The sequence below is a fragment of the Prosopis cineraria genome, unplaced genomic scaffold (genome assembly GCF_029017545.1).
Source record: "Prosopis cineraria cultivar Desert tree isolate PC_DT_omini unplaced genomic scaffold, ASM2901754v1 PC13, whole genome shotgun sequence".
In the NCBI taxonomy this organism is placed as follows: Eukaryota; Viridiplantae; Streptophyta; class Magnoliopsida; order Fabales; family Fabaceae; genus Prosopis; species Prosopis cineraria.
In genome coordinates this window covers 14,976,244-15,048,332 of record NW_026555344.1, presented here as the reverse complement: position 1 = coordinate 15,048,332, position 72,089 = coordinate 14,976,244, and positions in this window count along the sequence as shown.

Genomic DNA, 72,089 nt, shown 5'->3' with positions numbered 1-72,089 from the left:
GAGTTTCTAGTCATGCCATTTGGGTTAACAAATGCGCCTTTGGTTTTCATGGACTACATGAATTGTATATTTAAGTCTTACCTAGATTAGTTTGTTGTGGTATTCATTAACGACATTTTGATATATTCTGAAAATGAGGAGTAGCATGCGAAGCATTTGAGAATTGTGCTATAAATTTTGAAGGACAACAAGCTCTATGCCAAGCTTAGCAAGTGTGAGTTATGGTACGAGAGGTCCGATTTTTAAGACATGTTGTGTTGGCAGAAGGGATTGTGGTGGATCCGCATAAAGTAGATACGGTGTTGAAATAGGAAAGACCTAGTTCTGTAATTGAAATATGAAGTTTTTTAGGATTGGCTGGATATTATCATAGATTTATTTAGGATTTCTCTCAAATAGCTTCATCATTGACTAGGTTGACCTGAAAAGATCAGCCGTTCATTTGGGATGACAAGTGTGAGATCGCAGTTGAAAAGTTGAAGGAGAAACTGACTATGGCACCGGTGTTGATTATTCCTAATCCACGATTGCCATATGAAGTGTATACAGATGCATCTCTAAAAGGTCTGGGATATGTGTTGATGCAAGATGAGTGAGTAGTGGCTTATACCTTTAAACAGCTCAGGCCACATGAAGAAAATTACCTAACCCATGACTTTGAGCTTGCTACCGTTGTGTTTGCACTAAAGATTTGGCGGCATTATTTATATGGAACAATGTTCAACGCCTATGTTTATAGCCAGTCCCAAGCCCGGGTAAAGGAGGAGGGTTGTGTTAGGGCATCAACAGCCAATGTAAAACTTTGTTGAATCTATCATGAACATGGACAATAGACGTTATAATGTTAATGCTAGGTCGTTGCCCGTAAGTAACGCGCTGCATGGCTCAAGTACAGTAATAAGTGAGTTAGAGCCATTGCATCGACGCCTGAATGTAGTGTTAAATGAGTAAGGGCTACCGCGTCATTCTGGACGCACGCGGCTAAAAAAGTTAGTCCATAAGAGCAAAATTGGATTTGGTACTTGGAATGTCGGGACATTAAATTGTAAATCTATAGACGTTGTAGGGGTTATGATTCAAAGGAAAATCAATATCCTTTTCTTGCAAGAAACAAAATGGCGTGGAGAAGAAGCTAAGGATATTCAAGGTTTCAAACTTTGGTATACAGGGAAAGTAAGTGCACGCAATGGAGTAGGCATCATTATAGATAAGGAGTGGAAGAAGAACGTTGTAGAAGTTAGCAGAATTGGAGACAGAATTATTTCCTTAAAAATAATAATTGGACGTGAGACTGTTAATATTGTTAGTGCTTATGCGCCGCAAATCGGGACAGAAGCCAGTCTTAAGGAATTATTTTGGGAGGATCTGGAGGGGTTGATTCGACACATACCACAGAATGAAAAGATTTTTATTGGTGGAGACTTTAATGGGCATGTCGGGAGGGAAGCTGGTCAGTATGCGAGGGTGCATGGTGGTTTTGGTTTTGGAGAGCTAAACAATGAAGGACAAACTCTTCTTGATTTCTCATTGGCGTATGATTTTAAGATTGCCAACACTTGTTTCAAGAAGAAAGATGAGCATCTCATCACTTACAAAAGTGGAGCCTCAAGGTCACAGATTGATTTTCTTTTGGTTAGGAACACAGATAGAAGACTTTGTAAAAATTGTAAGGTGATCCCCGGAGATGCTGTAACGACACAACATAGGGTCCTAGTCCTTGATGTGTGTATTGAGTAAAATCCAAAAACGTCGACAAGTAGTAATACCAAGGATTAGGTGGTGGCAATTAAAAGGTAAGAAGCAAGATATTTTCAAGCGAAATCTTTTGGATAAAGGAATTTGGGAATCTCAGGGAAGTGCTAACATCATATGGGAGGATATGGCTAAAAAGATATGGGAGGTTGCAAAAGTAGTTTTGGGAGAATCGAAAGGTTTTGGTCCGAGAGATAAGGAGTCTTGGTGGTGGAATAATAGTGTACAAGACAAAATCAAGTATAAGAAGAACTGTTTTAAAGCCATACATTTGTGTAACAATGAGGAAAATTGGGAGAGGTACCGTATGGCTAAGAAAGAAACTAAGAGAGCTGTGGGTGAAGCTCGTTCTAAAGCTTTTGAAGAATTTTATAAGAACCTTGAGACGAAGGAAGGAGAGCAAAATATTTATAAGATTGCCAAGAGTAGGGAAAGAAAATCAAGAGATCTAGAACAGATAAGGTGTATTAAGGATGAAGAGGGAAGAATTTTAGTTACAGATGATGAAATTAAAAAAAGATGGGAGACTTACTTTTCTAAACTTTTCAATGATGGAGAGGATTCATCTAGTAACTTGGAGGATTTAGTAACTAGTGAAGGAGAACAAAATTTGTCATTCTATCGAATAATACATGATAAGGAGGTAAAGGAAGCTCTTAAGAAAATGGCAAATGGCAGAGCCAATGGACCTGATTGTATATCTATCGAAGCGTGGAAATGTTTAGGTGAAGAAAGGGTGAGATGGTTAACTAAGTTATTTAATGTGATTTTACGGTCCAAGAAAATGCCTAATGAGTGGAGGAGAAGTACATTAATTCCTATTTATAAAAATAAAGGAGATATTCAGAATTGTACTAACTATAGAGGGATTAAACTCATGAGCCACACAATGAAATTATGGGAGAAAGTAATTGAGCACAGGTTGAGATTGGAGACAAGTTTTCTGAGAATCAATTTAGTTTTATGCCAGGTAGATCAACTACAGAGGCGATTTATCTACTAAGGGGATTAATGGAAAAGTATCGTTGTAAAGATAAAGATCTACACATGGTTTTTATTGATTTGGAAAAAGCTTATGACCGTATACCAAGAGAAGTGCTTTGGAAAGCATTGGAAAAAAAGGGAGTACGGATTGCTTATATTAAAGCCATACAAGATATGTATGAGGGGGTAAAAACTAGTATAAGAACGCCTAGTGGTCAAACAAAGATTTTCCTATAAAGATTGGACTACATCAGGGATCATCTCTGAGTCCTTATTTGTTCAACTTGATTTTAAATGTTTTGACGGAACATATTCAAGAGGAAATCCTGAAATGTATGCTCTTCGCGGATGATATAGTTCTTATAGCAGAAACAAGAGAAGAGGTTAATTGCAAACTTGAGTTATAGAGGAGGACATTGGAGTCGAAAGGTTTTCGTCTGAGTAGAAGTAAGACAGAATATTTATATTGTAAATTTGGTAAAGGACTATTCAACAATAATTTGGAAGTAAAATTAGAAGATCAAATTATACCTCAGGTAGAAAAGTTTAGATATTTGGGAGCCATTATTCAAAATGATGGCGAAATCAGTGGAGATATTTTACATAGAATTCAAGCTGGGTGGTTTAATTGGAGAAAAGCTAAAGGAGTTATTTGTAACTGTAAGGTGCCTAATAAACTTAAAGGAAAGTTTTATCGCACTGCTATCAGACCGGCAATGTTATATGGTAGTGAATGCTGGGCTCTAACGGGATAGCGAGAGCATAAAGTTGGAGTAGCAGAGATGAGAATGTTATGATGGATGTGCAGACATACACGTAAAGATAAAATTCAAAATGAGCACATACGCAAAAAGTGAGGGTGGCACCTATTGAGGAAAAAATGGTAGAAAATCGGTTGAGATGGTTTGGGCATGTACAAAGAAGACCAAGGGAGGCACCAGTGAGAAGAGTGGAACATATAACTTTGAGTCCGATTAAGAGAGGTAGAGGAAGGCCTAAGAGAGCACTCTTGGAAGTCGTTGAACGCAATCTCTTAATTAATAATATTCCTAAAAGCTTGATAAACGATAGAACACAATGGCGTCTTGCAATCCATGTAGCCGACCCCACCTAGTGGGATAAAGGCTTGTTGTTGTTATTGTTGTTGTAATGTTTAATGTTTTGAGTGACCATAAGAGCCTGAAATATTTAGTGGATTAGAAGGAACTTAATATGAGGCAGAGAAGGTGGATGGAGTTCTTAAAGGACTATAGGTTTGAAATTAAATACCATCCAGGGAAAGCAAATTTGCTTGCAGATGCTTTAAGTCAAAAGTCATTGCATGTCACTTATCTAATTGTGTAAGAGCATAAATTGCTAGAATCCTACTTGGATATTTAGCATGACTCATCAGAATTTACTTTGTGTAGCCTACATTCTATAGAGATTACCAATGAGTTTTGGAGAGAGTTAAGGACAACACAGCTTGAGGATGAGTATTTGTTGAAAATTCGAGAAGATGTAGAGGAAAGGCAAACCACAGACTTTGGTTTCAGTGATAATGGATATGTTGTATATCGAGATTGGGTTTGTGTATTAGATGAGGGTAATTTGAGAAAGAAAATTCTGAATGAGGTACATAAGAGTAGATATACAATTCACCCTGGAGCAACTAAGATATAGCAGGATATGAATCGGTATTCGTGGTGGCCTGGAATGAAAAGGGATGTTATAGTTTTTGTGTCTCAGTGTTTAATTTGTCAAAAGGTTAAAATCAAGCATCAGAGACCAGCAGGAACTTTACAACCACTAGAAATACCGAAGTGGAAGTGGGATAGTATATCTATGGATTTCATTTTGGGATTACCAAGAACCTAATCCAGTCATGATTCTATCTGGGTGATTGTAGATAGGTTGACAAAGTCAGCCTATTTCTTGGTAGTGTGAATAAGTGATTCATTAGAAAAGTTGGCAGAGATCTACATTCAGGAAGTTCAGAGATTGCATGGGGTGCTAAAGGACATTGTCTCTGATCGTGACTTGAGGTTTACCTTGAACTTTTGGAAAGCATTACAGAGAGGAATGGGTACTGAATTAAGATAGCTAACATGTTGTTCGAGTTAGATAGCTATTCATGTAGATACCAGTAGAGGGAGTAGATCTATGTTGTTAGCTCATAAGATCCAAACTCTTGAAGAGAACATGTGCCAAGTTCAAAGAATTAAAAGGTAACTCTTCTATCCACCTTAATTTAAATGAGTTTGTTTGGTTCATACCAAGATAGGGACTTTAAAATTTTAATCTTTCGCTACACATCCCTATCTAATAGTGCACAGCACATAGTGAGCAGCTGTAGTCTTTATGCTACATACAGTGATGCATGGTGCCATATTTGACTTAAGTAGTTTATAATGCATGTGTTTTCTTATTTTTTAATTTACTTATACTTATTACTTTCACTATATGTTAGGGTTTTATAACCATGTGTGAGTTATAAGATGATTTCTAAAAGTCTTTTATTAGGATTCCAAGGTTTTTAAAGTTTTCCAATTAAATGATTAAAGATTGATTGTAGTAGAGCGCATGGTAATGTCAATAAGGGCATTACAATTAAGTTGGCATCAATTTCTCGAGTTTTGAGATTTGGTCTTTCTACTTGTTTATGCATTCATTCTAGACTTTGACAACTTATCTCTTGTTCATTATGCTTATTCTTTTTCTTTTGCTTACCTTTCTTTTACTTCCATCCTTAGGAGGGGAGAAAATGAGAAGAAGAGGTACTTGAGCTTCACGTATCATTCAAGTGTCTAGGCGCCCGATAAAGGATGAACCTGTGCCAGATGTTCAATTAGACGTGCCCTAACAAGTTGATAGAAGAGATGGCTTGTTAGAAGAGCTAAGAGATATGATGATTGATATTGGACAAACAGTGTGAGATCATGATGCCCTATTATGGAGTAGAGATCAAGCAGAGGAAAGAGAAGCTTAAGAGAGGCTAGTGTAGGACGAAACTCATAGTAGACCTGAGCCTCCTTAAACATCAAGTAATAGACAGATAGTAGGAATTACTGTTGATCCATCTATTGATTGAGCTTGGAAGACATATGTGAGGTTTAGTCCACTAACATTTAATAGTAGTATGAAAGAAGGAGAAGCCAAGCAGTGGATTGAGAGCCTCGAGGCTATATTCGAGGTGGTGACCTATACTTCAAAGCAGAAAGTGACTTTAGCCACGATCTATTTATTTTTTCCTTTAGATTTCAAGGCATGTTGCAACAACTAGAGGTATGAATACAAATTAATATAGTCTCTTCTACCTAAAAAAAGAGCACTCGGGTAAGGGAAAAATCAAAGTCTAATGTAAATACTAAAAGGTTCTAACAATACCTGTCTGTGAGCTTCCTTCTTACTATAACACAACAGCCCATAATACTTAGCACCAATAGCTTCAACATTGAAGCATTTTGATAGAGAAATTTAAACAAAAATCTCTAATAAAATCTCATAAACCTAATTGAAAATGTTGAAAAATTAATGCCACAATTAGAAGATAGTAAAATCAGGAAAGCATTTTGAGAGAGAAATTTAAGAGGGCAAACCTAAACACCAATCATCAAGGAAAAGCTTATTACTTATTGCTTACCTCTAACATTGTTAAAGAGCTATAACTCACCCCTTGTCAATAGAGATGAAGAGAACATAAACGTGAGTCAGAGGAGGAACTTCCAATCTGAAGAACATGAACCAAGAGGTGTGAGTAGTGGAGGCAATAGAGATGAAAAGAACATAGAGTTGTGGCTTACAGGTTTAGGGTTTTCACTAAACAAGAAAAGAGAGAAGCTAAAGGAAGGAAAAGTCGAAGACTCCTAAATATGTTTGGAGGATTAGGACATGAGATTTAGGAGTTTCAAAGAAATATAGGACATCTCTTACAAACAACCAACCTCTGTACATTTTATAAATAGGGCTGTTATTGGAAACAATGGTCTTCTAAGTGATGCAACTTTTTTAAAAAGATTAAAAATGCCTAACGGTTGTTAATATAAATGTCCTATATTTTGTATATATATAGGACATTTATTCAAATAATCATCCTATATCTGTTCTTGTATATTTCCACCTTTTTGTATAGGATAGTTGTGCATACAACCGTCCTATATGAGATATTCTATATTAGAAGTTTTTTAATAGTGAGTGACAATAGTTATTGGAATTGAACTTTGTAATACATGGTTGAGTATTAAATGAGGTTCTTTTATTATTTATTTTCTAACTGAGGTGCTACAATTTTTAATTTGGGTCCACCCAAATTTAAGTTTATTTAGTCCCTTGTTGCATTTGATTTCTGTAGCTATCTCTAGTAAGCTTGTGGGTCATGGTTGTGCATTAAGTAAACTTGGGGTTGGCTAATTATTTTTTAAATCAATTAAGGTCTCATTTAGTTAAGGAAAGGGCTAGAATTGACAATTAAATTCATAATCAATTGGTTTTCTTGGAGCATAATTAGTTCTAATGGTTACTTTAAGGTTTCAGTTAATCTAAAGAACTTAAGGGTGCTAAATTCCTAGTGGTACTAGGGTGTCTTTAAAACCAATGGGAGTTAAGAGGAAGTTATTTAGATAGAGCAAGGATAGGAGACGGAGTTTATGTGCTCAAGAAGACCATTAATTTGTATTTTAATTACAAATCAATCCATTTTTTAAATCTATCTAATCTTTAAAAAATACCAAAAAAATTTAGTTTTTAATCTTTACTGTTTTAATTCAAATAATCAAGTCCATTCATGTTACTAACATTTTAAGTAAATTTAATAAACTAAGGTTTCAATTTTTAATCAACTCCATGAGAGATTCAACCTAGGTTGCTCCCTATATACATTAGGATGTTTCTTAGTTTAATAAGGGTGCTTAAGCAACTTGTGCACATCAGTAGTCTTATGGTGTTTTTGCATGATCTTACCTTATTTTCTAAGCCTTTTGTTCATTTCAAGTTGAAACCTATAGAAACACCAATTCAAGCATGATTCAAAGGTGTATCACATGTGAATTAGAGTTTTAAAAAGACTAGAGCTGGTAACTGAGTCAAATCAATTGTGATCTTGGGTAAGAAGCAAGTGTGATCTAGCACACAAAAGATAATGTAGCCTTAAGAAGCCATCTGAAGTATGTGTTGTGATGGAAACATTATTGATTTGAACATACCTAGAGATTTTCCTTTAGAATGGAAATCCAAATCACAAGGTTATCTTGACCAAGATCAAGTGTGAAACGGATTGCAAAGAGCAACATTAGAAGCCTTATCTAAAACAAGCATGAAATGAGTCACAGAAAGTAACTTAAAAAGACATGTCTAAAACAACCATAATCCTAGGGTAGAGTCAAGCGTGAAATGGTTGACAGAATCAACTCAGGCATCACACTACCATTTGAAGAGTGTTTCAAAAATGAATTAAGTATGATTCAGATAAGACTTTAAACACTTTAAAATTGTGAAATTTAAATCTTGCATAGTCTTATCTTTATTAATAAAATGCATTATTTAGTATTTATGTGCTTACATTATTGTTATTTCAGTTTTTACTCTCATTAGTTTAGTTCTTATATTATTGTGAACTCTTATACCTGTCTAAATGGGAGCATTTATTTTGAATAGAACTAATCCTTGAAATGAGGTTTTGTCATCATCAAAAAGGGAGAATGTTGAACCATGTGTTTTGATGATAACAAATCCAAGAGAAAGGTGTTTATTACTTTTCTAGATCATACATTTTAACAAATTATTAAAACCTCCAACAAGTATGAAGATCAAGAGAAGACATATTATTATAGGTTTGTTTATTTTGTTCTTCTCTTAGATTCAATTATGAAAACTAATAAGAGTTATCACATATTTTGAAAATGGTAAGAATGTATTATATTAGAACCAATCTTATGCTTATAAGTCTTATAAACCTAACTGTAAAACTCTTAAATGCACCTATGGCCGTATTTCCACCACACTTGATCTGGTATAGGTTCATGCATATTTTAGCTATCCTTTGTGTATATTAGCACTTAGTGGATCTTATAACATCCAGGAAAATTTACTGTGATTAGTTAGCCTAATTATTGTTATTAGTGAGTTAATAAAGTATGTGGCCAGAGGAATCTAATTTGGCGTAATTGTTGTGATTTTAGCCTTAAAAGTGGGTTTGGATCAATGGTGGGCCACCCTGATAAGGAGAGAGGGAAAAAAAAGTAAAGGTGTGCTCTTTGTGCCATATGCCATGGTGTATGTTTATTCCACCATGATGCATAGAGACAAATTTGAAAGTAATAGACTCCTCTAAGCCATGCATCCAAGTGGAGGACAGCAGGTACTGTGGCGTGTAAGCAAAATTTTTGATAAATCAATTCATGTCTATGCGAGAAAAAAGAAGGCAGAAGAGGGAGAAAACAAAGAGGACTTTGGAGCTCTACTAGGGCACGCATATTGGCTTTCATTGTTGATATTTTAAAGCTCTCAAAAAGGTTGAGCTTGCATGCTATTGAGATGCTATTCATGATGAATATGTCTACACCAGTTGGTGCTTTAGTAAGAACTAATCGAGCTTGTTTAAAAGTAGTGTTGAAATTTGGTGAAATAGTTACAAATGTCAACTTGATTTGTTTACCTTATGTTAAAAATTGACGTGATAATTAATATAGATTGGTTGTCAACCAATAGAGTGATGTTAGACTGTAACAAGAAGACAATTTCATTATTAGTGTACACGATAACCACAATAAATGATGAGATTGCACTGCCTATATCTGTGACCACTTCGGAGACTCCTAAGTTCCTATCAGTAGTACAAATGGAGAAATCAATGAAAGAAGGATGTCAAGCCTTTATAGTATTCTATTTAGTACACGGAGTATATGATGGAGCATTAGACAAGATTAGAGTTGTCAATGAGTTTCCTGAGGTGTTTGCAGATGAAGTATCAGGATTGCCATCGAAGAGAGAGATTGAGTTCTTAATTAACTTGGTACCTGGTACCAAGCCAATCTCTAAGGCTCTGTATCGAATGGCTCCAACAGAGTTGAATAAGTTTAAGAGGTAGCTAGAGGAGCTATTAGAGAAGGGGTTGATTAGACCTAGTGTTTTACCTTAGCGTTCACTTGTTCTATTTATCAAAAATAAAGATGGTAGTATGAGATTGTATATAAACTACTGACAGCTGAATAAGGTGAGAATTAAGAATAAATATTCATCACCTTGAATTGATGACTTGTTGGATCAGTTGGCTGGAGTAGCAATATTCTCTAAGATTGACTTAAGATCTAGCTATTGCTAATTAAGAGTGAAAATGGATGATGTGCCAAAGACTACCTTAAGAACGAGATATGGGCACTATGAGTTTCTCGTTATGCCCTTCAGACTGACGAATGCACCAGTAATTTTTTTGGATTGCATGAACCAAATCTTTAGGCCTTACTTGGATAATTTTGTAGTGGTCTTCATTGATGATATCCTAATATATTTAATTAATGAGGAAGGACATGCTAAGCACCTAAAGATTGTGTTGCAAACTCTAAAAGAGAAAAAGCTATATGCAAAGTTGAGCAAATGTGAATTTTAGTTGCATGAGGTGAAGTTTTCAGGTCATATAGTATCAGCAAATGGTATTGTAGTTGATCCTCATAAGGTGGATGCGGTACTGCAATAGGAAAGACCAACTTCTATGGTAGAGATTCAAAGTTTCTTGGGTCTAGCAAGATACTATAAAAGATTTATTCAGAAATTTTCCTAGATTGCATTTGCTTTGACCAAATTGACTAAGAAAGATCAGCCTTTCATATGGACAAAAAAGTGTGAAGAGGCTTTCCATAAGCTGAAGCAGAGATTGATGACTACACTTATATTGACTATCCCAAATTTGAAATGGCCATTTGTAGTGTATGTGAAAGCTTCACTCAAGAGTCTTAGATGTATCTTAATGAAAGATGACAGTGGCATATGCTTCAAGATAGTTAAGACCACATGAGGAGAACTATCCTACATCTTGAGCTTGCAGTAGTGGTGTTTATGCTTAAAATATGAAGACATTACTTGTATGGTGCATAGTTTGAGGTATATAGTGACCATAAAAGTCTTAAGTATCTAGTTGACTAAAAAGAGTTGAATATGAGATAATGGAGATGGATGGAGTTCTTGAAGGATTATAATTTTGAGTTGAAGTACCATCTTAGCAAGGCTAATATAGTAGCTAATGAATTGAGCTAGAAGACACTACACATAGCATTCTTGACGATGCAAGAGCACAAGATGCTAGAGGATTTTTCTAATGAGCACAGGAATGTTCCTGATTTCATATCATACAACTTGAATATCATTGTAATTACAAGTGAGTTTTGGAAAGAGCTGAGAAAAGCACAGTTAGAAGATGAGTACTTGTTAGAAATTTGGGAAGACATTGAGGAGAACTGAATGATGGCTTTTGCTTCAGTGACGATGGTTTCATATTGTATCATGATCGTATATGTGTTCTTGATGATAAGGAGATTAGAGAGGCCATTTTGTCAAAAGCTCACAAAAGTAAGCTGACAATCCACCCTGGTGTCACTAAGATGTATTAAGATATGAAGAAGTAGTGGTGGTGGCACAGAATGAAGGGAGATGTAAGTGAGTACATCTCTAGGTGTTTAACATATCAGAAAGTCAAGATAAAACACTAGAAACCACCTAGGTTGCTACAACCTTTAGAAATCCTAATATGGAAATAGGATAGTGTGTCTATGGATTTCATAATGGGATTGCCTCGTACTCAGGCAAATCATAATGCTATATGGCTAATCATAGACAAATTGACTAAATCAGCTCACTTTTTAACCATTAGAGCAAACTATACCTTAGAGAGATTTTTTGAGGTTTATATCCAAGAGATAGTATGGTTGCATGGGGTACCAAAAGAGATAGTGTTAGATCACAATCTGAGGTTCACATTAAACTTCTAGAGAGCTTTATACCTAGACTAAAGGTCAAACTGAAAGAACAATTCAAACTCTCAAGGACATATTGCGAGCATGTGCTATTGAGTTTAGTGAAAGTTAGGATAAACACTTACAACTCGCGAAGTTTTCCTATAACAATAGCTTTCATGAAAGTATTCAAATGGCTTCGTATGAAGCTTTATATGGTCGGAAGAGTCAATCACCTCTTTCCTAGACTGAGTTAAGTGAAAGGAGTATTTTGGGTCCAGATTTGGTAGATCAGACCATAGAGAAGGTAGAGGTAATTTGACAAAAGTTGTTGACTACCTAAAGTTAGTAGAAGAGTTATGCGGATAAGAGAAGGAGACTGTTGGAATTTATGGTCAGAGACCATGTATTTTTAAAGGTATCGCTTATGACTAGTATTGGTCTATTCCAGCAAAGAAGTTGACTCCTAGATATATTGGTCTCTTTGAGATTCTAAAGAGAATTGGGCCTTTGACATATCGAATTGCATTATCTCCACATTTATCAGGTGTACGTGACGTGTTTCATGTCTTATAACTCAAGAAGTATCAACCTGATCAGTATCACATTATTAAACTAAAAAAAGTAGAGCTATGGGAGAACTTGACCTACCGAACTAAGCTAAAAAGGATAGCTGATGTGAAAGATAAGCAATTAATGTAACATCCCAATTTAAATTTTAATAGTTAATTTGGGTTAATAGAAATAAAAAAATTTTAAAAAAAAATAATAAAATAATTAAAAAAAATAAATAAAATAATAATATTTAGAGGTAAGAAAATTAGTAAGAGATGATTATTAAATTTAACTTAGGATATAATTCTAAAAAAAAATTAAATTAAAAAAAATTTAAAAAAAATAATTAAAAAAATAAAAAAATATTATTAAATTATTATTATAATAAAAAAAAGAAAAGGTTTGCAAAAAAAAGGAAGAAAACGTGCCGCCGCCTCAATAGTAACAATAGTAAAATAAAATAATAAAAAAAAAGAAAAGAAGAAGAAAGAAGAGAGAGAAAAGAATAAAAAAAAATGTGTGGGACCCACTGAATTTTTATAAAAACTCACCTGTTCCTTCATTTCTTCATTCCTTCTTTCATACGTGAGCTGAGGCAGAGAAAGAGCATCTGTGAGCCAAATTCACTGGTGCTGGGTTTTAAGGTAAGAGTTTTTAATAGGATATTTAGGGTGTGATTTTAAACTTTTTAAGACTAAGTAAGTGTTCTAAAATTTTTTCTTAGTCATCCTTCTTCTTTGGTTTCTGATTTTGTAGTGGTAGAAAATTTAAGATTTGGAAGAGGGATGAATTTATGTTAAATAAATATGGTTTTTGAGGTTGTTAGTAGTATAATAAATATTCTAGAGTATAAATTTATTGGTGATCTTTGAATTTGTGGCTTATAGATCAATTCTAGACTAGATCTGAAAATATATGTTGATTTATTGAGGTTTAGATGATTATTTGGGATGAGAAATGAATTATTATGGTTATAGGATTATGATTCTAAGCTAGAGACTCAATTTTTAATTTTTGGGTATTTTAGGTACGAATTTATGAAATAAAAGAAAATTTTGATAATAGAAATTAGTTTAGAAGTTGATTTTTAGATTATTAATGTTTATTGATAATTAAAAGAGGAGTTAAAAATTTTACTTAATAGTATTAACTATAGATTTGTATTAAGATTGAAATTAGGAATTATGTTATATTTTTAATTCTATTATTAGAATTATTTTATTAGTTTCAAAAATTGAAACTAATATTTATAAATAATATGTTATTTTGTAGATTGTATTACTGGTGAAGATTGTGGTGAGAGAGAAATTTTAAGGAATAATTTATTGAAAAAGCCACAAGGTAACCATGCTTTTAATTTGTGATTAGTGTTACTTCATGTTAATTGGGTGATTATTGAGAAAATTATGAATTTGTTTGATTATTGTGGGAGGTGTTGGGAGACTTGCTGTTGTTGTTGTATTTATGTGCCACGTGGTACGCCCCTATTGGAGCTCAATAGGTGGCTTGTAAGGGCTCGGGCTAATCTACCTTTGGCCGGGTAATTTAGCACCGAGTGAGAGCTACGGCTCGAGGTTAATGGAGGGATATAAGGATGGTTGTTTGTGTGTGTTGTAATATTTCTTATATTTGTTGGAATTATATTATTTTTAATTCTCACTTAGTAAGCACACACTTAACTGTTTGTATACACTATCATAAATTGGCTTTGGTTACTGGGACTTTTGAGTCTCATTATGTTGTTAACAATTTTCAGGAGAAGAGCCACGAGTGACACATGGAGGAGTCCCAGAGGCTCAGTGGTATAGATCCACTGTCTCTTTTGGGTATTTAATTTATGATTTATAATATGTTATATTGCCAATATTAGGGCTTTTTATTTATTGTCAATTATATGAATATATAAATGTAATCATGCCTTTCAAACTATTTCTATTTTTGGTACAATTTGATGACTGTAATTTTAATATTTGATTTACTTTGGATTGGTTAAAATGGTATGATTATAAGGCCAAATAACTGGCTTGTGTTGAAAATTGACTAAATTGCTTATTTTACTTATTGGGAGTATAAGGATGGACAAATGTGATTTAGCTTAATGGCATGTGGGAGGTAAAAATTTATATGAAATGTTATAGTGTGTGAGTTGAAGCCAATTATAAAATATTTTATATTCAAATTATTGATATAAGAATGTGTTGGGTGGCTGTAACCCAACTATAGTTGAGTTATATTATTTTAAAAAAAAAATTTAGTGTGTTACAATTAAAGAATAAAACTATTTACTTAGTGAAAGTGATATAGAAGGGAATGACTCCCGGAGATGCCATTTGGGAAACAGAGGAGAAAATGAGATGACAGTATCCCTAACTTTTCTAATGAGGTAAGATTTACATGGTTTACCAAATTTTAGGAACAAAATTCTTAAAAGGAAGGGAGAGTTGTAACATATGGGAAAATTAATCGTGATTAGTTAACCCAATTATTGTGATTAGTGAGTTAGTGAGGTATATGTTAGAGGGATCTAATTTGGTGTAATGGTTGTGATTTCAGCCCTAAAAATGGGTCTAGATTGATGGCAGGCTACCCGGGTAAGGAAAGAGGGAAAAGAAGCAAAGGTGTACCCTCTGTGCCACATGCCATGGTGCGTGATCAGTCCACTATGGCACATAGAGACAAATTTGAAAGTAATGGACTCTTCTATGCCATATGCCGTGGCAGAGGATAGCATGCGCCGTGGCATGTAGGCAAAATTTCTGTTAAATCAGTTCACATCTATGTGGAAAGCCATAAGGAAGAAGAGGGAGAAAATGAAGAGGATGTTAGAGCTCTACTAGGGCACGCATATTAGCTTCCATTGTTGATGTTTTGAAGCTCCTAAACAGCTAAGGTAAGTAATCTAAGCCTTATTTTTCTTTTCTCTCCCTCATTTATGATGATTTATGGTAAGGTTTGAGTTGGAAGATGGAGTTTTGGTTCATAGGGCTATAGGTTCAACTCCATTGATTAAAAAGAGGATAATGGGAGTTGTTTAAGGTATTGAAACACCACATTGATGATTTTAGGAGTGGTTGGTCTGTGGGAGCATTTAATATCTAAAAATTGACATAAATGTGGTAGTTGGGAGTGGTTTATGTGCATTAATGATAGTTTAAAGTGTTATTAGTGATAACATGTACTAATGGAACCTAATGAGCTCATTGGGTATGAATGGGTAGTAATTATGGGTTGATAGAATAGTGTGGGTGGAGATATATGTGTAAATAGATCCTCAAGATTTAGATAATAATGATATTCTTATCGTATGAATGTAGTGAGATTCATTTTTAGCACTATTCAAGCTTGGGAAAAGTTTAGGAAGTTGATATTGTGAGGGATAAACCTTTGACCTCTCAAAAGTTTGAAGTAACCGGGGGAAACTTAACTTTTATAGTTGAATGTTAATTGTATTTATGAAATGTGATTAATGATTTAAATGTATCATGCATTTTGGCAATGTTTGACTAGTGAGATGATTTTGGGAAAGAAAATGTTGATTATGCCACTTACTTATAATTTAAAAAATTTACTTACATGTTGTTATAAAAGTGGAGATTTGTTATATGCAATATGTTAAATGTGTGGAATGATTTAATATGAGTATGTGACATTGTTCGCCATGAAATTATTGTTTGAAATGCATATTATTTGAGAAATGTGCATAACATGATCATCGGCAGGAGTTCGCCTAAGGAGAGGAGTAGATTGGTTTAAATCCACATGATATTAGCAGTGATTGTTTGAATCGAGAACTTGCATTGGCACCGATTGTTAGAATCAGGAGGTAGCCCTTGTCCCATGGTTGATTTAGGATTGTCCCACTTGTTCTTCCAGGGATTTAAACCTAACTAGTCTCTACCAATCCATGAGGAGGCTAGGTTAGGGGTATGACACCCTATAGTTGTTAGTATTGAGGGAAACTATATTACATAAGTGAGTGAGTTAAGCTTAGCTCGGTAACTCCTTATGTGTAGGAGGCTGGATTAGTTCATAAAGGACGTAGCTATTTGATAGACCTGATTTTGTGTCGGAGGTGACAGGAGGTTATAAGGGCGGCATATGATCATGCATATAAATTTGGCCACATGGTTGTTAGTTTTGTGGTTCAACATGTGTTAAGGGCACATGGTTGTTATTTTTGTGAACTCGTGCTGTGAATTGTAAAATAACATGATTATTGTATGTGGTAAGCCTGATCACATGGTTGTTAGTTTTGTGAACCATGGCTAAATGTTTATTCATGTTATCTGTGCTTAATTGCCTATTTACATCTATTTACAATTGATATGCAACCGTATAGGTTAGGTGAAACATGGTTACTAAGTAGTTGTACTCACCCATCAATTCTTATTATTTTTAGGACCTAGCTTGTCGGATCCAAGTTGGGGAAAGCGCATAAAGGCCTAGGATTATAGAGTAATCTTCTTTATACCTCTTTTTATTGTTTTCATGTGTATTTGTTAATGAAATTTCCAATTAGAATCATTCGACATGATTTATGCACTACTTGCATGATTTTGTGTATATCTTGTGTATTTTATGCCCTGGGATAGTGAGTTTTGGTTGTAAACCTGTGATTAAAGCCAAAATACTTGTGCAAGTAAAAACACATGTACTTTGAAAGATTTGGAATGAAATTGTTGGATTTATACAACTTTTGCTTCCCCTTTTGTGTTTTGTAAAAATCAGGGTTGAGTAGTGATTTTATTATAAGTATGTTTTTAATCGTGTATGATGTGTTGTATGGGTCCGTTAGAGTCTACTGAGTGTGGTCAGATAGTTGGTGTGAGCTTTTGGCATGTGTGGTGGAGTTGGGACACCCCATTTGTGAAATTTTATGAAAAAATGATAAAAATAGGTTTTATTGTCCAACTTTTTATAGAAAATGAGTTTGAGTAGGAAACTAGTGCCATTAGGTAGAACTAGGAGAAAGATCTGTGTAGACACTGAAACCACCTCAATCGGACATTGAACAGAGATTTAGGATGCATCGAAAGTTTGCTCCCTATGCTGTCAAATAACAGCCCTGATGCTATCAAAATCATGCAATGTGCCAAAATGCATGGCACAAAGAAGACAAGCCATGGTGCACATGTCATTTTCTATACAAAATCTATTTTTGAGTTTAAAAACTTATGATTTTGGGTCCCATTTGATTTTCAAGCTTCTGCATTACTTTTAAAACTCTGATTTGAGATTATTAAATAATGTTTGAGATTTGAGATATTGAATTTAGGATTCTTTTTAAAAAGGATTGGAGAAATTCCATTTTTGTGAAACTTTACAATTTAGTTACTGTTTGAGGGTTAATCCGTTGATTGCCATGATTTGGAGTTAAATAGTGGATTAGTAAGGGAGACCTTACAGATCCAATTCAGGCTTGCAATGAAATTGAAACTTACTTAAATTAGACTTCAAAAGTGAAGCTCCACATAATGAGCCAATCTAAGTTTGATTTAGGAATGGTCTATGCTATTAGATCATGTATTTTAATCATTACAAAATCAAGAGAAGTGGTATTTGTTATGTTGCAGATATAAAGAATCATGAATAAAGACAAAATCTTAAGAGCAAGAATAATTAAGAGAAGATGAAGAAGTATAGGATAAGTAATTTAAATTCTGTTATATTCATTGTGAAAACTTAAAGAATTTGATCACTTTTCTTAATCATTAAATGAATGCATCATATATCTCTTTTATATGTATTAAGACTCATCTAAGTATGTTAAAGGTTCCAAACAATGTCCTTCTTGTGTATGGTTTTTCATTGAAAAAGTTTGCATAGTGAAGAGGTAGAATCACATGTGTTTCTGCAAGTCACTTATGAGTTTTTTCATGTTAGGCATACTGATAACTAAATCACGTGAGTTTGAAGAAGTGCTTCACACGATGATTAAAACAGAAATTGAAAGATTTGGGAGTTCATCTCAAGGAGATTTCAATCAGATGTGACAACACTAACACTATCAACTTAGCCAAGAATCTTGTCCAACACTCAAGAACAAAGCATATTGACATTAGACACCATTTCGTAAGAGATCATGTGCAAAAGATGGACATCATACTGGAATTTATGCATACCATTGGGCAACTAGTAGATATTTTCACTAAACTTATGGTTGAAGAGCAATTTATGGCTAAAGAGTAATTTACATTCATTAAAAGGGAAATGGGAATCATAAATACCAATGAATTGTAAGTTTCTTAAATTTAGTTAAATTACATTTTGAATTGTTTACTAACTTAAGCTTTGGAGTTGTCTTAAGTTATTTTTGTAGGAATAAATCTGTGAATCCTAACCTTATGAGAATAAATCTAGGCAAATCTTAAAGAAAGAAGTCAGAAGATTAGGTATGATATGTTAGAAAATGTTTCTTGTAAGTTTAATTGCCATATCTTGCATGCATTTACTTGATTCTGTGTTTCTCTCTATATAGCTGCATTTTCACACGTGAAACATATCAGCTCACTCGCGTGTGTGAAGACATTAGTTCTTCTTGCATGAAATAGAACCTGGTAAATCTCTCTTCATAAGTTGTGATAAATCATGCATGATAAAAGAAGGCTTACTTGCATGAAATATCTTCACGAGAGCATTATATTCTTTAGTCATCATTTCATGTGTGAAACTAATTTGTGACCATGCATGACTTTACCTATATTAATTGAGCATTAGTTGAACGTTATATTTATTACCAGATTACACATGAAACTTGTTTGTCACAGACAAAATTTAGCACTTGGTCAGCTAAAAGTGCTAAATTATACATGAAATTGGTATTGTCTCATGCGTGATCTTGCATTATCTATATATATCTTCCCTATCTACCTTCATTTTCACATGTGAACCAACATTCTTTTTTGTAGCCGTTACTCAATCCTTCCTTCTTAACTGCCCCTCTTATTCTTCTTTGGCCGTTTTGGCACTTGAATTATTTTACCCATCTCTTCCAATATGCTTCTCGCATCTCACTTTACTCTGATTTCAACTCTTCTTTTGACCTAAATTCATCTTTTCTCTAAAATTCTTTGTGATGACAAGAATAAAGGAGACTGGAAAGAAGACTAGTAAAGAGGTCACAAAGAAGAGAAAATTCACAAAAGCTCTAATTAGAGAAGGTAATAAATCACCTTCTCGATCATCCAAGAGGCTCAAAAACTCTAAGAAAATCTAAGGAGCCTGCTTCTACATCTGAGCCTGTTACAACTGATTGACAAGAAGCTCTTATCAGAATTGGCCAAGACTTGTCTAATGATGGTAGCAATGTGCCTCCAAGTGAAATCTTAGAGGCAAGTATCAGAGATGGAAAGCTTTTAAGCTCTGAGCATCAATCCAGATTCATTTAATACTTCTCCTTTGCTATGGTGGTCACAAGTCACTGCACTAAATATGATTCTTTTATCAAAGCTCAAAACTTTGATATAGATGAATATTTAAGTGACTATAGAGGCTTGTTGGAGCTTAACATCTCATACTCAGTTGAAGTAGTGAAGGCCTTCTATGCTAGCTTTAGATGGGACAAACACAAGAAGACTTATAAGGCCAATGTCCGAAGGTGTCCTATGTACTTAACTCTAAAGAGCTTTAGACATATACTTGGTCTTGAAGCAAGGGGTCTAAAGAAATGCTTGATCATGCTAATCAAAGAAATGCTTCCGACAACATATGAATGAAGAGAAATACAAAGCAATTATGATGACAAAAGATGTACCTAAGGAAGCTTTGTAGCTTGGTTTCATCTTCAAACTAACTTCATTCTCATTCAAACATTGGATGCTAGCATATGTTGTGGCAAGATTCTTCTTTAACAAGAAGACACCCTTCAACACTTGCACTGAATTTGAGACTGAGTTCTTGACTAGATTGATCAAGAAGCAAAAGATCAATACATGTCACTACATATTGACTAAGACGCTACATGTTTGCAAAGTTGACATAAAGAGGAAGAAGGAATAAAAGAAAGATAGAAATCTTTATTTTGCATCAGTTGTATCTACAATTGTAAAATATTTCAAGTCAAATACACTGAAGGAATAGTGTTAGAGCTAGAAGAATTTAAGAATACTGCTCTCTACAAAATGAAGTTCAAGCTGAAAGGGAACAATTTTATTCTATAAGAGGAAGAAGAGCTAACTAATCCTATTACGGTAAGGAAGAAAAAGAAGTTACATAAGAAAGCTGCTATTGGAACATTTGAGGCTATTGGAGCTTCTTCATCTCAGCCCCCTTTTTAAATGCCCACTCCACCTGACATGTCAAATACTTTCCCTTATAAAATCCTCATTGGAGTTAAAGGAAAGCTTGACCAAGTAGTGGTGCATCTAAAAAATGACATCAAGGGACTTGGTGACATGATGCTATATTTAAATGGAAAGCTAGATAGAATCATAGATCACCTTGGAATCTTAGAGACACAAGGATGGACTGACAAATGAAAAGATGAGGCAGGTCCTTCAAGAATCAAAGAAGGTTCAATGCATATAGTGGATTCATCCTCAACCTCTAAAACATACTCTGATCTAGCTCACTCTCCATTCCGGATGCCTTCACCAGTTGATCCTTCCTCTCAAGAGCAAGAAAATCTTTTTTCTCAAAGAGATCAAAGATCATCCATCCACTTTCACCTAAAACACCAACCTCTAAACTCCCAGCTTGAATGTCAAAGCCATTATGACACTTCAAAGCCTATTCATCCTTTTGATGGCATGCCACTTCCTCATATCCCATCTCTAGCAAAATCCTCAGACAAAGCTAAAACTATAGAAACCCCCTCATTTAAGGAACCTTTTGAAGATATTGATTAAATAAGTCTTACCAAACTTTTTGGTAAACTCACTCAAAATGTTGGAGAGCCTACCATACCCTCGTCCATACGAATGCAAATGACCTCTCCTGCCATCTGCTATGCTCAATTAGTAACAAAGGCATTTTAGAGGAAGACATCTATCATTAAATACAGACAAACTAAACCATCCCTTCGCTAAACTATTGAGGAACCCATCATTGAAGAACCTGAGGATTAAGAACCTAAAGATCAGCCTCAGCATCATCAAGCTCTTGTACCTCTAGAAGGACAAGTTAAAGATACTGATTGTAACCTCCTCAAATATCCACTAAATATATGAGGAAATTATGGTATTACCACTACCTCACATCAATTACAATAGTCAAATTTCATTTTAAAAGCTTCGACTAAAGACTTATTTTGTAAAATCATTCAATTCATAATACAATCAAAGAAATATATAGTAAAGCAAATTATACACTCATCTAATATGTATTGGACATAACCTACTAGCATTCCTATCACAATGACATGTATTTTCATCACAAAATAAAATTGAGAATTGGTTTATACATTGTGGCGTGTAGTTCGTGCATTGTAACATATGACACAGAGCCACACGCTGACCCTTTTTATGCCATGTGTCATGATGTGTGTCACCATAGGCCGCAGCGCGCCTGTCCAATTTTCTACTATCATTTTGATAGTAAAAATGACAAACCTCTGGTATACACCATTTTGACATATGACATCCAATCAGAGTGATTCAAGCATCTACATGTAGCTTAACTCATAAGCTAACTAATGAGACAGGTTTAGACATGATCTAACGGTATGATCAAAAATTTAACACCCGAGTACAAAAAGTCACTTTTTAAAAAAAAAATTTACACCCAAGCACTCAAATCGATCCCTTTCTCTTATTAGACCACAGTAAGCCTTGAATCAAGTCCAAAAGGATCTAATACACTTGATTGATCACAATTAAACACAACCATACTTATATATCAAAATTTCACCCTTCTATGGCAAATTTTCACAATTTCACAATTTTATACACTTTGTTATTTCTTGGCATAACTTAGGTCCACTTGGCCTATTCTAATCCTATTCATATACAATCATGTTGACAATACAATCTTAGCCCCCAAATTACTCATTTCATCATAATTTGTCCTTTGGCTTAAGATTCACCAATACACAATCATTTCAACACAATATACTCAAATCATAGTCCCTTATTTCAATCAATATATATACACACAATCAGGCTAGATTTCACAAAATCTTAATTCAATTCATGCATGCAATCCTATGGAAACTTATTTACATATATATTCACATAAAATTAAGGTTTAGTTCATTACACAAACTCAAAGTACTCGACTTCACAACTTAAGCCGATCTAGACTCTTTTCCCTTACCTTGATCACTTCTTGATCCTGTAAACATGTAACCATAGGGGTTAGATAAAAATCTAGTAACAAAATAACCCACTCCTATTGACTATGACTTACAATAATATGGAAGTAGAGCATATCATATCATTAAAACCTTATAAAATAGCATTTATAACATATATCTTATTTCATACTCAACTTTTCATCAATCACATAGGATTTTATGTCATCTTAAAGCATATCTCATCATATCACATAGTATGCTAACATGATCACTACCGACCGAACATTCAAATCACCCCAACATGAAACTATAAGCTTACTTTAGACTAATGTGCACTCTCATTAGCCTTCAGCTCACCTGCAGTGGTAGAATCACGTGGCCAAAGATGTTTTAATTTACAATATAGACTATAGTTTCTCCTAATATACACACAATGGGGCGTTGTTGACTCCAATACTGTATCACAAAAATACTAAGGAGTCTCTCATCTCCAACACCGCACCTCAATAGTCACTGAGGAGAATTGTTTCCAATACCACACCCTATCGGGTACTAAGGAAACCTTGCCATATGGTCTTTATCATCTCCTCCACTGAACTCTTACCCTTATAATCATGCTTTCATGAACCATTTAAGGTTCTCATTTACCATTTAACACTTTCTTACACATAATATATACCACTAGTAAAAAAATAACTTTTTACAACGGTTAAAAATGACTTTTTACAGTATTTAAAGAGGCGATGTTGTTTTAGGGGGTGTAGAAAGTCCCTCTTTTTACATCGGTTATAAACCCAATGTAAAAATTAAATTTTTTACATCGTTATAAAGCTAATGTTGAAAATTATATACAAGAAAATAAAAAAATTTACTTTAACTTTTAACACCGGTTGGGCAAAGTATACTTTTTACACCGGTTATTACTATAACCGATGCAAAAAATATTATATTCTACAACGGTTATGGTAATAACCAATGTAAAAAGTATTTTATTTTTTTATACTATATTTATTTTATTGATTTTACCCATTCCTGTGCATAAAAATTGCCAAATCAGACAATTTAATTAATTTACAATTGTTTATCAAGTATTTATCAACTATACAAAGCTATTTAACTATTAAAAAAACTAATAATTGTCAAAATTGTCAAAATTTCCATTCCTATGCATAAAAATTGCCAAATCAGATAGCTCAATTCATTTATAATTGTTTATCAAGTATTTATCAACTATACAAAACTATTTAACTATTATAAAAACTAATAATTGTCTAAATTGTGTCAACTATCAAAATTAAAACATGTCTAAAAGTAACAAAAACCCTCACAAGTTTTCTATAAAATAGGTTGCCCAATGTATATGGATGTCTTCAATTTCAGCTTCAGAAAATGCATCCGAATTGTCGAACATCTAAAATTTGATTTATAAAATAAGCATATTAATCAATCTCAAATAACATAATAAAATAAAACTTTGAAAAATATATTTAGCTTTTTTGTAAATTCGGTCATGCCTACTGTAATAATATTAAGCATGTGTCTCATGACATATAAATCACACAAGTTTGTCCTCACCGGTTGTCTATGACTGTGTATAAGAACAAATCATATAAAATTGGTAAGAAATCTTAATAATTTAACATATTAATAAAGTATAGCATCACCTTTAGCTCAATCCATGTGGGATCCCTGAGCTCATGTCCATACTTTTGTAAGACTACATTTTGATATGTTCTCATTGCCCTATGATCAAGATTATCAAGTTACTAAAAATATTCAAAAAAAAATTAAATTAAATAGTTTAGTAAAAGTGTTCTTACAAATCTATCTTCTTCATTTCTTTCCCAAGTTTATAATGGAGGGAGCATAAAAAGATAACAGTGTTGTTCTTTATTGAAAGAACAAATAACTGCCAATGGTCTCTGCTAAATATGATACAAGTTAAAGTAAATCTATATTGAAAAACTATTAATTATAATTGATCCTTCCAAATGCACATATGGAGCCATAAAAATGTCTTTTTTGACTTCACATATTCTCTATTGGAGGTACGCAGCCCTTAACTCTAGAATATTACCTTTCTCTGTCATATGATGAGGGCAAAGGAATCCAAACTTATCACCTTTGCTCAATGTAACGCACAAATGATGAAGATACCTACAACAATGCAATTATATTAGTTTACTAAACTTGATGATTAAGTTTACTTACAACAATGCAATTATATTAAAGAAAAATATACTTACATTATAAATAGTTCAATGTGTGGTGTGGTAAGCTGATTATTCGACAGAAATTAAACCAAATCTTCTCGTTCAATTGTCACTATCATGTCTTTCTTACCCACAACCTCCGGATCCATTTCTAAACTCTTGAATTCAAATGATAAATCATACGCCATTAAGATCATTTGCTGATGTGGAGTCAACGAGGGTTGTGGAAGCTTTGGGAGGTTCGGGAGGAAAGCTTCTACATAATAAAAAAGCAAGAAATAGTTAATAAAAAACATATATTAGGAAGTTGCTACATAATAAAAATTCATGAAATTTCGTACCACAGCTTGAACTAGATTCACAAGTCTCTTGGGCCATAGGATAAAATTGCCAATAGCTTTAACCACAGTCTTCACCTCATCAGTAGGGAATGGAACCAAAGCATCTGACACTTGTGGATCTGCAACCACTACTCTTACTTGATCATCTTGAATTTGCTTGTGGTGGATGGTTGACCCCAAGCTGTAGATGCTACCAAGAGCAACCAAGCGTTTTTCAGGATCTTCTAGAAATATATGGTTCACCAATATTGTCACCAAAAAGATCCTCTGACACACACTCAAGAACATTACTCCCTTTTGTACTATGAAATGCAGGAGACGTATGAACTGGTTCAGCAATTGTCTCTTATCGTGAGCTCATCATGCTCATCATCTCCTCCTTCATTTGCTCTTTCATTTATAGAAGCCAAGCTATAAATGAAGCTTCAAACTCATCCTTAGTTTGCTGCCTCACAATGGATATCAATGTATTAAGCTCTTCTCTAGTCACTACACCTCCTGAATTGGGATGTGCAAGTGCTCCAAAGTAGTCCTTAATGCCCACACTATATCCAACGCCCCTCACACAATCTTAATACTCTGGCTTGCCTGTAACAACTATTAAGATATCATTTCTGCCTTATGGAATAAAGCTTCCTTGGGCTTGTTGCTCCTTAAGAGCATCCTATAATATAAAAATAACAATATTAATTAATAATATATACAATTGTATAGAAATTTAAAGGGATAAGGAATTATAATTTTACTTACAATCCTCTCGGCAATCTCTCGTCTTGTCTTACTTATATAGGCTCCTTTCTTGTACTGATGTCCATATCTCCATTTCTCCTCTCGAGAGATAGGTGATGCTGGAGAAAGGAGTATGGAAGGATCAGACTTGGCTTCTTCTTTTCTCTTCTTCTATTTCTCTGCCATCAGTATATCATCAACTCTAGCATAACCTTCACGAGACAGGGCGTGGGGGCATTGATTCTGTCGAGCAATTTCTCGCCCTTTAGCTCGTTTTTCCTATTAATAAATTGAATTTTAGATTTTATAATTGAAGTAAATCTAAATAAAACTTAAATAAATTAAAAATCAACAAACCAAAGCCTTTTCAGAAGTTCAAATCCTGACAAATTCTTCCTAAGTATCTTCATCAAGAAACTAGTATGTATCAAGAGGATTGGGACTAGCCTAACCCTCTGGCACCTCGATAAAGATATATCTTCTAGCAAGATCGGTCTTAAAGTTTCTCCAATGTGTTCCATAATAAGAAATCAACTTGTGTTAACAATCTTGATTAGATGGAACATCATATGTGAGCTACAATGAAGACATAAATAATAATCAATAATTGCCCAATAATATATAACCATAAAAAAAATTTTAATTTTTAATTATTTACCTGAATACTTTCCCAAATTTGTTCCTTCACACATTCTGGCACATCAGGCCAGTCCTCAAACACAATAGGAGGCTTGGTACGTGATAGGAGGTTAAGAAAACTAACAAACTTAGCTTTATGTGGCCCTATCGGATTCCATCTCCAATAAAATTGAATTGGTAACCTACGCCCAGCACTCCTACTTAAAGTCAGATCTCTCAATCGTGTGCCACGTCTCCCCCTCCTCACAGACTGGCTTTGACTCGGCTCCTCACTAGGGGTGCCCTGACTCGACTCCCTACTAAGAGCAACATCACCAATTGATTAGCTTGTAGTGGGTTGGCTTTGAGTGTCATCACCTTGATTCTTCATATTTTTATTAATTCAAATAAATGAAATTAATTAAAAAAATAATCAAAGATAAGATAATTAAGAAAAACAATCCCACAACATAAATTTAATTGAACTAAATTAACATACTTTAATTTCAAAACTAAACTCATATAGGGATATTCTCCCATATCCCTTCATGGTGATCACTTCTTATAGCATGTTCATCATCTATTTCATCTACCACATCCAAAATTGGTAGCCTACTTGAGAAGTTAGGAGTTTCAGAAATGTCAAAATTTGATTCATGATCGTCATTACTATCAATCATCCTTTTTCCTTTAAGTGCTATTGACCAATTTTTATTTACTAGATCCGTGACATAGAAAACTTGTTTAGCTTAGTCTGCCATAATAAATGGCTCATCTCCAAAAGTTAGTTTTTTAAGATCAACCATTGTAAATCCAAACTTATCATCACGAATACTATTTACGTGAACCCACTTGCATTTGAAAACAAAAACTCTAAATTTTATATAATCAATCTCCCAAATCTCTTCAATAACCCTAAAGTAAGTCCTGGATGCTAGTTTAGGTTTCTTATCTTTTGAACTAGAGAAGTGTACGGCTTCAGCCATTATCATAACTCTACTATTTTGCACCGTACTCTTCTCATCTAAGGACTGTGTATAAAAGGAATACCCATTAATATCATAAGCACTCCAACATATAACATCAAAGTTAGGACCTTCAACCAACCATTTAACTATTTCAGAAACACAACTTTCATTCAAAATTTTCTGCTTGAACTAATTCACGAAAGTCCTATTATGCTCTTTCAACAACTTTTGTTCTGTCATTCTCATTCGATAATTTTTTGCCTTTAAAAGTTCTTTATGAGAAGATATGTAATCTTTAACTTCATCAATATTATTCAAGATATATAAATGTACCTCTTGTAATTCATCATGATTCATGCTCTTCACTGATACTCCATGTATGCCTTGACTATATTGCCTTTTCGCATGACGAGATTTAGGAAGTCCAATTGATTTTGTACTTGAAAACTAATTAGAACAAAACTCCATAGCTTCTTCAGCAACATATTTCTCAACTATCGATGCTTCAGGTCAAAATGGATTTTTGACATACCCTTTCAGTATTTTCATGTATCTCTCAACTGGGTACATCTATCGTAAATAAACAGGTCACACAATTTTACCTCCCTTACTAGACGTACTATTAAGTAAACTATAATGTCAAAAAATGTGGGAAGAAAGTGCATCTCAAGTTGGCACAAGATAGTACAAGCTTCTTATTCTAACTCTTCTAGTTTATGAGGATCAATAACTTTACTGCATATAGCATTGAAAAAGAAACAAAGTCTAGTTATTCCAAGTCTTAAATCTTCTTTCAATATGCCTCAAATAGCCAAAGGTAATAGCTGTTGCATCAAGACATGGCAATCATGAGATTTTAAGCCTGCCAGTTTCAACTCTTTCACAGATACAAGCTTCATAATATTTGAAGAATACCCTGAAGGAACTTTGATTCCATGTAAACACTCATAAAAAATTGTTTTCTTAGATTTGCACAATGTATGAGAGGCTGGGTGACAATAAGTTCGTTTACCTTCTGGTCTTAGGTGTAAGTCTTCCCATATTCCCATTTCTTTCAAATCCAATCTTGCATTCACACTATCCTAGTCTTACCTGTTATGTTTAGAAGCATTCCAATAATACTATCACACATGTTTTTCTCCACGTGCATGACATCAATACAATGCCTTACTTCAAGATTACATTAATATGGGAGGTTAAAAAAGATAGACCTTTTTTTTCCATATGCTTTTTGCACCAATATTCTTTTTAGTCTTACTGAAGACAATATTAATGTTTTTCACACGTTCATACACTTGATCCCCAGTTAAAGCATCCGGAGCATCATTGTGTTCTTGGTGACCATGAAAAGCTTTCTTCAATCTTCAATATAGGTGATCTTGTTTAAGAAACCTCCGATGGCCAAGGTAGACTATCTTCCTTCCATGTTGAAGTTGATGGTAGTTTATGCTTTCTTCACAAATTGGACAAGCTTTATGACCTTTCACGCTATAACCAGACAAATTTCCATATGCAGGAAAATTATTTATAGTATAAAAGATCATAGCACGTAACTTAAAATTCTGCTTCTGATTTGCATTAAACACTTCCACACCTACCTCTCACAACACTTTCATATCTTCAATTAGAGGTCTTAGGTAAATATCAATATCATTTTCAGGTTGTTTTAATCCCAAAATCAACATAGATAGCATCATGTACTTCCGTTTCATGCACAACCTAGGTGATAGATTGTAAATCACCAAAAAAACAGGTCATGAACTATATATACTATTAAGACTACCATAAGGATTCATTCTATCGGTAGAAAGTCTAAGCCTCAAGTTCCTTGGCTCATTGCCAAATTAGGGAAACAATTGATCAATTTTCTTCCATTGAGGAGAGTCGGCTAGATGTTGAAGTTTTCCATTAGATATCTTCTCATTTGCATGCCATATCAAGTTCTTTGCATTATTAGTATTTGCAAACAAACGCTTGAACCTTGGTATAATTGGAAGATACCATGAGACCTTTGTAAGAGCCCCCTTCTCTTTGTACCGTGGTGCCTCACATTTCAGACACTTCTCTTCCCCTTCAAGCTCTTTTCTGTACAACACACAATCATCAGGATATGCGTGTATTTTTTTATAGTTCATACCCATTGGACACAAGATCTTCTTGGCATCATAATAATGATTTAGTAGTGCATTGCCTTTCGGAAACATTATTTGAAGTAACTCTAACAACCATATGAAACTTTTATCACTCTACCCAGCTCTTGCTTTTAAGGTAACTAGTTTTAACACCCCAGATAACAAACTAAAATCAGTATACCCTGGGTATAGAGGCTTTTCTGCATCAGTACACAAGTTATCATACACGTGTGCTCGTTCAAAAGCCTCTTTCCCAACATCACGGATCATGTCCTCTAACCGATCTTCGTTCATTTCTACTTCATCATCAAGATTATCAACTCCCACACATTGAGATGTGTTACTATAATTTTCCAATCATTCACCATGCTAAATCCATATTGTATAATTTTTGCAAATCTTATCACAAACTAAGTGCTCTCTTATTTCGGTAACATCTATCTCCTCTCATTCAAACAATTAACACAAGGATAATAGAACCTTTCACTATTGTCAACAACATTTTTCTTTGCAAATTCCAAAAATTCTTTCATTCCATTATCATACTCATCACTTGTTCGTCTAGCATTCATCCAACTACAATCCATGTGTCACCTCCTAAAGAATATAAATAATGTTATTACCTTCAAACTATTTCAAGAAACTAAGTTCCCAATTAAATTAAGATTTGAAAAAATTTTGGTAGAATTTTCCCTGAAAATTGGATCTCCCAAGACCTTAAAAAAAATTTACAAGAGAAAATTGACAATTTTAAACTAAATAAATAATCCATGCAACAATAACCTGAGGCCTTATGAAGCCACTAACAGCACTCCCAGCAACAATCAATATCATTAAAAACTAAATTTAAGCAAATTAGAGGAAATAATGAATTCAAAAAAAAATCGATAGAGTCTCCCTTAAAATTTAGACTTCCTAAAAGTTTTAGAAAATTTTACACGAGAAAATTAATAATTTTAAACCAAATAAATGATCATATGCAACAACCTGAGGCCTTATAAAGCACTAATAGTACTCCTACCAATAATCAATATCATTAAAAACTAAATTTAAGCATTATAAAATTTAAAAATTCATATTCAACTCATACCTGGGTGGCAGCAGCTGCAGTAACGACTCAACACTAAGAGAGTAAGGAAGGGAAAAGGAGTGGTGGCAGGGTAGAGGCAATGAGAAGGGGGGTAAGAGGGAAGGGGAAGGGGATGGGGGCAGGTGAGGGAAGGGGAGGGGGAGGGGGCGGGACGAGGGGGAGAGGGGCGGCCAAGGGAGAGAAGGGGGCTGGGCGGACGAGGGGGAGGGGGGCCAGCGAGGGAGGGGATGAGGGGGAGGGGGTAGCAAAGGAAGGAGAGATGAGGGGGAGGGTGCGAGAGGGAGGAAAGGAACTGAATGGAGGAAGGAGAGTAATGGAGGGAATTTAAAAAACACTTTTTACATTGAGTGGCTGAGAACTCGATGTAAAAAGATCACTTTTTACATCGGGTTCAGCCACTTGATGTAAAAAGCTCACTTTTTACACAGGGTGCCTGGAAACCCGGTGTAAAAAGTGATCTTTTTATATCGGGTGCTCGGTCACTTGGTGTAAAAAGTGTCAAATAATTCAATATAATTACAAAAATGACACCACCTTTATTTTTAACACTGTTTGCCTTCCAACTGATGTACTAGTGTACAAATAATACTTTATATTATAAAACACACATTTCAATGCTTTATTTCAACCAAAAGCCATTTCATAACACAATCATTCAATGCTATAAAACATGCTCAGTTTAAAACCATTTCATGTACTATATAGCTTACTAACATACAATTACAATAAATAATCAAATAAAAGAAGTTATTCGATTACCTCAACCCTTCTATTACTAGAAAGGTTACTCGTGAATTTCAACTATCACACAAGCTTATCTCAAGATTCCCTCCTCTACTCACACGTCCAATATGCCAATCTGAACACATTTGGCACATTTCAGTCATTTGGTCTATTTTGACCAAAAACTTATTTCTACTATTTAGGGCTATATTCATCTATAAATTCTTTTTCATTAATCTATTTTAGGTCCATTACTATTCAATTACTACTTTACATCACCTCAACTAGTCTTATTTTACTCAAATTAGATTTTTGCCTTAATTTTCTCTGTCTAAGGGCTAAAATTGAGCCTATGAGTTTAATGCTCTACTATTCAGCTTTAAACTAGACACAAAGCTCTAACTTAACTCTCAAGAACCTTTATATTACTATTAGATAAGAATCAAACGCCTTAAATTTTACTGATTCAATTTCCCTATAACTCATTGTCAACGAAATTTGTGTAGAATGGAAGGTAAGAGTTATACATAGCTTACCTGACAAATTATCAATCTGAATTACCTTCCAATGACCTGAAATGGCTTGATATAGCTTTTTAGCCCTTTACCTCTCCTCTCTCATGTGTTTCTCAATTTTTACTTCTGAGAATCACCTTATTTCATGACTTAAAAAGTAATTTCTGGTCCATCCACCATGACACGTGGCACAGTGAGATTTATTCTCACCACGAACACTTGCTTCAACCCGAAACACACTCCTCTTACTTATACCTATTCATACAATACACCAACAACTCAAATCATCAAGGAATCATCCGAATTTCTAATCTTACACTAATTATCATCCTCCATCGATTAACCACTAACTTGGGATTAAAAAATCTAGGATGTTACACTAATCTAGAATCATCTCTGTCCTCTCCTCGAGCTACTAATAGCTCAACTAAAGTATTGGATCCTATTCTACTTACGGATATAAATAACTCTTCCACTTGGAAGTCAACTTTTGCCTTTAATCCAAATTCTTTGCTGATAGAGAAATCTTTGAAACCCATCTCAGATATTGAGTTTTCTCTCTCTTGAAGACCTGCATCTTTTTTATGATGTCAAAAGGGGAGAAGAAAAGTGTAGAGAGATAGGCTAGGCTTAAGGGGGAGTTGTATATAAATTCAAGCCTTAGGAAAAAATCCTCTTGTCTAATACTTTTTCTTTAATGATATGGATCGTAATATTTTCTGTTATCAATGAAATTTCATTCATATGTTCAATCTCTTTACTTCTAGATTAATAATTCTACACTTTTATCTTTTAATTCTCTCATAATAGTTTAAGGGGGAGTTTTATATTAAACAGAACTAAGAACCTTGATCTTAATTTTTGTCATCATTAAAAAGGGGGAGATTGTTGGATCATGTGTTTTGATGATTACAAGACTAAGAAAAGAGGTATTTTTTATGTGTGTAGATATAAAGAATCAATGATGAAGACAAAACCTCAAGAGTATAAAGAATCAAGAGAAGACAAAGAAGTTTAGGATAAGTAATTTAAATTCTCTTAGATTCAATGTGAAAATTTAGAGAGCTTAATCACTTTTCTTAATCACTAAATGAATACATCATATATCTCTTTTATATGTATTAAGACTCATCTAAGTATGTTAAAGCTTGAAAACAATGTCCTTCTTACGTATGGTATTTCATAAAAAATGTTTGCATAGTGAAAAGGCAAAATCACATGTGATTTTGTAGGCCACTCATGAATTTTTGCATGTTAGGCACATTAATAGATAAATCTCGCAAGTGTGAAGAAGTGCTTCACATGTGATTAAGCATTTGTGTTGTATAATGCCTTATGCCTTGTCTTTGCTTGCAAAACCACACGTGAAAGGATTCTTTGTCCATGTAAGTTTTAGCATATGTGCTTCATTGTATTATGATAAAGAGCAAAACCACGTGCGAGACTAATGGTGGCCATGTGTGATTTGTCACTTGTTGAACAATCATACTTTTTTTTTTGTTGAGTCTTATATCTTCTTAAATCAAGCTAAAATTGCTCACATGTATGATCATTGATTCACAAATCTATATCTCTTGATCATGCAAAATCTTGCTTGAGTTATGCATTGTTCTATATATGAATATGCATTAGGCAAGTTTATACATTAATGCTTGCAATTTCACATGTGATATCATTCTGATTCCTTGTGAGTTTTGTTCATATAGAATGGCTTTGGCATTCTACCAACCATTTTATGCATGAGAGAGGAGGAGTTTCACATGTGATTTGTCACACAGAATTGATGATTCATTGTGTGCAAAACCATGCATGAGAGCAAATAGTGCACTCATAAGTTTTAGCACTCTCATATGCTAATATATTCATAAGTGCAAAACCATGTAAGAATGTAATATGGTACCACATGAGTTTTGGCACCCAAAAATGAATGTATATTCTTAAGTGCTAAACCACATGAGAGAGTAATGAGATAACACATGTAATTAGGCATACAGAACTAAATGGTTATTCAGAAGTGCAAAAACACTCATGAGAAGACAAGGTGTTCATATGTGATCCATCACATTAGTTTTGTGAAACTTTCTCAATGCAAAATCACATGTGATTATGCTAGTTAGTCACAAGAAAATGCACCATTGGATAAAATCACTATCTAACAGTCTACCAACTTCTAAAAACTATATAAATGATTTATTTTGAACAAATCACTATCATTTGTGCATTTAAAAAGCTTTTAAATCATAACTTTACTAAGTGCATTCATTTATTATTTTTAAAAAGAATTGTGAAAAGCTCTCAAAGGTTTATAAGTTTTCATTTATATTCTTATCTACTCTTCAAGAGAGTTTTCTATAAAAAGCTTTCTATACTCTCTTAAAAATCTTGGAAAGGGATTTTTTCAAGTATTTTAACAAATTACTAAATTGTTGCAAGGTGTGTTAAGTGAATCAAGATAAGGTTAGTCGTGAGAGTTATACTGTGGTGACAAGCACCCATTGAAGCTTGTGATTTTAGTTGAAAATCTCAAGTGTGATCTTGAGGACTAGACATAGGCTAAGTTTGTGGTTGAACCAGTATAAGTCTTGAGTGTGTTATCTTCTTCCTTCACTCTTTAGCTTTTCACTGTTTTCAAAAGTTTTTAAGTGCCATCCAATTCACCCCCTCTTAGGGCCAACCTATCCTACCATACGCGTGTTTTGGTAGTGTGTAGGCAAGTGTTTTAGACATGCTTTTGTGCTCTAATTCATGCTTGAGTGACTTTTGTGTCCATTCTTGAATTGTACTTTGTGTTAGCTTGAAGTGTGCTTTAGCTCTAATCTATGCATGATTATAGATTGAATCATAGTTGAATGGGTTACACTTATAAACTTTCAAGCCTGGTTTAGATAGCCTTATACTAAGTAAGCCGAATCAAGCTTGTTTCATAAATGAGTCAAGCATGTTTTAGCCAATAGAGAAGGTAGATGCTTTTGTATTCCATTCTACACTTGATCCCATTATATACCCACATGTGTTTTTACTCATACAGAAGCTAGCTACCTTTGACCTTCAAAACATGTTTAAACCCATTACAATCTCATGCTTAGTTTAGTTAAAGTGAACCAGAGCTTTTTTTTTTATTAGTGCTATTCTATGCATGACATCCTTCCAAATAACGCTTGAATTGGCTTCTAATAGGCATTTAATGCTAAATGTAGACAATGTTACTTTCTTCTTTTATATTCTTCCCTTTTAAGATGTCTTCAACATCAATAATCCTTTCCTTAAGTATTCCTAATGGTCTTAATAGCCTTAAATTATAAATAGGACCTTATTTAAATGAGTGGGTAATGAATTACCATGTACTAAGTGTCAACATTCTAGAATTCTATCATGCATTCAATTCATGTGAAATAAGCTCTCAATTGGGTTATATGCCATTAATGTACTATTTACTCTTTTGAGATAGTTCTTTAAGTGTGTCTAAATTGTTTCTATTATCTCTTTAGGAGAGAATTTTGTAGGAAATGCATTCTACATATCTTTATGAGAATTAAGGTAGTGTCCCTTGTGATGATAATGAGAAGAGATTTTCTTTATGAAGGTAGTTAGAGATTTCCTTACTTACAAGAGAGGTGTTCTCTTGTGTAAGAGACTTACTTGTGTAGTAAAAGAGTTGTAAATGGCTCACAAATACTTGAGCAAACTTGTCATTTATACTATAGTAACCAACACCTATTATAGGTTGTAGAGATAGTAAAAAATCTCAAGGGTAATTTTGGAGATTGGATGTAAGCCAAGTGATTGGGATAAACTAGGAAAAGCCTTCTGTGCATTATCTCTATTGTATACTCTTTACATTTAACTCATTTATATTTTTTACTCTCTCTTGGCTCTTACATTTGTAGATTTTATATATACCTCAAGAACTTTGTTTTTAACTTAATTGATTTAGTTCATTATTTTGAAAAGAAGTTTTAGAAACTTGCTTTTGCTTTTGTTTTCAAATTATTTTTCACAAGTTCTCTTTAGTTTCCATTATTTCATACTCTTGATTTTGTGATCTTTATTTAATTCTTACGTCAAGTGTTTTGATAGACCTTTGCAACAAAAGTACTTGAGTTTTGCTAACTAGTTCTTTGCCAAACTCTTAATTGCACCTTCAACTTTTGCTAAACTTTGTGAAAAGTTTTGGTTCAATAAAAAATTTCTAAACACCGAATTCACCCCCTCTTGGGTGTTGTTACCTAATCTTACACATAGGATCTCATTTAAGTAAGTGGATAACACATTCATTAAGTACTAAGTGATTTGCATTTAATTCTTACCTATATTATGTTAACTTTGTGAAAAAGCTGTCAAAGGTTTATAAACTTTCATTGCTATTATGTTTAATCTTTGGAGAGTTATTATTGTGAAAGGCATTTTCTCTTCTTGATTTAAAATCTTAGAAATAGATTTTCTAAGTATCTTGTAACAACTTACTGGTGTAGTAAGTGGTGTTGTGAAATCAAGACAAGTGTAGTCTTGTGAGTTACACTGTGATCACAAGTACCCATTTAAATATGTGATTATAGTTAAAAAATTTCAAGGCTAATTTTGAGAACTAGATGTAGGCCAAGTAGTTAGGCTAAACTGGAATAAATCTCTTCTATTAAGCTTTTCAACTCTTATTCTTCCTAGCTTTCTAGAATTTTTTACATTTAAAGTTTGTTTTGTGTTCTTCATCTTTCTAACTAGGAAAAATATTTGTAAAATTTTTGAACACCTAATTCACTCTCCCCTTAAGTTCTAGCTTTATCCAACATGGTTGAGTGACCATAGCATATGGTGGAAAAAGTGGTATAGAGTAAGATAGAGGAACGATAGGTGTAATGTCCTTGATTAGAAGTGATGAAGACACATCTAGTAGAGAAGGGGGATTAGTTGTAAGGGTTGGGTTTAAAATACATAGAACAAAAGTGGACCTAATTGATAAAAGTAGTGTAGCATGGTATGATGAACTAAGTTGAGATTTGGAACTTTAGCCCATAAAGTGGAAACTAATCTTCATCAAAAGCAACATTATGAGAGGTACAAATCCTTCTTACAGATAAATCCAAACATAAATATCCTAAATGATTAGCTACATATCCAATAAACAAACACAAAGTGGACTTGAATACAATTTGTGACAAGTATAAGGACATACGTAAGGCTAGCATACAGCACCAAAAACAAAAAGAAATGTGTAATTAGAAGCATAATGATGAAGAAGTTTATATGGACAAAAAATATTCAACACCTGACTCCACAATCTATTTGGGAAATAGGAAACAAAGGTAAACACATACAACCAATAAAAATAAGAAACAGATGAATGATTTAGTAAGGCTAAGCTTATTTTAGTTAAAGTGCAATAATGGTGTTCAATAGTACCATTTTGAGTGAGAGTGTGTGGACATGTAATGCGATGAGTAATGCCAATGGAAACTAAAAAATTATGTAAAGTATGAAACTCCCCTACCAAATCAAATTGGAGAAAAAATGAACACGAGTATTAAAGAAGGTTTCAGCAGTTTTCTTAAAATGAAGAAAAGTGTGAAGAACTTCATCTTTAATCTTAAGTGGAAAAAACTATATATATATATATAGTGAAATCATTAACCAAGAAATTATAATAATAAAAACCATCAATATTTTTTACAAGGGAAGGACCCCGCACATCACAAAAGGTAAGTTGAAAAGGCAAATTAGAATGATGAAAGGATGGAGTAAGGGCAAAACATGACTTTTAGACATATGTCTGGAAGAATGATAGGTCCAATTTATACACCTCTTTTGATATGTTTTAGCTCATAATTTGAATTAATTATGGCATGAAATAGATGAAAAAAAAGGAATATGTTGTGCCATTAAATATTTTTTGTAATTTGAAGAAAAAGGGAGCTAGAAAGGATAAAAAATGCATTAGAAAATAAAATCTTCACTTTTGTTCATGATTGCCACTAGATAAAGCTATTACAACATACCATTGCTTGTGGACATACTCCTTTGGAAGAGCCTGTAGCTTCTATTGAAAACTATTTATAGATGAAGGCAACAAGAATGTCCAGCGATCATGGATGTGAGATGATCTCTCCTCTCCCATACACGCAAATGACTCAATGGATGAGGGCCTTTATGCTTCAACCCTAGGTGGACAAAAAGAGAGGAGACTCAATCAATCATGGTCTTAAGTCTAAGATAAAATTAGCATAAGAAAAACTATAGTCAAATTCAAAGAAGATAGAATTATCATCACAAAATTTGTGAACAAAGAGCAAGTTTTTAGTAGAAAAGGGAACATGAAAAATGTCAAAAAGTAAGAATTTGCTGTAGATAGAGTGCTAGAGCCACGATAGTAGTTAGGGAGAGGGTGTCCATCAATAACATAAATAGGATCATCATCATAATACTAGTTAGCTTGAATGTTCAAGCTAGGTAAATTAGGTATCATGTGGTTGGTTGCACTAGTTACTACTGCAGAAAGGACTTTTAACAATATTTATTTTAAACTTTTAACGTCGGTTATTAAAAGGAAGTAAAAAAGGAAGAGAAAAGTAAACTTTCAATGTCGGCTATTTAACAGATGTCAAAAATCAATTTCCACATCAATTATACAACTAACCAACATGGAATGTCTGCAAAAATCAATTGAATTCTTTTAAAAAAATTAACTTTTAACATCAATTATTTAAAAATAATTGTTAAAAATAGTTTTAACCACGCTTATTTTAGATAACCATTGTAAAAAGTCATTTTTAACAATGATTATTTTATAATAACCATTGTTAAAATATTTTTAACAACAATTCTCCATCAACTATTGCTAAGAGTTTATTTGAAAAAAAAATTGTTGTCTTTTTTTAACATCTAAAACTTAAAACTTGCAAATTTTATAGATTATACAGGAAGTATAAATAGCTAGCCACAAAAACTACAATCACTTTACAACAAGTTCTAACTACACTATATATTTGTTTAACTACTAAAAAACTATATAATTTTGTTCAACCTTTTCACTTTGAAAAGTATTCTTGGAGAAGTTGTTCCGGCTAAAATATTTCAAGTGTTGTCAATCTAAACTCAAGCATATTTGCTCTTAGCAAATCAACAACAATCAAGTTCAACTCAAATCCCAAACAATTTTAAAATTTAAGTAAACCCAAGAAAATTTTAAACATAAAACAACTAAAAAAAGAAACATAGCTTATTTTAAACTAAATTACACACACACACACACACACACACACACACATTCTTAGCTCAAGCATATTTTTTCTTCAATTTATAAAGATAACAAACAATAATTGAAAATATCTATTGGAAACATAATAATTCTAAAACCATAGCAATCAAAGTTACACAACAAAATTTATCACAATAAGTTTAAATCTTCCTATAAATTATAAATTTCATTTTTATCAAAAACTCAACAAAAAAGCAAAGAATATCAATTTCTTCCCTTAACATAAACAACATATCAAAAAAATAAAAAAATTAAAAAATTACAAAGAACAAAATAAAAATGTGAAGACAATAATTCAAATCCAACTACTATACTTTTCATAAATAAATAAAAAATAGAAAAATAAAAATGAGACTTACTTGGAATCTACTGTAGAAGAAAATACAACTTAAAGAACCTACTTAAAGTAACACCCCATAATGGAGAAGGAAGAAGGAACAACCACCCACTAAAAAAATGCATATAAAGATCTACCTAAAATGGAAGAAGAGGGAAGAAGGAAGAAAGTAAATGGAGACCCAAAATCAAAGAACTCACTTGAACCCATATACAAGAGACATCAATGACGAATTTGCTCTAAAGATGATGATTGACGGCGATGAAGCTTAATTGACTTCAAGCAGTAAAATAAGATGGCCAACAGACATTGACAGATGGTTTGAATAGGGCACCGAGAGAACATGAGAAGAGAGAAAAAGAGAAAAAAATAGGCTATTTGAATAGGGGCTGAAGATGCAGGGAACTATATTTAAAGATAAACAACATCAAATTTTTGAAAAATCAACGTTTCTATTTTCAACATTAGTTTTGTGAAACTTGACGTTAAAAATTTTCAAATTTCTATTTTTTCTCAAGCTTTTTCATGTTGGTTATTTGAATATCCAATGAGGAATATATTTTTAATGTCAATTATTCATATAACTAATGTTAAAACTCTTTGCTTTCTCTACAAAGCTGCCACAACCTTTTTTTACAACATATTTTTGCTTAGCTGACATTAAAAAGTGACATAAAAAGTGGCTTTTTTAGTAGTGAGTGTTAGGATACCAAAGTGGATCATTATGAGAAGAATACACAAAATGGACAATGAAGATGGAGGAGAGGCCTAATAAGCTTGATTGAAGCGATGAAAGCAAGTGAGCTAGGCTTGTCACAAACTTCACAAGGAGGAGTAGTTTTGACATTAGGATTAAAAATAAGATTGGGACCCATAGCCATGACCATGAGGTGAACAACCACCTCACTATAAGCATGATTGACTTGGAGAGCGATCACCATGAGAAGGACATGATGATGATGATGATGATGGAGAGCTAGAATCAATAGGTGTCTAGATAATAAAATTGGTAGTATTCTTCAAGGACAATAGTAACAGGGTTAAGTTGTGATCTATGAAGCACCAATATGAGTATGAGCATTGGATATGATACAGCATGATACATGGATACAATAATTTTCAAAAATTTTAGGATATGGGTACGGCTATATAAATAATTAAATATTAAATGTATAGATACACACATAATTTCATATTTAAAGTCAAAAGGTACAATTTCAAATGTCAGTGAATAATTTTTTAAAATTTTAATATGAAGAGAACTAATAAAAAAGCAATACAACTCATTGCTTAACTTAGTAAAATAATCCATCAAAATAAAAAAATTAGTAACAACATTATTACATTAATAATTAATTAGTTAATAAGTCAGTAATATTTAAAAAATTAGGCCAAAAAAACATAATATTTAAAAAATATTTTTAACAATCGATCAGTAGTACCCATACCATAATCTAAAGCCTCAAGGACTTGAAGTCTTAAATATATGGGAAAGACAAATGGCAATAGTGACACAGTGCCAAAGAAGAAAATGAAGAAGGACAACTTGCCTCGAACTCAAAGAGACAAAGTGACAGAACAAGCTGAAGAGATAGAGCACCTTGACTGAAGAGGCAGGGCACTGTGATCCATGATTGAAGAAGCACCGTAAGCCATAACTAAGTGAAGAAGGATGATGCTTAAACCTTTGATAGAAAGAGTAAAGCTCATACCATCACATAATAAAAGGGAAAGGATTGACTAGAATTGGAGTATTGGGTGAAGCTTAAGGCTTCTAATTTCTAGAAATAAGAAAAAAGGCAATCAAAACATTAAGTTTTAGGTACAACCCATGTCCACTTGCTTCTGCCCAGCTCCACTCATCTCCACTCGTGTCCAACTAAAATTGGAAAATTATATGCGTTGGTTCCTCTTCCTAAATGTGTCCGTATCAGATATGTATCTAACACAAACATGGCGACACTTTGTATGTATCCTGCATCCCAAGTTGTGATTGACAAGTATCATGTTTGAGTAGATAGCTCAGCTAGACATATTCAATAGATAAGGAGGACAATTCAACGATCAATAAATTTATAATAAAGTTATAATCAAAACCAAAACAAGTTAAAATGTATATGTTAAAATTAAAATCACTGATAAGATGATTAAATATAGCCAGATAATCAACAAGGAGAGCTACATGACAATGATAATCACTGATTGATTCACCACATTTTTTTAACGGTAGTAAGTTGTTGATGCAGTTGAAGATATCATGCTTGCGATTGCTAGGCATGTAAAGTGATAGAGGATGCAAAAGCAAAATTGTGCTAGTTTAAGGACAGAACCTTGAAACACAAAAACACAAGAATAAAAAGAAAGGGATGAAATTTATGATGAAAATATAAAAAGAAATTAAATAAATAATTGGATAATGATTAAGGATAAGATCATCTAGAGTACTTGCTTCTAAGCACCTCAACCTTCGAAGACACCGCAAAAGTTGGTCATGCTCTTGATCATGTTTATTTCTCATATGGGATGCCACCACAAAGCACTAAGGCTCACAAGAATTATAAACTATAAAATGAATAATTTCATTCAAATTTTCTTCTGTTTACAAGAGGGAGCATGCCTAATATATATAATCTTATAGAGAAGATTATTTTTTAAAATAAAACCCCAATTTCCTAATACTAAAAGGTGAAAGAAAATAATATAAAAAATATTCAGTGACATAATTTAGGAGATGTGATCCTAAAATTATAGGATTACTAAACTTAGAAATTAAAAATAATATAATTAATTCTAATATTTGACTAGATTTAAAATAGAAAACTGTGACTAGTCTTGCTCCTTAAAAAAGGGAGTCAAGTCAAACGACCACTAAAAATAGAAAATAATTAAGGAGACAATCAAGAGATCACAAAGGACTCAAAATCATGCCACCCTTGACTTATTCACTAGGGTTTCATGCCTCCTTGATTGCAAGAGGCTCCATTTATAGTCTTTCTTACATTAGGCTAGGGTTTAAACCTCTTGGGCTTGACATCTTCCTACATTTCTATTTTAAGCACATTATACATGCCTATATGCTCTCCTTTAAGGTTAAAAGGAGTGTCCCAATGCTCTCCAAGCTCTTAAACTTCTTGTACAAGACTGAATAAGGCTTACTTCAGGGCTTTAGTTTAGGCTCTTGTCATTAGATCTCCAATATATTGTAAAGGGTCTTTAGGCATATTGGATTGGAACTATTGGGCTCATTGCTCCTTGCCTTGGCCTTTTTTCATGCCACCATTCTCATTATTACCATCCTTAAGCTTCGTTGCCATTAATACCATGTCATCCATGCTGTGGGATCTATCTTTCCCTCCCAGTTGGAAAGGATTCATCCTTGAATCTGTAGAATCATATAAAGATATATAAAAAACATTGAATTTGGCACTAACATTGCCATAAGAGCTAGGAAAATAAATCTTGTGAGCATTATCATTAATTCTATTCAAAACTTAGAAAGGCCCATCTCCTTATTAATTCTTTGATTAGAAAATATCTCTTTTCTTAAATGTAACCAAACCCAATCTTTAGGCTCAAAGATCATATTTTGACCGAATGTGTTGCTCAACCCTCAAAATTAACTAAAGCTAACCCTAATATAATATAGGGCCAACCCTAAGTCTTCTCTTAAGGAGGAGGTTCTACCTCTAAGTCAAGTAACTAGGTGAGTATATTAACCATTAATTGAGATTGTTCACTAATTACCTAATGAAATTAAGTGCAAACTAAATCTTAGAATGTGATGGTTGGCTTTCTTATTGAGGTAAGAACTCTAGGGTATTGTTAATGGAAGAATCTTAGTCTCTAATTGATTATGGTAGCTCACTCAAGCTTTCTTCCTTTGCTGGAAAAAGTATTTACTTAAGACAACAATCTCAAGAAACTTATCTTCACTAGTTCAATTGCCTAAGTGCTATTACAAGCCCCTTAGGTTGTCTCATTAGCTTATCTTTAAAATTAACCAAGTGTCTAACTAAATTTTACTCCCCAATAGCCATGGTACATAGGTAACTCAAGCACAAAGCTATGCAACTCAAGTATTTAATCAAACATCTACCAAACATAACAAATGCAAGGTTAATGCAAGACTAAGAATCACTTGAAAAATTCATCCAAGTGGTCAAAATTCTAGAATGTTAAGGGAATGAAAATTAAATCAACAATCATGTTCCAATACAACCAATTATCATAAACTATGAAACTAAAGTCAAATTGAACTATAATCAACCTAGACATAATATTCTAATGAAATTGAAACAAGATGAAGAAATAATTGAGCTTAGCCAAGTGATAACTTTAAAACTCCTCTTCCATCAACACTCTCTTAGGATTCTATAGAGAATCTAGCTAAAAAAATTAAGAACTCCTTGCTCCTCCAAGAACACTAAGAGGCCGAGATACTTCACTATATGAACTTGATGATTTCAGTCTCAATTCTCCTTCTAGATGTTAGGGATAGGTTTAGCCATAAGAGGAGAAGAAAATGATAGAATATTTGAGTAGATTTTATGATGAAAAGTGGGAAAGAATGGTGTTGTATGAAAATTCTAGTGTAGAGAAAAGGAAGAGAAAATGAAGAACAAGATGAACAAGAGAGAGAAAATGTAAGAGATGAATGAGATAGGCTGTGAATCTAAAATGGGGCTGAATGGGACATGTAATTTAGTTTGCAATCAGCTAAAGCTTAATTTAAAAAATAGAAAAAGAAATTAAATGAAAAATGAGAGTCATATTACACTTATAAGGTGGCAACCTCCTGTTAGCTTATAGATAATTCCAATATATGTAAAATTAATCCCATATATCATCCACATTATAAGCTAATCTAATCCCCCAAATGTAGCCCATGCACGCCTCTTGCTTTAGCTTTTGATCTCTAGGAGTGTTGATTTCAAATTCCTAATTTATGCACAAGTCACATGCCACCTATGTCACATAAATCACATAATTTAATTAAATAACAAGATGAAAAGTGGGAAATAATGGTGTTGTACAAAAATTTTGGTGTAGAGAAAAGGAAGAGAAAATGAAGAACAAAATGAACAAGAGAGAGAAAATGTAAGAGATGAATGAGATAGGTTGTGAATCTAAAATGGAGCTGAATGGGACATGTAATTTAGTTTGCAATTAGCTGAAACTTAATTCAAAAAATAGGAAAATAAATTAAATGAAAAATGGGAGTCTTGTCACATTTGCAAGGTGGCAACCTCCTATTAGCTTGTAGATGATTTCAATGTATGTAAAATTAATCCCATATATCATCCACATTATAAGCTAATCTACTCCACCAAATGTAGCCCATGCACACCTCTTGCTTTAGCTTTTGATATCTAGGAGTGTTGACTTCAAATTCCTAATTTATGCACAAGTCACATACCACCTATGTCACATAAATCACATAATTTAATTAAATAACATGTGGCATAGTAAAATATAATTAATGTCTATAATTAAATTCTTAATTATAATTTATTAAATTAATCAAGTTTTAGGCTGTACAAAATTTTATAAAAATTTTCACACAAAAGCAAACTGAAAACTAGGTCAAACTAAGATGCTTAAGAAAGTGTTGGCTTTTTATTTAATACTTCCAAAATAAAAAAAATTTTAAAAATATAATTTCACCCCTAATCAACTGGACCTAGAATGCACTCTGTTAATTTTTCTTATACATTTTATCAAAAGTTTATTTTTTGGACCAAACACCCTTAGTGCACTAAATGTAGAAACTTAGTAAAAATTCTAAATATAATACATTGTGTGTACTATGAGGTGATAAAACATTAATAAAATAATCTTAATTGACAAATAAAGTATGTAACAAATGTATTTTATCACACATCTCTTGCCTTTATTAGCTTGTTTGGCATATTGTTCATTCTTTCACTCTATATTTGCTCTAACCTTACACAGCTTTTCTCTTGCCATCAATGTTAGCACGCTCGAGAAAAGGCAAAGGTAAAATATTAATAGGAGGCAATGGATTGAAACCATAAATAATTTCAAATGGAGAAGAAGAATGAACAGCCTTATTGTAGGCAAATTTAATATGAGGTAAATAATTAACCTAATTCTTTAGATTCTTTTGAATTATCACTCTTAGCAGTGTAGTCATAGTTTTGTTGACTACCTCAATTTGACCATCAGTTCATGGATGGGCAGTAGTGGAAAAAAGTGACTTAGTCCCTAATTTATGCCATAGGGTGTGCCAAAAGTGACTAAGAAACTTCACATCTCTATTACTTACAATAGTCTTAGGTAAACCATACAAACAAATAATCCCCTTAAAGAATAAGTCAGCAACATTAACAGCATCATTAGTCTTAGCAAAAGCAACAAAGTGTGCCATCTTAGAGAATCTATCAACAAAAAAAAGTATAGAACCTTTTTCTGTAGAAGATTTAGGCAACCCAATTATAAAATCCATAGAGATATATTTCCAAGGGTGAGAGGGGATGGGTAAAAGGAAAGTAAAGTCTATAAGGTTTGTAACATCCTAAGTTTTTAAATTAGTAATTATTAGTGTTTCTAAGGGCCTTTTTGGTCAATTTAGATAAATTAGTGATTGATGATGTTTATGGGAGATTACTATAGTTTTTGAATCCTTAGATAGCCTTAGGAGAAGGCTAGGTATATGTTTGAGTAGGCCATAGCACGGAAAGGAGTTTAAATTTTAGTAAAACTTTCTGTTCCATGCACCACGGCTGGCATGTCAATGTGCCACGACACACGAGCAAAAATCAACACTTATCAGATGTGAAAAACAAACTAAAAATAGAAGGGAGAAAGAAGGAAAATGAGAGAATAACGGAGAAGATCTTGTATTCTATTAGGGCACAATCCCTAACCATTTTAGAAGCATTTGGTGCTTGAATAATAATGGGGTAGGTTCCATTTTTCCTCTTCTCCTTCTTTATGTGAAAATTTAGACTTGTAGGGCAATAGGGCTTTGATTTCAGTTTCATTAGGTTTAGATCAAACCTATTGGTTTATTTAAAGTCTTAGGGAGTTAAATCAAGCCTCTAACCCTAAGTTTATGAGTTTGATGATGACTAGAAATTTTTATTGAGGGTTTAAATGAGCCCTAGGTATAATCTGAAGGTTCTAAGACAATGTGGAGAATTGGATAAGGATTTTTGTATGTTGGGATGTTTAATAGGATGGTTAGAGTATTTGAAAATGGTTGTATTGTTAGATAAGGAATTTGAGTATTATGGGCACTTGGAACTTAGTGAATTTGGGGTTTATTCAAAGTGATAATTGATTATTGTCACTTGATTGTATAGATTGAGTGTTGCTCGACCTACCTCGTGCATATAGAATATGTGGAGCTAACGTTGAGCCACAATAATCCTTTTGTGTTATAAAGGGTTGAGGTAACGAAATAATTTACACTAATTGATTATATTGCTTAACTATTTGTAAGTAGATAAATATAATCGTTTACATGTGTTTTGAAAGCTTGGCATGTTTCAAAAGATAACTTTCCTTATGCATTAGAAACTACTTTCGAAATGATAAATATTTTGAATCCATATGTGAAAAGTAATGATTTTTCATAAGTATGTGTAAAATATGTGGCAAATTTAGCATGATCATGTTAGGGGGTGAGAGTTCACCTGCAGGAAGGAGTAGTGGAAGTCCATATGGCATGTATCTTCTTATTATCTAGTAAGGCACGGTGTTAGAGATTTTTTCCTTAGCATTTATATGGGATATGTCATTAGAGAGTGATACTTCTTAGCATAAGTAATATGATGTTAGATAACAAAACCCTAATTCATATATGATAAGGGTAACCATAGTCAAAAAGTAAGATAAGACATCTTTGGCTAGGTGATCTTACCGCCAAGGTGAGCTCGAATCATAGTGGATGTGTACTTGGTCAAAGAGCTTATGGTTTCAGTTAGGGTAATATGGAGGCTCGGATGGTAGAATGATCATATTAGTGATAATGATTTGTGTTTATGGAAAAGAATATTTTATAATATGCTAAAAGTATATTTTGATGCCTAATAACTTTACTCCCTTATGGTTGTGCATATTAATTAATGGTAGTGAATTTATTCTATTATTGTGATGTTTATCTCATCCTGTGGTTATATTTTATAGGTGAGGGGTCCAGTAAGGGCAAGGGGAAGGAAGGGATGACTGAAGAGTGAAGAGCAATAGTTGTATAGCTCTTCCCTTTCCTCTGTTTGGGTTTGTAATGAATATGTGATTATCTCATGCTAACTTAGAAACATAACATTGTTTTGTTATCACTTGTATAAAAGTATATGAAGTGTGTGTATCTTAGCCCAAGATTGATATTATGATGCTTGAATGAGTGTGCTTGGCCAAGATACAAATTATAAGTGATATATTTAAATGATTTATGTGTTAAGATAACCAAAGTGATATGTGTGTTGAGTTTTATCCATCCCTTTGTGTTATTGTAAAATGGGGGTTTGGTGGTCATTTTGAGTATGAATGCTTAATTGTGTGACATGATTGGCTTGCTATATTGTGTGTGGTCCATTTGAGGAGGTCAAAGTGTTATCGAGGCTAATGGCATTTGGCATGGTGAGTTGGACACTTTTGTGTGTATTTTGAGGTGAAAACAAACTATTTTGGGTTCAAGTGTCTATCTTTTTAATGGATGACTATTTGAATATGAAACCAATGTCATTAGCTAGAGGGCTCAAAGAGCTTTGTGTGTATACTTAAACAGCTCAAATCAGACATTGAATGGCAAAACAATGCAATCTGAAAGTTTGAAGTGCTGTCATAACAATAATTTGTTGTTATAATAGTAGGTGCACACCATGGTGCAAATTCCTTTCACAAGATTCATCCCTCCATGCCATTCACTGTAGTAAACAAACTAGATTTTTGAAAAATGGCTGTTTGATTTCTATGCTTCCGTATTTGTATTTAATTTATTTTCAACCATGGTTTGAGCTCAAATAATATTCATAAAAAGGTTTTTTTTAGATCCCATTGTTTTAAACTAATTATCTTTTAAGCCCTTGGGTTGTAATAATTTTTTCTTTGGATTTTATTTAATCCTAATTATCACACAACATGTAAGAGTATTGTCCTGGTAATGTTAAGGTGGACATTACAAGGCTAGACCTTAGATTTTGCTTATCTACATTTAATGCATTTATCATAAACAAATATGACATCTTTCCACATGTGAGGCTAAAAGAAATGATCAACAAAATAGCCAAAGTTTTCTCTATACCAAAGTGTCCCATCAAACTACTACTATGTACTTCCTTAGTGAGAAACTCACGCATAGAATAAATTGGAATGCATAATTTATTTTTCTAAAAAAGAAATACATCAAATCTAAAGAAATCACTAAATCCATGATTTTCACAAGATTTCTAAATATTTTCAAAATAAAAATTAGATTTATAAAGATCTTTTAGAATCTCAAAGCCAAGTAATTGAGCATGTAAATAAGAAAGTAATGTATACCTCCAAGATAAGGCATCAGCAATGACATTTTGTTTTCCTTGCTTATACTTATTCATATAAGGAAAGGTAAATCCATCCAAAGAGTACGTCTCTTTTTCAACTTACCTTGAAACTTGAGAAACTTTAAACTTTCATGATCAAAATAAATGTTAAATTCCTTGAGCCACAAATAGTGTTGCTATGTTTCTAAGGTCCTTTTTAGAGCATAAAATTCTTTGTCATAAGTGAAATAATTCAAACCTACACCATATAGTTTTTCACTCAAGTAAGCTATGGGCGTAGAATCTTGCATTAAAACAGCACCTATAACAATACCAGAAGCATCATATTGAATTTCAAATGCTTTAGAGAAATTAGGCAAAATAAGTAAATAGGCATTAGTTGATTTATCCTTTAAGGTTTGAAAAGCTCCTTCCTGTGTCTTACCCCATATGAAGGTCACATTCTTCTTAACATGTTCATTAAAAGGGGCAGCAATATTGGAGAAATTTTTAACAAATCTCCTATAGAAGCTTGCTAAGCCGTGGAAGCTTCTTACTTTACTTGCATTCTTAAAGGTTGGCTATTCATGAATAGCCTTAACTTTCTCCTTATCCACACGGATTCCTTATGATCTAACAACAAATCTCAAAAAGAAAACAAAGTCCTTGCAAACGAAACACTTTTGAAAATTAGCATATAGCTTATATTCCTTCAAGGTGTCAAACATAGTTTTAAGATGATTTGCATGATCAGTCAAAGATTTATTATAAATCAGAATATCATCAAAGTAAACCACAACAAACTTGCCTATAAAATTTTTAAAAACATGATTCATTAATGCCATAAAAGTATTAGGGGAATCAGTCAAACTAAAAGGCATAATTAACCATTCATATAATCTAAACTTAATTTTAAAGGAAATTTTCCATTCATCATCCTCTTTCATGCTAATTTGATGATAACTACTTTTAAGATCAATTTTAGAAAAGATAGAAGCACGATGTAGCTCATCAAACATATCAAGTTTAGGGATAGGGTGATGATACTTTATAATGATTTTGTTGATTGCTCTACAATCAACACGCATCCTTTAAGATTTATCTTTTTTAGGCATCAAGATAACAAGGATAGCACAAGGGCTAAGGCTCTCATGCACAAAGCCTTTCATCATCAATTCCTCTACTTGGCATTGGATCTCCTTAGTCTCTTCAAGGTTAGCCTTATAAGCAGACTTGTTTGGAATAGTAGCTCCGGGTAAGAAATCTATCTTATGCACAATTCCTCTTAAGGGTGGAAGTTCATCAGGAACCTCATTAGGGAATAAATTTCCATAATCCTATAATAAAAAGACAATACTAGAAGGCAAAGTAGGGTCAAGAGTGTCAGTAGAAAAATAAATATTCTTGAAAATTACAATAAGAGCTCGTTTACTCATCAAAGCCTCTTGAATCTCACTTTTTTCATGTAATAATATTTTTTTCACTATTTTCTTTCAGTCCTATCATTCTATTTTTCTCTTTTCTCACATTCTCACCACTTTTTTTCCTCTCTTTTGATTCATTTTCAAGGAGATCTCACCTTTGCTTGTAATCTTGAGCAATCTTTAGTTGATCTTCATAGGCTTGGATTGGATCTAAGAGGATTTGATACAAAAATCTTTCCTTTAAAAGACACCTTATAACAATTTCTAAAATCATTATAGGTAGCCTTACTATTAAACTGCTAATGCTTACCTAATGACACATGTCCAACAAGCATAAGGGTTACATCACATAATACATCACAAGTATAACCCCAAATAGAGAAAGTAATCAACACTTGTTTAGAAACACTAACTTTTGCACAATCATTCAACCATTTCAATTTGTATGGCTTAGGGTGTGGAATCAAAGATAGAGATAATTTATCTATAAGAAAAGTGCTAGCTATATTAGTACAACTACCACCATTAATTACCATGCTACATACTTTTTCTTTGATGAAGCATCTAGTGTGAAAAATATGCTCATGTTGCTCATGTTCATCATCTTCCTTTAGTTGAATATTGAGAGCTCTTCTTGCTACCAAGGTAGAGTCAACAACACCATTGCATTCAAGCTTATCATTTGATTCATGGGAGGTAGAATCATCATCAACATTATCAGAATAATCTTTATCACTTTCATGCACACTATCATAACCACCATTATCTCTTAAGATCACAGCACTTTTATTACTACAATCTTATACCTTGTGGCCCATGCCATGGCACTTGAAACACTTAATAGGAGAAGTGTTAGATGAATAAGAAAAAGGTTTGGGGTTGGAAGTTTTACCCTCATAATTGGTCTTCATTTCTTCCTCGGCCTTGGATGTATTTTTGGCCTTAGAATCCTTCCATTTGGAAGTTTCCTTGAATTCTTTCCAAGAGGACTTGGAATGTCTATTCTTATTTCTTTGTTCCAACTTTATAGCTTTGTGTATACAATTCAAGCTTATTTCTCAACCAGGGCCTCAAGCCATCCATAATTCTTGACATTTCTTCACGTTCATTCTCTTGAATGTTTGCATGAAACTTCAAGATATTTAACTTATACATATATTCCTCCACAGTCATAAATTCTTGAGAAAACATCCTCAATTTTTTATTCAGCTCTATGTAGTAGTAGCTAGGGACATAAATCTTTCTCAGTATCTTTTAAGCTTCTTTCATGTTTTTATGGGCTTTTTCCCAAGTTGACTTCTTTTGTATTGTAAATCTTGCCACCAATAAATAGCATAGTCAATGAAATTCAAAGAAATAGTTTTTACCTTCTTTGACTCAGACAAATCAAGAGTCATGAAGATTTGATCCATCTTCATTTCCCAATCAAGTTATTTTTCTAGATTATTGCTACACTTGAATGAAGGATACTTTACTTTCCAGTCCGGTAAGTCAACATCACGCTTTGAGGATTTCTTTTACTTAAGAGAAGGGGGCTCTTCATACTTATCATCGTTAGGGTCTCACACTTCTTCCCTTTAGAAGAGGAAGTCTCCAACTCATCCTTATATTCCTTATGGAATCTATGATGAAGGTCTGAGCGAAACTGCTACAATTATGTTTTAATAAGTTCTAAAATAGAGTTCATATTAATACTAGAGGATTCATCCTTATTACTCATGTTCACAGAAGTACTAGAAACCATATAAGATAAAATAGATCCTCATACCCACAAACTCTCAAGAGAAATGAGGTTATTCATGTTTCACTAAAAAAACAATGGCTTTTTTAATGATCAAAAAACAAACTTGTCTTTTACTACTTACTAAGCTTGTGGATAGAATCCAATAGTGAAACCAAACACAAATCAAGAAACTAAGAAATAATCAAGTGAAAATCTTCTAAATTTAAAAAAAATAAAAAACAAACACAAGATGAAAAGAGAATTTTTTTTTGTGGCAAAATTTTTAAAATTTTGAAACAAATAGAAAAGAAAAATTTTCAAATAAAATCAAGCTTGCAAAAGGAAAAACCACACTTGACAAACAAAAATAGGAAAGAAAGAAATGAAAGTCAAAGAGTCAAATACTCAAAGAAAAAATAGAAAGTCAAATAGAATAAGAGAGTGGCACGAATAGCAAAATAGGAGAGTAGAGAATTTGAAAAGTACTACCAAAAATTAAAATTAAGAAAGTGACCAAAGTAGAAGACTTTCTTACCACCCAAGTTTACATTTCTCTTTAGGCAACCTCTTAATGACTTGGAGTTCAAGAATAACCGTTTCTTATAATCACAACTCACAGCAATATATATATATATATATATATATTTGTATTTTTTTAATTTTTGGATATTTTTTCTTTTTTTAACACACTAACACTTTTTTTGCCTTTTTTTCTTACATGAATTTCTAGGCTATTTTTTTTCTTTTTTTTTACACTAGGCTAATAAAATAAAAACTCATGTAAGATGAAAAAGTTATAAAGGTAAAGAAAAGGAAAACCAAAAGATAAAAGCAGATGAGATAGATAAGAGATAATCATAAAAAGAAATAACTTAAGATGAAGAAAAAGATGAAAGTAACGAAAATGAAGAAGAAGAAGATGATGAAGAAGAAGAAAGGACAAGAATTTGAACCACAACTAGAAAACTAGCAACCAAAGTTCTAATACCAATCTGCTAGAGGACGCATAAGAAGAATCATGCTATTTTATGATCAAAACCCTAAAACACAACAAAAACACAAGAAAAAGAAGAAAGGGATAAAATTTATGATGAAATAAATAAAGAAATGAAATAAATAATGAGATAATGATCAAGGATAAGATCCTCTAGAGCACTTGTCTCTAGAAACCTCAACCTTTGAAGACACCATAAGAGTTGATCACGCTATTGATCATGTCTATTTCTCACACGGGATGCTACCACAAAGCACTAAAACTCACAAGAGTTATAAACTCTAAAATGAATAATTTCATTCAACTTCTCTTCTATCTACAAGGGGGGATCATGCCTACTATATATAGGCTTATAGAGAAGACTATTTCCTAAAATTAAAACCCTAATTTCCTAATACTAAAAAGAGAATGAAAATAATATAAAATAAAGGAGAAAATATTTAGCCATATAATTTAGGAAATGTGATCCTAAAATTATAAGATTACAAAACTTAAAAATTAACAATAATATAATTAATTCTAATCTTTGACTAGACTCAAAATAAAAAACTATGACTAATCTTGCTCCTTAAGAAAGGGAGTCAAGTCAAAGGACCACTAAAATTATGAAACAATTAAGAAAACAATCAAGGGATCATAAAAGACTCAAAATCATGCCATGCTTGACTTTTTTGCTAGAGTTTCATGCCTCCTTACTTGCAAGAGGCTTCACTTGTGATCTTCCTTGCATTAGGCTAGGGTTTGTACCTCTTGGACTTGACTTTTCATGAATTTAGATCTTAAGCACATTATACACTCCTAGATGCTCTCCTTTGGGCTTAAGAGGAGTGCATCAATACTCTCCAAACTCTTGGACTTCTTGCATAAGATTGAACAAAGCTTGCTTCATAACTTTAGTTTGAGGTCTTGTCATTAGATCTCTAATATGTTATAAAGGGCACATTGGATTGGAAGTTTTTGGCTCCTTTCATGCCACCATGCTTATGATTATCATCCTTTAGCTTCGTTGCCATTAATGCCATGTCATCCGTGCCATGGGGTCCATCATAAAGTCTCTAATGCAAATAAGACAGCTTGAGAAGTTTTATGACACATATAACTTGCAGAATCAATTTTGCAAAGACTGAGGCAATAATAACAAAAAGAACTTTATTGTCTTTGTTGAACAAAGCAAGATAAAATCGACACCAATTATAGGGAGTGGAGGAAGAAGACGAAACAAGAGGTGGTGGAGAGCAAGAATCATCATTTTTTAGACTACACAGTGACATGTATCAATACAATGGAAAATTCTAGATACAAGAGCAGACTAGTGGGCTATCTACCAGGCCTAGATGTATTTGGGTTTTAGTAAAGAGGAGATGGGTTAGGAATATAGAAGGTGTGGCAACAGGGCGCGCATATTAATTGATTATTTCGTTCAAAGTCCTAATATTTCAAATCTGAAGGCATAATAAAGATACAATGATTAATGATAATTAAAATTGATTATTTCATTGGCAAGGATATATATATCTAGTGAAAAATGGTTTCAAAGCTACAGGGTCGATCTACTGGATGATCATTTATGTGTGGAGGACTCCATGAGGAATCATTATCCCATATGTTATATGAGGTTTGTGCTTTTAATTTATTACTTCCCTTTTTTCACACACTCTGTTCTTTGTTTTTGGTGTTAAACGATTTGGCATCTAGTGCTAGGATTTAGATTAAGTGACTTGAGTTCACTTACTTAATAAGTGTCTCAATATAGTTACAACTATTATATTTCATTAATACTTAAAAATTATTAAAATACTTTTTCCTCCAAAAATTCAAAATCCTCGATTAAAACTCTCATCATGTAGTTCTCTCCAAAAATTTAATATTTAACACTTTTTGAGTATTATATGACAAATTCTCTCAGCTTTTGAATTAAATTGAATGGTTGTTATCATATCACGTGAGACACTCATTGTGTGAGTGAATTTAGTTCATTCACTGAATTCAAATTCTTGGTAGTGTTGACTAATTCAGATTTGAAGTGAATAGGCAACTTTGGGAGCATTATATTTTTTTTCCCCTTCAATCACATGATCGATATTTTTACTGGACTTCATTGTACAATACCTTTTGGCTTTTAGATTAAGTGAACGACACTGCTGTTATGTAATACGGTCATCAATGCATGTATCTTAAATGTTTCCAACTTCCAAGAGATGATAAAAACTAAAACGTGAAAAGTGAGTAATTTGAAATTTATTTTCATTTTACCGTTTAATTTTGGATTCAAACTCAAAAGAGAACTTGTTTTGATGTCATGATGAGCTATAGGTATTGTTGCCAAATATGCTCCAAGGCAGAGATTGACATATCCAAGATCTAAAAGATTATTGGTGATCAGGTAGCTCATCAGATTAATTAAAATTCATAGATGCTCTGAATTGATTGAAGCTCTTAATGAGATTTTTGCTATCAAGTTTTCAATGAAAATCCTTTTTTTTTTTGTGGGTCTCTAGCATGGACGAGAAAAGAACGCAATGCTGTGCGAATGAAGTCAGTGTGCAAGATAATTTAAAAAAAAATTAAGATTATTGAAAAAAAAAAAGAGATAAATTCTCCTTGAAATTTATATTTTTGTTTATAAATAAAAATAGAGACACATTATACTTTTTCTTATATTAAAAGATGGAGAGAGTATTAAGATTATTTACGGTCACTGAGAACCCTATATTGCACATATTTCCAAGAGAAGTTACTTATATTTGCCAATGAATGAGTTGTTTATTGGTTACACATTTTCTGGGTTACACATCTTTCAAATTACGGTCAAATAAGCAGATAAGATTGCTTATACGTGTAACTCTATAAATGAAAGCCCTATAAATAATAGTTGATAGCTGTCGTTTATGATGTAAAATAACCGTCAAATAGTCTTATTTATGTATAGTGTCATTGCTTGATACATTTATCTCTATTTACTTAATCTCAAATTGACTTATAAATATTAAAGTATTATTTTTTTTTTAGATTTATTTGTAGATCTAAGAAGTTTGATTATCTTTGTCGGACTTGAAAGTTGCCCTTAGAACATCTTAATATGAAAATCTACTGGCCAACCGTCCGAACCTTAATTTGCTCTCTGTATAGAAATAGTCTCTTTCTAATTAAACTTTCCATTATTTATCCTTTCTAATCCACATGCAAGAGAAGGAAATTGCCTAATGTTTGGCTCTAAACTACAAATATCTGTTGAAAAATTAAATATCAAGCGCAAACATGAACTACAAATATTTGTTGGCAAATATCAAACACTAACATAAACAACGAATCTTTATTTAGATTCCTTTTGAATAAAAATCTTCACATAGATTTGATCTTGAGTGAGTTGTCCTTTTATTTATATACTTCAAAAAGAAATTAGTCAATAAAGGTTTGGTACCAATGATTGTGAAGATACAATATATATCACGAATGGGTCGGAAGAAGCCGCAATTTCTTTTGCTTTCTTCCGGGGAGCAAGCATGATAGATAATGTAATCCATTTTGTTTTGTTTTAATGTTTATCCACGTTGAATTCTGCTTTTCTGTTTTTTAAAGTAATATGTTTTCATGTTTTCTATATTTGTAAAAATTTACAAAATTCGTTTAATATAATAATAAGTACACTGATTAATAAATTGGATTTGAAAATATGATAATGAAAATAAATAGTATCATTTTTCTCTGTTTTTTTTTCCTCGCACATTATATGTAAACACAAAAACACCTGGTCATATATGATCGAATTGAATAACTTACAAGCTCCTAATAATGAAGCCATTAAGCCAATAGCATAAAGGTTGACGTGAATCGTAGGCTTCATATTTATCATTCACAAATTAAAACATATATGACATTAATCTGTTTCGGTGTGATTTGTGAACTATTTAATATTTAATTAGAATATGATGATAAATTCAATAATTCCACGTCAGTATAAATCAATATAGAATTATGTTACTAGACCTATCTTAAGATGGTGCTTGACTAGAGTGATCTATGTTGGGAGTCAAATGACAGTGAGAAATTGCAAATTAGACTACAAAATATTGTTTGGTGTACATGGACCGACCCATAAATTTCCATTTTCAATTATCGAATGTTAGAAATAATTATTGTTGAATTTGAAGACTCTGCAAATCCTTTTAATATCTTCTTTCCGCCTTTGACTGCAGCTACTTAACCATCATTAAACCACCGACTTGCGGCCCATATTTTGAACAAATAATAAAACGTGTTTCCTGGAAACTCCCCCACCGTCCTAAATTGTATACGCGTTTACTCATTATCATTGTGCAAATATAATGTCACCAACTACTACTACGGGGGGGAAAAACAAGAAAAACCTCATTTGATGGTTATTTAATTTTAGATATTATTTAACAGTTATTAACTGTATATCAAGAATTACTTGACCATTAATAATCATCAAATAAGATTGGCTATATGTTTGATGATTATTATGAGACCAACGTTAAATATAAGTTACCATGTTCTACTATCAGCATTTTTTGTAAGGCAATACTTGATGGTTATTTTAAAATAATCATCAAGTATTTGCCTATGTTTGACGGGTAATTTTGGCATGTTATTATCACTTGGGAGATATGCTTTACCAAAAGTATTTGATACAAACAACTATTTGACAATTATCTTAAAATATCCGTTAAGTATTCGATTATTTGATAGTTATTTTGAAAGAATTGTAAAGTAATTTTGGTAATTAATTTTTTAAAGATGGGAGCTGCTAGAAATTAGAAAAAACAGCAATAATATATACATACCGCAGAATATCCACAGCAACATAATCAGACATCAATACATTTTATTAGATAGCCTCAAAACATGTGCACAATATTCATTTATAGTCTAATGTAAAACCTATATTTACTTGCTAATTGCAATAAAATTCAATAACTATGTGGCCTTCTATATAAAAATTGGCCAAGTATTTATAAAATGTCACAATCATCATTAAAAAAAAAAACAGAAAAAACATAGTTTTAGATCCCTATACTTTGCTCGCGTTTTGCTATAGGTCCTTGCACTTTTTTTTAACATTCTAGGTCCCTATATTGTTGTTTTTTGGTGTTTTTGGTCCTTACACTTTGTTCATGGAGAGACTTAGAACACCAAAAAAAAGTGTAGAAATCTATAACAAAATTCAAACAAAGTATAGGGACACAAAGCTATGTTTTTTAAAAAGAAAAATACAAACTACCCAGCTCATTTAGAACTAATTGACTTCTTCTATTTAAGCAGCATAATATTGCACATGGTAAATGTCCTCAAAGTACTATATGCAAACCACAACAAAATCAAGTTACTTAACTATTTGTTATGATTCAGAATTTAAGCCAAGGTTGATGACATATATACCTTATCAGGAATTGTGTGAGAGACATGGATGTTGATGTCCTTCATGGATTTCATGAGGTAATAGCCACAGTCTGCACTCTTATCTAGTTGTGATGGGCACTATAATCAAGAAAACAATTATCAATCAAATGGTATAATATATGAAGGGTTCTTGATTTAAAATTTGACCAAGGTGATTGTAAATCATGCAATAACATCCAAGAGGGGTGAAGTGGGTGTCAAGTAAATTTTCAGCTTGCCAAAGATTTCTTACAGAATTGAGTTTAAATAACCAAATGAAAGAAAGAAATAGTTGAATCAAAGTTTAAATTAACTTTCAAAGAATCAGTTACAAGGTTTTAATAAAGGTGAGTGAAAGCTCAAAATAAGGATAGTGAAAACAGTTATTAAAACCAAGTTTTCAAGAAAGCATAATGCAAATACTAATAAACTTTAAGTAGAGAAGATAAAGAGTCGAGAGTAGAGATATTTGAACAGATTGATTTATCTTAGTTCATCCTAACCATTTGACCTATATCTAGTCCTCAAGAACCTTTTGAGATTTTCTCCACTGTAATCCAGAAGCATAATGCAAATACTAATAAACTTTAAGTAGAGAAGATAAAGAGTCGAGAGTAGAGATATTTGAACAGATTGATTTATCTTAGTTCATCCTAACCATTTGACCTATATCTAGTCCTCAAGAACCTTTTGAGATTTTCTCCACTGTAATCCAGAAGCATAATGCAAATACTAATAAACTTTAAGTAGAGAAGATAAAGAGTCGAGAGTAGAGATATTTGAATAGATTGATTTATCTTAGTTCATCCTAACCATTTGGCCTATATCTAGTCCTCAAGAACCTTTTGAGATTTTCTCCACTGTAATCCAAAGGTTTGAATTGAGAACTTGTAAACCAATACAATATCTCACTTAAAGAAAGTGAGCATTTTACAACTGCACTAGAGAAATCTCTCTCTAAGTTCTATCTAAGGGATTTCTACCCTTTAATTCTCTAAAAGTAATACAAAAAATGTTTCCAAATAAACTCTCTCATAAGGAGAAGACTGGAACAATGAAGTACATTAGATAAAATCTCTTAAAGTATATATGTGACAATACACACCGATAAACAAAAACAAAGAGTTGTTTTGAAGACCTTAATTCTTGTTGGTAGCTAGAAAATAGTTAATGGATGCCTAATTCATTGTTCACTTTCTTAAATGAGGTTCTATTTATAGTTTTTTTATCATTATGAATGTTAAACATCTCAAATTAGCTATTTAGAATCATTGCCTTTCATGATAGAAGAAGCAACTATGAAAAGGTACTTTATCTGCAAAACTAATTAAGTAGTTGATTGAACTCTATGTCACATTCTCAGGAGCTCAAACTTACATGTATGAGACTAGTAGTGTAAAGTCCCTTACTCAATTCAGACTTTACCATCACATTCACATATAATACATTACAAGTATATATACAATATCAGAGTACTAGCCCTCGATTTATCTTTCAAAATGCAGAATTCTAACTTTGTCAAAAGCATGTTTAAATAAGAGGGCTAACAGAAGCACAAATATAAACTTAAGACTGAAAAAGGCACAAATATTTTTCTGTGAAACATATGATGTGCCACAACTCACACTACCATACACCATGGCATGTGGTACAAAGCAACATGCTCAGTTCTTCTTTATGCCATGCGCCGTGGCATAGCACACAATGTGCCATGGCATATATGACAACAAATTCCACATCTGATGTCTAATTAGAATGATTCAAGTGTCCACATAAAGTTTACAATATATTTTAGCTAATGAGATAAGTTTGGACATGATCCATTAATCTAATCTAAAATTGAACCCCTGGATATAAAAAGCTACGTTTTCTTTTAAAACTTACACCTTAAATGTTCAATTCTTATTCCTTGTCCTATTGGACTACTTTAGGCCTTGAACTAAGTCCAAAAGGACTATATACACCTGATTGACTTATCACGATGCCGATATCATATCAAATACTCAATTTGACCTCTCAATGCCACATTACATATTGTGGACTTATATGAGGCATAAATACAAGCACATAAACACATAAACTTGTTCCACTTTCAACCATCCAACTCTCACATATGGGACTCTACCTCACAGTATGGTCAGGAATTATAATATACTCAACTCTTTCAAATGGGGCTCAACCTCACCATTTGTGTTAAGTTCTCAAATATACACATAATTTCACATTCAATTCACATTTAATACAAGTGGAACAAGTTACATAATAGCTTATACTTATTTTTTTGGCATTTAAGCCTACCCATGTACCTATCACTGTGGTACCCTTAACAAGATGCAACATCATATATACAAGCATGTATTCAATCACCATTCATATACACATTCACATATTTATATTTACATACACTTATGCATCCTAGTTGGTAACTTAATCTCTAACTATAACTTTATACATTCATTATATATAATTGGTAGTCATACCACTACTAAGTGAGGCTACTCTTTCCTCACTTCCTTTCCTAACCTTCTCGTGATCTATTCACCTATGTACAAAGGTAATGAAATAAGACATATGTCCTAGTAACTTGAATATAACCCAAATATCAATTAGTAAACAAAATTATAAACAAGAGATAAAGTAACATGTGTTTTAATAAAAGCAATATGATATGTATATACAAGAATTTGTACACATCCATCCTTCATGCTCATGTTCATGCATTCCTAATTCCACCTAGCAGAGCAAGCTCTATGCTCAGACTAAAACTTCTAGTCTTACCTAAAATAAGGCCCACTATACCTTGGTTTTAGACCAAGTACCCGCTTTGCCTAAGAGTGGTCTCCTAGGTCCTTCCTAACAAAGTCAAGCTCTACACTCAAGACTTTCAAGACTTTCTAGCCTTACACAAAGTAGGACTATGACCCCCTACCCTAGTTTAGAGTATAATCGTGGATCATTATCCTATATTCATCATGATGGAGTCAGGCCCTACGCTCGAGACCTTCATGATATCCTAGGTCCTTCCTAGCAGAGTCAAGATCTATACTCAAGACCTTCAGGACTTCCTAGACTTACACAAAATAGGGCCATGACCCCTTACCCTAGTTTAGGATATATTTGTAGATGCAATGCATATGTCTATGCATATGTCTTATCTCATACAGTTCAAACCAATATTCATATACCTATATGCATATTCTTTCATAATACTGCTACTCTATCAATTTATAACACAATACAAATAGTTATACAAAATACTTGTAAATAATTTCACAAACAAACAAGTATAAGGGTTACTCTAGTTACCTTTTAACCTTATTATCAAATATTAATATTGTCACCAAACCTCTTAAATTAGTCTTGCTTCCTTAAGAAATCTTTGGATGCTCAATCTACATAATGGAATATCCCTCAGTCAATTTCTAACTTTTGTACAAGTATTAATTTGTCTAAACCAAATTCGACACACAAAGTAGTCTAATTAGTACCTTTCAAATTCACATAAACTATCATCTACAATTATTGGCCCTATAGGTTATTTAAATGACCATAACAACCACCTAACTCATTTATTCACCAAATCTCACCATTTTAACCTAACTCTTCAGGTTAATTAAGCCTAAATTCTCAAGGTTCAATCATTTAATTATAGATTAGTCATAAAAACTTAATTTTGTATTCAGCAGCTCTTTTTTTAAACATTTATTTAAGATTTCAATACCTTAAAACTTCCTAACTCAATTTCTTAACTGATCAAATTCAATACAAATAGGGCAGAAATGAAGCTTAAGGCAATATAATACTTACCCAATATGTCACTAGCCGAAACAAACTCCCAAACTCTGAATATTTGATACTGTAACATCCTAAATTTCAATTCCAAGAACTAGTTACTAATCAGGGATAAATTAGTAATTAGTGGATTGATTGTGGTTTGGATGTCGAGTTGATGTTTTGTGTTGTTTGGATGTTATATTGATAGGATTTAAGGGTAGAAATACAATACAGGGCATAATATGTGAGCACAAATGAGATTGAACTCACTATGCCATGTACCGCGACATATCATCCAGGGATTACTTAAAGCTAACATGATTCGCTTGTGAAATCAGAAGGAGAGGTATTAGGAAATGTAGCTAGAGAGGAGAAGAGGATCACATTTTCAGGGCAAGCCATATCTAGAGGTTTGGAGTCTATTTCGATTAATAACTAGCTGGGTAAATATTGTACAATCTGAAGCTTTATTTCTACCCCATTTTTATTAAATTTCATTAGTTGAGAAATTGAATCATGATGTTCTAAGGTTGTAATCTAAAAGAAAGGGTTAAAACAGGATATCGAATATAGAATTAAGGTTTTGTGATTAGTATGGAGTTGAATGATTTAGTTTTGAGGATTTAGGCTTAAAATAGTCAAAAAGTTAGGTTAAATGGCAAGATTTTAGTTGAATAATGTGTTGAAAGGTTATCATGGTTGTTTGAGTAGCCTATAGAGCTAATGGCTATAAATAATGGATAAGTAAATTTAAAAAGGTTAAATTAAACTGTTTCATGTGTTAAGAAATTCAGTTTAGCTAAATCAATGCCTATGTTAAGTATTGAGAATTAACTGAGGGGTACTGTGTTATGTAGATTGAGCACATGTGAAGTTGCTCATAAGAATCTATACCCTTGAGAGCTTAGTATAGTTGGTAACCCTTAGTAGCAAGGGTTAAAGGTAACTAGAGTAATCCTCTTACTTGTTTGTTTATGAAATTATTTGCAAGTATTTTAATATAACTAACTACATTGTATTATGAATTAATAGAGTAGCAGCATTGTGAAAGTATATGCATACGGGTGTGTGAAAATTGATTGAAATGAATTTGAAGTGGTATATGCATTAATATGCATCGTATCTACAAGATATACCCTGGATTATGGTGGGGGGATGTAATTCTACTATGAGGAGGTCTAGGAAATCCTGATGATCTACAGAGTAGAGCTTGACTCTACTAAGACAGAATAAGGAGAAGAATCATAATGATCTAGAGCATAGAGTTTGATTCTGCTATAACGAATCTAGGATATTGAATGATCTATGAGGTTACCCTAGATTAAGGTCAAGGGTCGTGGTCACACTCTGTATAATTCTTGGAAGCCCTAATAATCTAGAGCATAGAGTTTAACTCTGCTATGACGGACCTAAGAGATCACATATATGCAAAGAGGATTACCTAGTCTGAGCATGGTATAGTGGGCCTTATTCCTTATAACCAAAAGTCTTAGTCTGAGTATAGAAATTACTCTACTAGGTGAAACCAAGAATGCATTATATGAGTATAATGAGATTAATGAAAATGAATTTATGTATATACATATGATATTACTTTTATTAATACACATGCTACTTTATCGCTTGTTTATGATTTTGCTTACTAATTGGTAATTAAGGTTACTGCCAAGTTAATAGAACATATGTCTCACTCCGTTACTTTTGGACACAGGTAAAGAGAGTACAAGAAGGTCGGGAAAGGAAGTGAGAAAAGAGTTGCTTCACTTGATAGTGGTATGACTACCATTAGTGTAAATGAATGTATAATGTATTGATAGAGTTAAGTTGCCAACTAAAATGTATAAGTATATGTGAATATGAGAAGGTGAATTATGTTGTGAAAAATTTCTTGTGTATATATATATGGTATTGTATTATGTCGAGGGCACCCCAATGGAGGGTACGTGGATAGGCTTAAATACGAAACAAGTAAGTATGCATTATTTTGTAACTTGTTCTACTTGTTGAATGTGAACAATGTTTATATATGTGAAAACTTGACACAAATGGTGAGGCGGAGCCCATTTGAAAGAGTCAAGTATATTGCGATTCCTGACCATATGGTAAGGTGGAGCCCTATATGTAAGAGTAGGAGGGGTGGAAGTGGAACAAGTCTAGTTGTAAATATGTAAATATGTGTGTACATGTGTATTCCTTATGTAAGTTGATAGAACACATTTGTTACCCACTTTTATTTGTCAATTAGGACCATTTTATTAATGATTTATCACCTTCAAGTGCACACATTGCATTAGATTTGGAACTTTGCCTAAGTTTCTAATATCAGTGCACTAGGGGCATTTTGGTCCAAAAAATGAAATTTTGAGAAAATGTACAAGAAAAATTGACAAAGTGCATTTTATGTCCAGTTGATGAATGGTGAAATTATATTTTTAAAATTCATTTTAGTTTGGGAGTAATTAAATAAAAAAGTCAACACTTTCTTAAGTGTCTTAGTTTGTCCTAGTTTTTGGTTTGCCTTTGTGTGAAAATTTTTATATAATTTTGTGCAGCCTAAAACTTGGTTAATTTAATAAATTCTCCCTTCTAATTATGAATTTAATTCTGGACATGAATTAGATTTTATTATATCATATGCTATTTAATTGAATTATGTGATTTATGTGACATAGGTGGCATGTGACTTGTGCATCAATTGGGCAATTGAGGTCAACACTCCTTGAGGACAATGGCTGATGGTTTGCACGTGAATTATGATTATTTTGAGGGATTAGATCAGCTAAAATGATGTGGATGACACATGGAAAATTAGGCACACATTGGAATCATCTACAAACCAATAGGAAGTTGCCACCTTGCAAGTGTGACAAGGCTCCCATTTACATTTTAATTTCTTTTTCCTTATTTTAATTAAGCTTCAGCTGATGGGAGACACCAAGGAGCACGCCATTTTAAGTCTCAAATGAGATCCAACACATATCTCATTCATCTTCCACATTCTCTCTCTCTTGTTCATAGTGTTCTTCATTTTCTCTCTTTTGTTCTTCATTTTCCAGCACCCTAACCTCCATTTTCAGCCACCAAACCTCCACAAAACTCATACCATTCTTCTCCTTTCTTCATTTTCGTTCCATCCCTTCCATTTTCACAAGGATTGAAGCTCATTTTCATCATTCAAGAGCTATGGAGTTTGGCCTTCACAAGCAATCACTAGGGTTCTTGAAGATGAAGATTGGCTAAGTTTCTTTGTGGAATCCTAGAGAGATGAAGATGGAGGATGAGTCTTGAGCTTCAAATTGGCTAAGTTCTTTTGTTTCCTATCCTCTTCTCTTTTTACTAGATGGTTAGATTCCTTAATCTAGGGTTTAATCATCTTAGCTTATAAATTCTAATTTGAATTTGATGTTGATGTAAAGAGAGAGGATTGTTTCATTTAATTTCTTCCTTGGACAGCCATGACTGAATTTTGCCACTCTTTGTTTGGCACATAATCTTGTGTTTTTCAATTAGTGAATTTCTTGTGTTAATATTGCATAATCTTGTGGTGTTAATGCTTGTGTTGTTGAGTAGCTTGACATAATCTTGTGGTTGCTCAATTTATGTGTTTGACCATGGCTGTTGAGAGAGGATTTTGAGTGAATCACTTGGCTAATGTCTTCACCAATTGGTTAATTAAACTAGGGACTTTAATCTAAGACCTAGGGAGGTTAGCTAATTAGGTTAATTGGCTTAGGATAATTTTCTTAAGTCATGACAGCTTTAGTCAAGAGGAAAGGGAAGCTAAACTTAGCCTAATCATGAGAAGATAATGAGTCCAAAATCAACTAATCTCTAGGGTTCCATTATTGTAAAAAGGGAAGTTCATTTCACTCACTTTCACTAGCATTTTAATTACTTGCATATTAGGTAATTAGTTTAGATAATTAGCTAGATAACTAAATTCCTACAAACTTTGGTTGATTTATTTCACTAGATAACTTTCAATTAGACTTAAAACCATTCCTTGGGAGATGACCTAGGGTTGGCCCTATATTGCATTAGGGTTAGCTTTAGTATAATTTTGAGGATAAGCGACTAATTTCCTATCATAAGTCCACAATTATGGACTGTGGCTTTGAGAGGCCAAAATGGGCTTATAATGTGATATCTATGATATGAAGTGTTAATCAGGTATATGTAGTCTTCTTGGATTTAATTCAAGGCCTGAAGTGGTCTAATGAGACAAGGAATGAGAATTGAGTACTTAAGGTACATGTTTTTAAAAGAAAAGTGATTTTTTACACCTGTGTGTTTAATTTTAGATTGGACCATTAGATCAAGTCCAAAATTGTTACTTTAGCTAGTATATGTTGTAAGCTTCATGTGGGCATTTGAATCACCCCAATTGAATATCGGATGTGGAAATGGCACACAGCAAAATTTCACCATCCGAGCTATCATATGACAGTAGAATTTGCTATTACATGCATCACGGTGCATGATGTGTCCACTGCAGTACATAATGCAAATAGAAACAGAGCATGTTGTTCTGTACCACATGTTGTGGCTCATGTGGCACACGTTGTGGTTCATGGCCTATTTTCAAAGTAGAAATGTTATGTTTAATTAAGTAATGCGAATGTGCTTACTCTTCCTCTGGCCCTTTTATTTGAATAAAAGGGCTACTATTCTGATATTATTGTATCAAATAAAAGGGCTATTATTCTGATATTATTGTATTAGTAATTATTGGTTGTGTGATTGGGGATGGTAAAGCCTAGTTTAAGCCAGGACTTTATAGTTTGGCATCAAGCTTCTTTGGTTTTGATCTGTTTATGCATTGCATCATATTAGTTGGAAACTTTTATATATTCATTATTCTTTTCCAGCCTTTAACACTTGTTTACTTTTTTACCTTTACTCTAAAGGAGGGGGAAAGGTATGTGAAGCTACAATTATCTAATAGTATCTATAAGAGGATGTGGTAGAATTCCATGATGCACATGGTCTTAAAATGCCTGAGATATGCAAGATCCAGAGGTGCCATTAGAATAACCTTAGGGTAATAACCTTATTATGGCACGTATGTTGGAAGTAGTATTGGACATTCAACGAAGTATAGCCAGTCATGATGCCCTGAACTATAATAGGGATTATAAGGAGCTAAGGCCGGAGCAAGAAGCAAGGCTTAAGTCTAAAGAGTGAATAGAATCTAAGCAATAACCTGAGATACACTGAGTAGGCCATCGGCCTCCTATGCTTCAGGGAGCAGGTTAGTGATCGATAGGGAAGATCAAGAGATTCCAATAGATCAAGTTTGGAAGACTTTTTTGCAATTGAATTCACTGACCTTTAATGGTAGTATGAGAGAGGGGAATGTTGAGAACTAGATAAAAAGGATGGAGATTATTTTTGAGGTTACTTCATGTTCCTCTGAGCAAAAAGTAGAATTAGCCATGGTGCAACTGATTAAGAATGTCAAGTATTGATGGCATTTAGGAAGACCCTTTAGTAGTAGTCGACTTAGTTGAGAGCACTTTAAAGAGATATTCTTTAATTACCACTTCCTTATAGCCTTCAGAGATGAGAAGAAAGCAGAGTTTTATGCTTTTCAGTAGGGAGATATAGATAAGGAGTCATTTATAAGGAAGTTCAAACATCTTTTCAAGTTTATGACTTATCTGTTTGAGAAAGATGATAGTAAATAGAGAGCCAAATGGTTAATTGAGAAGATGCATCCTGAGTACAAAAGGCAGATAGCCTTATTAGGGAAGGCTACTTATAAGGAAACTTATAACCAGCCTCATATATTAGTAAAACAAGGTTAAGAGGCAGATGCTGAGAAGAGAAGAGATGGTTATGGAAGGTTTTCTACTCCATTAGGCCTGACTAGAGGAATATTCAAGAGAGGAAGTTCTAGTACCAGTAGTTCTAGATCCTTGGGCAAAAGGATGTTTAATGTAGGATTACAATCTCGAGGAGTAATTGGCCAAGGCAAAAGGTTTAGTGAAGCTAGAGATTCTAAAGCTTCACAGCTGTCGAGTCAGACCGATACTTCCTCTATATCTCGTGTGAGCACTGCATGCTCACCTGTGTGTATGACTTAAGGGAAGAATTATCCTAAAAGGTGTTGGACATGTAACATTTGTGGTAGCATGGGCCATTTTGTGAAGGATTGCCCCAAGAATTAAGGGGGAGCTTCTAAGTAGTGACCGACCATGCTATGATGAGTGTACACTATTTCTTAAGTGGAGGCTCAGATAGCATTGAATCTGATCACAGGTATAATTTCTATTCATCAATAAAGAGTTGAGGCTTTATTTAACTTAGGAGCTACTTATTTTGTTTATGTCGCGTGATTGTTTAGAGAAGATAAATTTTCCTTTGCATGAGTTATCTTATATTGTCAAGGTGTCTACGCCTTTTGGATTAGTGGATAAGGCCAGTAAGGTGTGTAAAAAGGGTTGAATTATGGCCGAACTTTGGTGACAAATTTAATCTTGATTCCTATGCAAGGATTAGATGTGATCGTTGGAATAGACTGGTTGGTAGGGAACAATGCTACCTTGGATTGTGCCAAAAGATGGTGTTACTTCCAGTTCATGTGATGTCAACTATGATTTTCTGCAGTAACTACCAATCAACCAGGATTGTTGTCAGTGGTGCAAACTAAGAGGTTGGTTTTAAAAGCTATTAGGCCTATATCATTTTCTTTACATTGGAAGATAATAGTAGCGATAATGTTGGTGAGATTTAAGTTGTAAATAGATGAAGTATCAAATTTGCCACCAAAATGAGAAGTGGAATTCTCTATTGATTTGGCACCCGACATCGAGCCTATTTCAAAAGCTCTATATAGGATGGCTCCTTCAGAATTATTAAAACTTAAGAAGCAGCTCAAAGAATTACTAGAGAAGGGCTTTATATGCCCTAGTGTATTTTGTTCATCTTGTTTGTGAAGAAAAAGGATGGTAGTTTGTGGCTATGTATCGACTACATTTAATTGAACAAGGTAACAAAAAAGAACAAGTGCCCACTCCTAAGGATAAATGATTTGATAGATTAGGTAATAGGAGCTTCAGTGTTTTCTAAGATTGATTTTCGATCTAATACTATTAGTTGAAAGTGAATGCGGAGGATGTGCTCAAAATGGCATTTTGTACTTGATACAGTCACTTTGAGTTCTTAGTGATACCATTCGGGTTGATGAATGCACTTGTGATTTTTATGGACTATGTAAACCATATACTTCATCCCTTCCTAGATTAGTTTGTTGTCATATTCCTAGATGACATACTGATATATACTAAGGATGAGGAAGAGCATGTGAGGCATCTAAGGACCATAGTAAGAATTATGAGAGATGACCACTTGTATGCCAAGTTAAGAAAATATGAATTTTAGCTACAAGAGGTAAGATTTCTTGGACATGTGTTGTTAGCTAAGGGTATTTCAGTAGATCCTCATAAAATAAATGTGATACTGCAATAGGAATGACTGAGTTTGGTAACTAAGGTACAGAGTTTTTTAGGCTTAGCAAGCTAGTACCAAAGATTCATTCAAGGATTTTTGTAGATTGCTATTCATTTGACTTGATTAATGAGGAAGTATTAGCCTTTCATTTAGGATGATCGGTGTGAATCTGCTTTTGTAAAGCTTAAGGAAAAGTTAACCTTGGGGATGGTGTTAATAATTCCTTATCCACGGTTGCCTTATAAGGTTTACACAGTTGCTTCTTTGAAAGGTCTGGGGTGTGTGTTGATGTAAGAAGATTGAGTTATGGCTTACACGTCTAGATAGTTGTGAGCACACAAGGAAGGTTATCTGACATATGACTTAGAATTAGCAACTATGGTGTTTACTCTTAAGATTTGGTGACATTATCTCTTTGGTGTAGAGTTTAATGTGTGCAGTGACTATAAAAGTTTGAAATATCTTGGGATCAGAAAGATCTTAATATAAGGCAAAGGCTATGGATGGAATTCTTGAAAGATTACAATTTTTTTTGAGTTTAAGTAGCATGTAGGAAAAGCTAATGTCATGGCTAATGCTTTGAGTAGGAAGCCATTACATATTGCTAGACTGATGGTTCAAGAACACCAATTATTATTGCCTTTGCTAGAAGTATAGCTTGAGGCATTAGATTATACTCTAAATGAAGTTCACTCAACAATTATTTCTAATTAGTTTTGGAAAGAGAAATAGGAAGCTTAGTTAAAAGATAATTTTTTATCAAGTGTATGAGAGGATATAGAAGAAAGTCATACTACCTTGTTTTAGTTTAGTGATAATGAGTTCATCTTGTATAAAGACTAAATTTGTATGCTGTAGATGAAAAGATTAAGAAGAGACTTTTAAAAGAGGCTCACCGGAGCAGATACACGATACATCTTGGTGTAACCAAGATGTACCATGATATGAAGAGGCATTAGTGGTGATAAGGTATGAAGATGGATGTTACCTAGTTTATGATTTGGTGTCTCACGTGTCAAAAAGTGAAGATCAAGCATTAGAGACTGACTGGTATGCTAAAACCTCTAGAGATTCCCTAGTTGAAGTCGGATAGCATTTTAATAGACTTCATGTCTGGTCTACTAAGGACTTAGGCATGATATAACTCTATGTGGGTTATAGTGGATTGATTGATGAAGTCAACGCACTTCTTGCTAGTTAAGACCACTCACAATATGGAAAAATATGCAAAAGTATATGCTAGAAAGTTAGTAAGACTGCATGGTGTATCCAAAGATATAGTGTCAAATAGAGACCCCCAGTTTACTTCAAGGTTCTGGGGAGCATTGTAGAAGGCAATGGGTACTGAGTTGAGGTTTAATATCTCCTATCATCCATAGACTGATAGATAGACCAAGCCACAATACAAACTCTGAAAGACATGTTACAATTGTGTGCTCTTAAATGGAAAGGCAGCTGAGCTTGCCTACAATAATAGCTTTTACTCAAGTATTCAGATGGCACCATACAAAGCATTGTATGGGAAAAAGTGCAGATCACCCTTATGTTGGGTTGAATTGAGTAAAAGAAGTATAATTGGTCCTAATATTGTGGATTAGACCACTTAGAAGATAGGGGTTATCCAACAGAAACTTCTTACTGCCCAGAGTCGTTAAAAAAGTTATGTTGATAAGTGGCATCGGTCGTTAGAGTTTAAAGTTGAAGATCATGTGTTTCACTGAGTTTCTCATTTGACTGGTATTGGTAGGACTATAAGGGCCAAAAAACTAAGACCTCAATATATAGGACCATATCAAATTCTAAGTAGAGTAGGTCTTATAGCATATAAGATCACTTTACCTCCGCCATTATCTAATATACATGACATGTTTCATGTGTGATAATTGAAAAAGTATTAACCAGATCCATCACATGTGATTAAGTTAGAAGAAGTAGAACTTCAAGAAAATCTCACATATTAAACTAAACCAAAACAAATAGTGGATGTTAAAGAGAAGCAGTTGCGTAACAAGACCACCTGATTGGTTAAGATGTTTTCGTGAGGAATAGCTCCTAGTAATGCAATATAGGAGATGGAGGAGAGTATAAGGAAGCAGTATCCTCATTTTCTCCAAAAGGTGAGTTTATAGTTGTATTTGAATTTTAGGGATAAAATTCCTTTAAAGGAGGGGAGAATTGTAACATCATGAATTTCAATTCCAAGAACTAGTTGCTAACTAGAGATAAATTAGTAATTAGTGGATTGATTGTGATTTAGATGTCGAGTTGATGTTTTGTGTTGTTTGGATGTTATATTAATAAGATTGAAGGGTAGAAAGGCAATCTAGGCATAATGCACGAGCACAAGTAAGATTGAACTTACTATACCACGCATCATGGTGGAAGCTATGTGAACCACTGCACATCATTTAGGGATCACTTAAAGCTAATGTGAGCAGCTCGTGAAATCAAAAGGAGAGGTGTTAGGAAATGTAGC